At 43.9% G+C, this 72089-nt stretch overlaps 1 long non-coding RNA gene across 1 annotated transcript; it reads right to left on the minus strand.

The window, feature by feature from the left end:
- Nucleotides 1-16167: 16167 nt before the first annotated feature.
- Nucleotides 16168-55391, minus strand: LOC310702843. The gene is made up of 4 exons (XR_014523682.1): nucleotides 55234-55391; nucleotides 53363-53433; nucleotides 51493-51983; nucleotides 16168-16308 (listed from the first exon to the last, which is right to left on the minus strand). It is a non-coding gene; the product is annotated as an uncharacterized lncRNA (long non-coding RNA).
- Between the last annotated feature and the right edge of the window lie 16698 nt (nucleotides 55392-72089).

A 72089-nucleotide genomic window follows, 5' to 3' on the forward strand; every position in this document is an offset into this window, starting at 1 on the left:
TCACTGGAAAAGCGCCACACTTGGCTCTATGCTTTGCCTCCACACTTTTTGGACATGGGATTGGCCCCTACCTCAAAAATATTGGAAGGGCAAGGGACTCAGCCCCCAGGAACTGGAGACCCTGCAACAGAGTTGGGGTCTCCTGGCCTGGAACTGGCAGCACAGAACACCAAGATCCAATGTGATTGCACCCTCCAAGCAGCCTATTGGCTCCTTACTTGACCTAGCTTGGCTATAGGAATAGGGAATAAATGCAATTCAGTTCACATTTACAGTGGTACCTTGGGTTATGAACAGTCCTGCTTATGAACACTTTGGGTTATGAACTCCACAAACTAGGAAGTAGGTGTCCCGGGTTGTGAACTTTACCCCAGGATATGAACACAATCTGCTTGTGGGGCCGCGGGAGGCCTATGTAGGGAATGCGTGCCTCAGGTTAATAACATTTCAGGTTAAGAACGGACTTCCGGAACGAATTAAGTTTGTACCACTGTAAAGGCAGACCTGTGTAATCTGCACTTTCCAAAATGATACCTGAACTGAAACATCTCCAGCCTTGAAAATTTGAACTTCTCTGAGGTTTGCAATTCAGTTTTCACATACAGCCTGAACGACAAAGCGTGTTCTCACTAGCAGAGAGCACGTGTTGCGGTTGGGGAGCAGGCCACCATCATGACTAGGCAATTTTGGGAACCCAAGATGAAAGGGTTAATTGGGTCGCTGGGGAAATTTGGGTGTTGCAAAATTGGAGGAGGGGTTTAGAGTCTATAAATTGAGGAGCTAGACTAGGGGACTTCCTCTTGGCCGTTTTGCATCGGATCACCCGCCCCCCCTCCCTTTTATAGGGTGGTTCTTGGGTTCATTTGACCTTGCTATGCCTGTCATGGGGTCGTTCGCCTTTGAGCGGGGGCCTGGTAGGAATTTTGCCATTTGGCTGATTGGCTCTTGCCACTTGGTTTTTGCCTACTGCGTAGCAAATCGTCACAACTTGTAAGGTTGGCGGTTAGGCATTGGTTAAATTGGTGCTTGGAGGGGTAAGGTGCCTATCCCTCCAAATGATGCGAATGGGAATTCCGTTAAAGGAATCCAGGGGCTTGCCATCCTTTCGTCCTTGTCCGTGGAGCCGGACTTGGGCCGGGCAAGACCCCACCGGAACATGAGGGTGAGAGGTGTTGGACTGCATTTACCCAGCCTCATTTCTCCCCAATACTTGTTTCCCACGCTGGCTTCCGGTGGTGTCCGGAAGTGCCAGCGCTGTCCTTGGGGGGGCAAGGACATAGTCATAACCAATGCCTAAGCAACCACTCACATTTTCTGTATTTAAATAAAGTTGTGGCCAAAATTATGCCAAAAACCTTAAACAAAAAATTAACGTGTGCTGTGTGAATTTTTTTTGGGGGGTGGCACTGCGGAACTCAACACGCAAAATTTAGTTTCATAAATGCACATGCAAGGATCATGAAAAAGGATTATTTAAAATTATGCACAGAAACAAATAAAGGAAAATAAAACTAAATATAAGTGTCCGACTACATTTTCAAATTGATATATTGGAAGATATTTGTACCCAAAAGGCATATGGGTATTTTGAGGTCTACTAGCAAGGTACACAAAATTTCTCTTGTCAGGTTACGAAGGAGGAGAGACTTGTACCTAGTATTTTAAGGTAGGTTTGCAAGGGGAAGATTTTAAACCATGCAAGCAGGTAGTGATCCATAAGAATGAAGAATGAACCAGGTAAAAAGTCCAGTCAAGCACAACTCCTCACACCACTGATGTTCAAAGCCTTCTAATTCATCAGCGACATGTGGATCAAAGTCTTAAGATCACCTTGAGAAGTTCAAAACATTTTTAATAAGTTCTCTTTTATAGTTGGCAGACATTCTATACAAGGAAAAAGAACAGTTGCTGAGAATATATTAACTTGGCATGAAACCAGCCTAATGCACACCAAAGATGATTCCACCCATAAATCGTTTGATTTTATGGTCACGTTAAACCAAGGATAGCTAACATGCTGTCCTCAAAATGCTGCTAGACTACAACTCCCATCACCCTTGACCATTGGCAATGTTGGCTGCGGCTGATGGGAGTTGTAGTCCAACAACATCATCAACAACATCATGATAATCCCTGCTTTAAACTCATGGAAGCCTTTTAGATGGCAAAACATCATCCGTGCACAAACTAAACCTTTAACAGGAGCTTAGTGACAATTTTTATTTTTGTTCCCATTGTAAGAGGGTGATGTTATGGCCTTAATGAAGCCAATTAAATTCAGCAGAGACCAACAAGGCGGAGAGAGTGACCCAGCAAAAGCAAATGCCTGTTGGGCTCCAATTCACTAGCAAAACCACACTCGCCCATCAAGAAGAGACCTGTCAGCTCAGTTTATGCTGATAAGGTCAGACAGATTTCATAGCTGGGTCTTGCTGGGTCTTGCTTTATTTTCTTTCTGTAGTCTTTGAATTGGGGAAGCTTTCAAGTCATTATATAAGCAACTGCTGCAAACAATCACTTTGAGAAGAAAGAAAGAAAGAAAGAAAGAAAGAAAGAAAGAAAGAAAGAAAGAAAGAAAATGTTGTAAACAAAAATTGCCCTTTTCCCTTATGGGGTATCCAAGAGCCCATATAGAGTCCTTACATAGGTTCCCTATTGGTAGGAGAGAATAACAGAGGCCAACCAGAGAATATTGAGAAGCAAAGCAGCTAGTAAGCTTGATCTTTATTGATCTGTTGCAACAGGGTGCTCCCCTCACCCTCAGGAGAGAGAAGGAACCCAGAAAAATGGCCTGCAAGGCCGTATAAAGACTTTTGAAATTGCCACCCTGTAGATCAAGACCACCCCCAGAAACATCATACATACATCACAGAAGAAGCGGTCTAAACAGAAATTTGAATGTTCTATTTCTCCTGTCCTTGTTTATCTCCTGTCTGGCAGGTTACTTGATAGGATTGCCTGGGGACCCTGGCCAGTCTTTTGTAATGATAAATACTTAGTTCCTGGGCCAGGTCACAGGCTCACACCCTATTCAAACACAGACATACCCTTAAGACAGGATTTGTGAAGGAAAAGACAATGGGGAGGCTTTTCCATTTTCTTTTGACCTTGCAGAGAAAACATTTGGTCAGTTTGGGAATCAAAATGGTTCCAGGTCTGTCTTCCTGTGCTGATCTATGTATGTGCTTGGTTGGTACACTTATGAACATATAACATATATCCAAGACCTCAAAATTCCTATCACAAAAGAAAGATTCATATTTGGAGGAGGTTGTTTTGTATCGCATAGGTCAAAGCTCAGGGTTCAGAGTTATGGATTCTCTGTGGCCTCATGTGCAGTGAAGCTTCGAAGGGATGAGTGGGGAATAAAGGCCACAAAGTTGTGGTAAAATAAGGCCACAACTTTATTGACTGAACCTGAATAGGTTTGGCATAATCACAGGGCATGGTTCTGTTGACTGGCCAGCCAGAATGTTTGTCAATATGCTCAGTGCTTTTTTCTGTTTTTTTCTAAAAAGCTTAGGGGGACTCTCATTTTGTCTCAAGAAAATCACTATATTATAGATTAAATCGGGGAAAAGAAATACAGTAAATGGACAAAAGTACAAAGATTCACAAAATGTTTAGGGGTATGTGTACCCCTGCGCACACACCCACACCCAGAAAAAAGCACTGGATATGCTCCTAAGGAATTATTATTATATATTTATTTATACCCCACCTTTTCCACTGAAAGGGACTCCAGGTGGCATACAGATAAAAATAAGAACAGTTGAATACAGAAGGCGTGAAACAATCGTTAAAGGCACACAGAGAGAAATATTGAAACCATACAAATAAATGCCTATAAAGAACATCAAACACAGAATTCCACTGACTCTGTACCCACATCTACTAACACCTCCAATCAACCTACGTCTGCACACATTCACCCACCCACACATCATCATGGTGGCACACCACACTGACCTGTTCATGTGTTAAGACCTGTGAGAGATGCTCTTCTCCGTTTCCTCCTAAGTCCGGATGTGTGTTTCATGGGAACACAGAACAGGGCCTTCTCAATGGCTGCACCCAGGTTTTGGAACTCATCTCCCAACCTGCTGCAGAAATGCCCTTCTAGACACTTCATTAGAGGACTTCTGCTGAGTAATCAAGACCTTCCTTTCTGCCAGGTTCGTGTCCTGACAGATTGGCTATTATTCTGCCGTGATGTATCGTATCATCATTTTATGGTTCTTTATTTTAGGGACCTGCCGTTTTTAACTTCTTTCCTGGTTAACTTTGAAATATTTATTATGTTTTGTTCGATAATTTTGCAGGGTTTTTTAAGTTTCCTTTGACATTAAATATGGAAGGCATTCTAGCTTTCCATATTCAATATTGTATATCTGTTTGGGTTTGGTTTTTGTTTTTTGCTATCTATCATCACCAGTAGTGATGTATGGAAGTGAGAGCTGGACCATAAAGAAGGCTGATCACCGAAGAATTGATGCTTTTGAATTATGGTGCTGGAGGAGACTCTTGAGAGTCCCATGGACTGCAAGAAGATCAAACCTCTCCATTCTGAAGGAAATCAGCCCTGAGTGCTCATTGGAAGGACAGATCCTGAAGCTGAGGCTCCAATACTTTGGCCACCTCATGAGAAGAGAAGACTCCCTGGAAAAGACCCTGATGTTGGGAAAGATGGAGGGCACAAGGAGAAGGGGACGACAGAGGACGAGATGGTTGGACAGTGTTCTTGAAGCTACCAGCATGAGTTTGGCCAAACTGCGGGAGGCAGTGGAAGACAGAAGTGCCTGGCGTGCTCTGGTCCATGGGGTCACAAAGAGTCAGACACGACTAAACGACAACAACATCTATCAACTATCAACTATCTATCTATCATCTATCTATCTATATCTATCTATCTATCATCTATCTATCTATCTATCTATCTATCTATCTATCTATCTATCTATCTATCTCTATCATCTATCTATCTATCTATCTATCTATCTATCTATCTATCTATCTATCTCTATCTATCTATCTATCTATCATCTATCTATCTAATCTATTTATCTCAGGGGTTGGCAAGGCTTACCGGACATGGGGTGAATCACTCTTGCAGAGATCCTCTGTGGGCCAGACTGGCGCAGCGCGATGCCGGAAACCGCGTCTGCGCATGTCTGCGGTGCCGGAAATCACTTCTGCACAGGCCCAGACGCCAAAAATCTCTCCTGTGCGGAAGCGATTTTTGACGTCTGGGCATTCACAGAAACTATTTCTGGCGCTGCAAACATGCGCAGATGCGATTTCCGGTGTCTGGCCATGTGCAGAAGCCATTTCCAGAGCCGCAGAAGAGAATCCCTGCACAGCGCTGAGCCAGTTTAGCACAGCGCGCGGGGACTCACCGAGCGGGCGACTCGGTTCAGGGGCAGCTCATGGGCTGGTTAAGCAACCCTCATGGGCCACTTCTGGCCCATGGGCCTTAGGTTGCTGACCTCTGATCTATACCATGTGCAGATGTGTGCATGTGGTTTCATCTGTGATCTTGCTATTCTGATAGTATTCCATTGATTTTACTCTATTTCTCTCTCTCAAACTATTTTATGCATCTTTTGTGGCTTTGTTTCTTCGTTTAATATTTGTGTGCTGGCTCTTGTTGCTATTTTGTGTTGTCTTCCAGCAGAGAATGAAGCTCGCTAATACGTGCATTAATAAGAACGAAAGAAAGGTTTAATTTATGGTGCACATTTGCACACTGGCTCAGCGCTGTCTCCTTTCAATCTCTGGCTACCAATCTATAGAAGCCGAATGCACATGCTGAAAATGCATGGCAGCAATCAATAGTGAGAAATCAAGTAATATATACAGGAGGCTGCCAATGCTTTCTGTAGTGCTGTTCTCCCTACTGAAGAGGCAGAGAGAGAGAGAGTCGAGGCTTTCACCTATTTGAAACTGCAGGATGTTGAACAAGGCTTTGATTCAGTGTTTGGATTGGTTTCAGTCTGCGGAATCCATCGGCCTTTTTCTTGAGCTGACACTTCAGGTCCGTGCTCTAGAAGGAGTGGCTCAACTTCCCAATCAATGGCGAAATAAAGATATGATGCGATGAACTCTTTGTAAATATATATATATTGAAAAATGGGAGGTCATAAATCTGGGAAGGATATTGCAGATATTAATACTGTGCAGTTTAAAGTGACTGGATGCATTGTCCAGACCCATAACAAATATTATTCAAATTTTACTAGTAGAACTCTTCAGAAACAAAACAGAATACAGTAAACGATACATCCAAAACATCCATGGAATGTCTTGTGCGGTTCAGCACAGGCTCAGCATCTTAGAAAATATGAAATAATCCAAACAGACCTAGAAGCAAAGACCTCTCATTCTTTAACAGCATCAATTGCCCTTGAGCTGTTTTCCTAAAGAGCTTCATTTACATCTTCTGTTCCTTACGGCCTTCAGAGAAAGACTAACAGCCACCACCCTTGCAAAGATGGCGAATTTTCAGCTCAGTAGCTTTGTCCCATGATCAAAGATTCACTCTCAGCAAAGAGCAGAAAACAATCAACGGGTAATCATTAACCCACTTAGGAGCTTAGGGTCCCTGAGAAAATTACTGTGGAAAAAACCCCAATGTTAGCAATACACATTTAGCCATTTTCCATTTTAAACATTCATTAATACACAAGCGTTTTCCATTTCTGTGCCAGTTAGATCAATTATACTTAGCAGACCCTGCCACTTTTGTGTTCTGTATCATGCCTAGTATTCTGTTGCTGCTGCATCAATGGGTTGAATCCAAATGTAGGGGGGGCACTTGTGTCTAAAAAGAGAAATCATAGAATTGTAGAGTTGGAAAGCACCCAAGGTTCATCTAGTCCAACCCCCTGCAGTGCAGGTATCTCAGCTAAAGCATCCATGACAGGTGGCCATCCAACCTCTGCTTAAAAACCTCCAAGGAAGGAGAGCCCACAACCTCCCGAGGTAGACAGTTCCACTGTCAGAATCTCCTTTCTTGTAACTTGAAGCCATTGGTTTGAGTCCTACCCTCCAGAGCAGGAGAAAACAAGCTTGCTTCATCTTCCATGTGACAGTTACAGATAGGTAGCCGTGTTGGTCTGCCAACCAACAGTAGCTGTTTTACTACAAAGGAATTTCAGAAATAGACTGGAAAGAGAAGCTGCTGAATTGCAACTCATTACCAAACTTAAAACAATGGAGAGACCTGGTCTGAACAGAGACATTGGATTCTTATCTCATTATACATGACTAAGCCATTTTTCACCTTCTCACACCTTGCCTTTTCCTGTAAGACCTATTGCAGTCGTTAAGAGTCGTCAACAGGCTCATCTCAGCTATCTGCCAATCTCCCATTCCCACCACCCTTCTGAGTAATACCCCTCCCCACCTTCTCACTATATAGAAGGATCTGGCAACTTCTGTTTCAGTGTATCTGAAGAAGAGTGCATGCACACGAAAGCTCATACCAAGAACTAACTTAGTTGGTCTTTAAGGTGCTACTGGAAGGAATTTTTTTATTCCATGTGACACTGTGTCTAAAAAGAGGACACTGATTTGCATAAGATTTGCATGTGCTAATTTTAAGTATAGGTGTCAATTCAGTGCAGCGGTACCTCGGGTTACAAATGCTTCGGGTTACAGACTCCGCTAACCCAGACATAGTACCTCGGGTTAAGAAATTTACCTCAGCATGAGAACAGAAATCACGCAGCGGAAGCAGGAGGCCCCATTATCTAAAGTGGTACCTCAGGTGGGGTACTAAATTGGGGGACGCGGGTGGCACTGTGGGTTAAACCACAGAGCCTAGGACTTGCCGATCAGAAGGTCGGCAGTTCGAATCCCCGCGACGGGGTGAGCTCCCATTGCTCGGTCCCTGCTCCTGCCAATCTAGCAGTTCGAAAGCACGTCAAAGTGCAAGTAGATAAATAGGTACTGTTCTGGCGGGAGCAGTTTCTGTGCGCTGCTCTGGTTCACCAGAAGCGGCTTAGTCATGCTGGCCACATGACCCTGAAGCTGTACGCCGGCTCCCTCGGCCAGTAAAGCGAGATGAGTGCCACAACCCCAGAGTCGGCCACGACTGGACCTAATGGTCAAGGGTCCCTTTACCTTTTCCTTTATGCATGGAAACGTGTGTTTTCTTGTCTGTGCATTTGGGTTGTGTAGCCTGAGAGGAGGAATTGTGATGCAAAGGTGGTGGATAAAAAACGGCTTTTTGAAAGCGTGGGCAAATCACAGTGGATCTCAGTGTGATAAGGAAAGCCACTGGGAGAGAAGGGTGCAAAGAAGAACTACAGTATGCGAGAGAAAGTGAGATTCAGCAGTAGAGTAAGTACTGAGAGAAGAGGGAAAGGTGATTGCATTTTAATCTACTTTATTTTGCTCTGCTGGGGAATATATGGGTTTTCTGTAACTTTTCCATGTAATATACTTCTGCTTAAAATGCCATATTATTTCCTTCTTAGTATTTTCCCCCACTTTTTCATACACCTGTGAGTTCTCAGCTTATTGTAAACACCCTCAAACCTGGAAGACATAACCTGTACTACCCTACCTTGAGAGGCGTCAGGGAGATCATAGGGAAGCATTTAGGCTGATTAAGAAAGGCAGGCAAGTAAAAATATCCCCCATTCTTTATCTGGTGGCAGCAAGATCTTTAAGTGGGAAAGGGGGGGTGTTGAAGTCAGAGGGGTACACTCTGTTGTGGCTTGATTTCCCTTCCCCGGATAGTACCAGACCCCCAGCTGGATGGGTGGCCATCCCATAGGACCCTCGGGGTGACCATGCCTGATTTATGGAATGCCTTCTTTAGTGAGGGGCATCTTCCTCCCTCAATATTAGCATTCAGGAGGCATTCTAAAAATACATGTTTACCCAGGGATTTGATGGCTGAAATCTGTGGCTCGTGTTAACCTTGAAATTATTAGCTGTGTGGGTGATTTTGACTGTTTTTAAACATGTTTAATGCTTTATTGGAGGTGAGAGCTGGACCATTAAGAAGGCTAAAGAAGGCTGATCACCGAAGAATTGATGCTTTTGAAATATGGTGCTGGAGGAGACACTTGAGAGTCCCATGGACTGCAAGAAGATCAAATCTATCCATTCTGAAGGAAATCAGCCCTGAGTGCTCACTGGAAGGACAGATCCTGAAACAGAGACTCCAATACTTTGGCCACCTCATGAGAAGAGAAGACTCCTTGGAAAAGACCCTGATGTTGGGAAAGATGGAGGGCACAAGGAGAAGGGGACGACAGAGGACGAGATGGTTGGACAGTGTTCTCGAAGCTACCAGCATGAGTTTGACCAAATTGCGGGAGGCAGTGGAAGACAGAAGTGCCTGGCGTGCTCTGGTCCATGGGGTCACGAAGAGTCAGACACGACTAAACAACTAAACAACAACAGCAACAAAATGCTTTATTTCTTTATTTTTTAATTGCATTCTTCTGTTATTTGCTGCCCTGGGATATGAATTATTATCATCACCACCCTTAACAAAAGTGTGCAGGGAAATGAGCTTGTTTGCCCTTAGGAGTATGTGTAATTAGGAATACAACCATTTCAGGATATTTTATGTCCATCATTGTCAGAATAAGAGGAAATCCCATCTGAACCATTAGCCAACCACCCATGCCCTACACACACAAAAAAAAATGTTTTTCTTATCTGCACAGACACTGTTCAATGTTTTATCTTATTCTAGGATGGTAAGGATAAGATGTGATACATTTTTCATTTTATTCCAAATGGCCAGTTTTCCACCCAGTTCTCCAGCTTATAACACCCAAAGCCCTGTTATCCGCTACTTTTTCCTTAAGAGTGCTTAATGATATGGATCACCATGTTTAAAAACTCTCTTTTGAGCTGATGTTGAAACATTCCAATTAGCCCTGCAATGGAAGGGCTTGTTACAGCAGGTCAAAATTTCTGGTGGCATTATTTTCCCATGGGAAATGCTGAGAGTAGATCGTGGCATTTTCTGGTTTTTTGAATTAAAGCAAGGGGAGAACTAGAGAAACAGGGAGGCCCGTGAGTTTCAGAAATGTGTGTGCATGTTTTGGATTTCTCTCTCTCTCTCCTGTTCAGAAATGCTGAAGCAATTATAAGTTGAGCCAAACTCCCTTCCAAAGTTGAGCTTGGTTCATAATCAGTTCCTTAAAAGAGCCATGCAATTACTGCTCTAGCATAGGTGTTTTGCTTAGGAAAACAGGAAGCTACCATAGATTGACTCATGGCATTGGTCTACCTAGCTCAGTGTTAGGTAGACGTTTTCCATGGTTTCAGACCCTCCAAGTCCTACTTGGATATGCAAGGGTTTGAACCTGGATCCTTTGCCATTGAAGGGCTCTTCTTTACTCTCAGCAGCTGAAATGGCAGGATGAAGGGAAAGGGAAGTGGCTGTTCCCAGACACACCTCTTTAGATGGATGATTAATACAAGGAGATGAGAGAAACTTGTAGGAGAGAGAGAGAGAGAGAGAGAGAGAGAGAGAGAGAGAGAGAGGTGTTCTTCTTCCTTTCTCTCCCTAGAAGCCAGGGTCATTCAATGAGACTGAAGAGTTGGAGAGTCAGGAAATATCTGTCCAATAGTGCATCAGTGCTGATTATTTTCTACTCTGTGCTGAGGGTGAATCTTTGATCATGTGGTGAAGGTATTGAGTTGCAAATCTCCAAAGTATCCTTTAGTCTTTTGTCTCCCATATTCCATGGAGTAAGGATGTAAATGAAGTTCTCCTGAATGGAGAGTAAACAGCTTAAGCCAAATGGAAGCTGAAGTGCAGGCTGTGGAGAGAGAGACCTTTGCTTTTAGGTCTGTTTGGATTTTCTAAGATGCTAAGGCTGTGCTGGACAGCACAAGACATCGTATGGATATTTTGGTTGTATCTTTGATGCTTATGTTTTGCTTTGAAGAGTTATGCCAGTCAAAGTTTGAATAATATTTTTATGGGCCTCCAAAAGGAGTCTGTTCTTATGCTTCCAGTCGCTTCAAACTGCACAATATTAATATCTGCAACAATTAATACCCTTCTGCAACATGCAGTGATGGCTAACAACTTGGACAGCTTTACAGGGGGGTTAAATAAATTCCTGGAAGAGCAGGATATCAGTGGCTAGTAGCCAGGATTGGTATATATTATGCCCAGCTTCAGAGGCAGTATGTCTCTGAGCACCAGACATTGGGGAATATGAGCAAAGAGTCCCATTGCTCTCAAGTTCTGCTTGCAGGCGTCCTATTGACATTTGGCTGGTCACTGTAAGAACAGAATACCAGAGTAGATGGGCCTTTGGCCTTTGGTTTGAGAACATCATTGGGGATCAAGCAATGGAATTATTCAGCAGTAAGTTCAACACAGATAGAAAGAAGTAGGTACTTATTGTGTAATTAAGTAATGAGGTTCACCACCGTAATATGTGGTGATGGACTCCAGTTTATTTATCTTTTGAAAGTACAGTTGTACCTCAGAAGTCAAACAGAATCCATTCTGGACGTCTGTTCGACTTCCAAAAGGTTCAGCTTCCAAAGCGTGGTTTCTGATTGGCTGCAGGAAGCTCCTGCAGCCAATTGGAAGCCCCATCAGACGTTCGGCTTCCAAAAGAACGTCCGAAAACCACAACAACCACTTCCGGTTTTCTATCGTTCAGGAGCTAGAACATTTGACTCCCAATGTGTTTGGGAGCTGAGGTATGACTGTACTGGACAAATTCATATGGTAGTAGAAGATAGTCATAGCAGCAAAATGAATCTTCTATGAGCAGAGATAGCTCATGTCCAAGTCCCATAGGGAGGCTCTTGTCTCTAGGCATAAGATCAAAAATTTAAAAATAAGGATTTCACCACTGTTAGCTCTAACAATTTCATAGGTTCCCATTTCCTCCTGTTGCCATTTGGGAAATCCAGCCAATTAGGACACAAGAATTAGCATACACTCCTAGCTGTATCATAGTTATGTGTTTTGAGCATGCCCAGAGTGGTTTCCTTGAAGGCCACACCACCTCACCAGGATAATCCAAACGCTGTGTTTCCTACCTTGAGGAACTTTTTTGTTTTGTTTAGTATTTGTTTGGTGACCTAGAGAGAGCATGCAAGCAAACAAGCAATGGTTGACTAAGTGTGTGTCTTTCTATAATAATACTTAACTTTTTCTTTGCTTAATAATTTTACAACTATTTTTGTCAACTGGATAGAAAGGAGAAATGGTGGATTGCTTGTGATGCATTGAGACAAGCTATGCATTAACCATTTACCTATTAAAAGCTACATCATCGACTGGATAGGGGAGGGCAGCTTTATTTGAGCTCCATGCAGTACCAGAGTATTTTCCAGAACATTTCCAGAAAAGGAGGGTTGGGTGTTGGTGTATGCATACATAGAGATCTGCTTCCAATATTTCATGCTTTCCATATAGAGAAATTAGTGTTTTGGATGGTAAAGTTTAACTGATATTTTAGGGAGGAAAACAGCATTCAACTAGAAACAAATGTTCCTCACATCTTAAAAGTTTTTGTGTGTTTGATTACTTTTTTGGCAGTGGAAGTTTAGCTGTAAACAATACATAAATTGAAAAATATATGTTTTGTGTTATGGCTTAATTTTTAAATAAGACATATGGAGTTAATATTGTCTGAAAATCATAATTGGGCCTTCTTACATAGAAGCTCTCCCCCTATCTGTAAATGTGCAGATAATAAATTATTATTATTATTATTATTATTATTATTATTATTATTATTAAGGCAATGGTGACATTCTGCTGATCATGACACAATATCATAAATAAGTGCTGTACAAGTTGTATTGGAAGGAAAACAGCAAGGTTAAAAATTGCATCCCTACCAAGTCAAAATTTTACCAGCTTCCACCATCCAAAATCTGGGGAAATTTTGGATAAGAGCATGGGGGGGGGGAGAGAGAATCCTTAAATGAACACTTTCCAAATGTTTACTTTTCCTGCAGAGATATTTTCACTCTTTTGCCTTCTCCTTCAACTCTCTAGAGTTTCGAATAAACCTCTTTTTAAAAGTTTTATCTCCAAGTAAAATAGCTTACTCTACAGAACCTAGGATCTCCGAGCATTGATCATTTTTCAAACTGTTCTTTGACATTTCATATATTCCAGGGAGAAATCTGTGTTGCACCAGCAAAAAATCTGGTGTAATTCAACTTGACCTTTCCAGGAGATACACAACATTTAACATTAGCTAAGGCGCACCTATGATTTTTAATTAATTTGAAGCCTCCCTCCTTCCAATGTTCTTGTCTCTCCCTAGTCCCTTGATACAGAAAAGCTGTCAAGTTGGAGGGCGGGGGAGAATCAGATTAATGGATTAATTTGGGAAATGCAAAGCAAGTTGAGTGATAACATAATACTCAATCACCAGCCACTTCCTTTCTCCTTCTTTTTCCTTACAAGGGTGGACAGGCTTCCGGGCAATTATCTGAGCCAACAAAAAATTGCCATGTGCATTTGCTAGATTTGGAGGATCCATTCCGTTTTTTTTTTATTAATTTCAAAACATCTCAGTGCAATACTTAGGCATGAAAATGGACCTCGATCACTTAAGACTATTCTCATACTCAACGAGGTATGCCTCTCTCAGAATGGTTGACATCAACCTCAACTGTCCCCAGGAAAAACAAAATAAAAAAATTCCTTCCAGTAGCACCTTAGAGACCAACTAAGTTTGTTATTGGTATGAGCTTTCGTGTGCATGCACACTTCTAAGTATCTGAAGAAGTGTACATGCACACGAAAGCTCATATCAATAACAAACTTGACATCTTTCCGCAAGGCCTGCAAGACAGACCTGTTCCACCAAGCCTTTGGCCAAGGAGCAGTCTGACCCCCCTTCCTTCTGTAATCCTCATAGCATTCTAGCCCAATGGTTGCCATTAATTTGACTCTGAATTGATTTTAGAATGAATTGATTTTAGAATGTATTCCAATTAATTGATTGTGATTTTATGTAAACTGTGTTATTTTTATTGTTGTTTGCCGCTCTGAGCCCGGTTTCAGCTGGGGAGGGCAGGATATAAATAAAATATTATTATTATTATTGATATTATTATTATTAGTTGGTTTCTAAGGTGGCGCTGTGAGTTAAACCACAGAGCCTAGGACTTGCCAATCAGAAGGTCGGCGGTTCGAATCCCCGTGATGGGGTGAGCTCCCGTTGCTCGGTCCCTGCTCCTGCCAACCTAGCAGTTTGAAAGCACATCAAAGTGCAAGTAGATAAATAGCTACTGCTCTGGTGGGAAGGTAAACGGCGTTTCCATGTGCTGCTCTGGTTTGCCAGAAGCAGTTTGTCATGCTGGCCACATGACCCGGAAGCTGTATGCTGGTTCCCTCTTCCAATAAAGCGAGATGAGCGCCGCAACCCCAGAGTTGGCCACAACTGGACCTAATGGTCAGGGCTCCCTTTACCTTTAAGGTGCTACTGGAAGGAATTTTTTTATTTTGTTTCGATTACGGCAGACCAACATGGCTACCTACCTGTAACTGTCTGCAGGAAGACATCTTGACATAAGAAAGACAGTAATGTAAGAAAAGCCCTGAAAGACCACACCAATGGCCCATCTATTCCAGCACCTTGTTCTCACAGTGGCCAAACAGATGCCCATCGAATGCCTGAGAGCAGGACCTGAGCACAACAGAACTTGTGATTCCCAGCAACTGGGATTCAGAGGCCTGCTGCCTCCAAGTGTGGTGGGAGAACATTATGGCTTGTAGCGTTTGTTAGCCTTATCCTCCATGAAACTGCAATCTTGGCTTGATTTAATAAATTAATTTAATAAAAAGGTAAAGGTAAAGGGACCCCTGACCATTAGGTCCAGTTGTGGCCGACTCTGGGGTTGCGGCACTCATCTCGCTTTATTGGCCAAGGGAGCTGGCGTACAGCTTCCGGGTCATGTCGCCGTTTACCTGTTGGAATTCTGCCTGGGTCAGAGGAATGTGCCACAGCGTAGGCACCGGCAGATATTCCTGTCGACCTCCCCGCGTCTCCACTCTGCTGATAAGCAGGCGAGGTCTCGGCGATTCTTCTCAGATGTGTGAGAGGAACACACCGTTCATCATCTCTCCCCTTTGGTGTCCCCCAGGAGGGGAAAGAAGCAGACAGAAAACTATTTACATCTTTTATTTCTGTCTCTCATATCAGTACAGAGAAACACGTCTGCACTCGACAACAGCAAGAAGAAACTCCCCACCCATGTACTTCCAGTACGGGTCATATGACACACACACACTGAGCTAACATCCGGTGCTCAGTACAGAATGGACTGCCCCTTTGTTTCCATGGCAACAGTCACAAACATCCTGTCTGGCTTTCCAGCCACAAGCAGCTGACTGAGCTGCTGGAGCCTTTGCTTGCTGCAGCATTGGTGCTTTATGGTAACATTACCTTCCTGCTGGAGCGGTACCTATTGATCTACTTGTACTTTGACGTACTTTCGAACTGCTAGGTTGGCAGGAGCTGGGTCTGAGCAACGGGAACTCACCCCGTCGCAGGGATTTGAACCGCCGACCTTCTGATCAGCAAGTCCTAGGATCTGTGGTTTAACCCACAGAGCCACCCGCGTCCCCCAATTAATTTAATACCTCGTTCCATTTCTAGCACAACTTTCCCCTAAGGAGCTCAAGGTGGCTGAAGGAGCCCCTCCCTCTTTTATTTTCAGAGCCACCCAATGAGGTAGGTTGGGCTAAGAGACTGTGACTAGGCCAAGGTCATCCAATGAGCTTCATGGATTAGCGAATTAGGACCCCTGTCTCCCAGTCCCAGGCCGTGTCCAACACTATACTACACTGCTAACAGTTATGCTATTAGGCATCTGAATTGGCTGAGGAGCCAACTAGCAGCTTCTTCCTGCTTCCTTTTGTCCATGGATGCTCAAATGACTTCAAGGCAGTCTGCATTCCTAGCAGGGTACCACTGCAGAGTATTTTTCCCATCTCTTATAATAATCTAGCTTTGTGGGATAACATGTTTATTTGAAATGACCAGGTGTTGCAAGCAAGGACCATCAATGGGGTTGGTTAATGGCATTACCCCTCTATCAACCAATGGATGGTTGACTGGTGGATAATCCCATCCACTTGTCAAAGTTGGCTTGGGGGTGGGAGTTAAAGACCTGCCCTGCTGGGCCAAAAAGATCCCTCACCCTGATCTGGATTGAATGTCTTTCCATGGTTTCAGGCAGAAGACGTTTCCAGTTCTCCTTGGAGTTGCTGGTGATCAAAACTGGGGTCTTCTGTACATAAAGCAGATGTTCTACCATCAAGCTACAGGTCTTCCCTGAAACCTGGTGAGGGGGGAAGAAAATCAAGTTTCAAGCATTCAAATTTTGTAGCTCGTATTTTGTCTCATCTCCAGCTTTCCTGACCTCAGACAGATGTGCTGCTGATGCTGTGGCAACACCTTCAAGAATTTTAGCTGTGAAATATCTGCAGGAAGAAGTGAAGTCACCTGCAGGCTAAATGCACACCATGTGAAAACAGCAGCCAAAATTTCATATGGTTGTGATTTTAACATATTAATCAAGATCCTCATTTGATCTAAAAGCAAAGAGACCTACACAACCTGACACTCCTACCTGATTTTTCTCCCCCCATTCCTTGGAAGATAGGGGGAGGAAACAGGATGCTGACTGATCCTCTTGTGGGTCACCCTCTAACAAACAGCCTTTTCTGCTGTAAATGACTGGCCCCTTTCCTGATCAGTAAAGACTTATACTTTTTCCAGAGTCCTTTTTTGGGAGGGGGTGACAACAGAGGCTATTTGCACCCGCTGATTCTTCCATTTTGCATATTTAAATGGTGGTTTTGTTATTTGATTATTTGGAATGACTGTTTTATTGCTGTTTTGTGTGTGTGTGTTGTTGTTTTTTTTTTAAAAAAAACCTATTGCTATTCTAATACATTGTTTACCACTCACGGGGGTTCTGAAGACAAAAAGGCAGTACTGATAAAATATTTAATAATCCTAATAAAATAACATGGCAAGTAGTTTGCATCCAGCTTGGTGGCTCTCATGTCATACAGACCTGATGCAATGTTCAAAAAATAATAGTTGGTGATCTGCCAAGATCTATAAAGCTGCTTGAAGAGGCTAAAAAGAATAGTTAAATTTATGGGCTGACTTCCCTCTCTCTCTCTTTTAAAAGGGTTTTTGCATTGTCTCTTTCCTAAATCCAGCAAATGCAGATGGGTAAAAAAATAAAAAAAATAAATGTCAGAGCAGGTTATAAATAAAGAACCAGTGTTGGGACAGCTGATAAAATATGAATACTATTCCAAAGAGCTTAATGTGTCAGCTCCTTGTAATAGAAAAGGGGATGAAGTGCGTATGTGCTCCTGCTGCTTAACAGTAGGTTTGAAAGAGGCTGTCGCAGTAGCACAAGTGGAAAATTTCCCCCTGTCTTTTGGCAGGTTTCCAAGGCGTCGATTCAACTTATGAAAAATGTGATGTTTCATTTGATTCCAAATTGCACGGATTGCATCCTGCGCATGGGATTTCCGTTAGGCAGAAACGCAAGGTGGCTTGGATGGCTTCAAAAGAGGACTGGACAAACCCCTGGAGGAGAAGGCTACCAGCTGTCAAGGCATCAGGGAATCCGATCCCACCCCCCACCCCCCCACCCCCCCAGCGGTAGGCTGCCAGGAATAGATGAGACAAGGAAAGTTCTTACCCCTGTCTTTTATTCTATATTCACAGAGAGAGGCTTAGAAATGCAGTCTCTTGGAGTAATGGTGTTGCTACAAGTAAATCTCCACCCCACCCCCTTTTCTCCTGCTTCCTCATTCATCAAGAGCACCACCCGACTTACAGTGGCCGCTTAGGGCCATTTATCTCTGAGCCCTTTGCTCTCCTACTTTCAATGCTTGCCGGGTTCTGGGAGATGGTGGGTCTGGAATGCTTTCTACTGATAACGTGTCAGCCAGCTGCTCCGGCTCTGCCTCCTCCTCCTCCTGCTCTCCCATTATTTCCTAACTTTGCCCTTCATCATAGCTGTCAATTTTTCCCTTTTCTTGTGAGGAATCCTATTCGGAATAAGGGAATGTCCCTTAAAAAAAGGGGGAAGTTGATAGCTATGCCCTTCATCTGCCTCTGAGTTGTGACCTCCTGCAAACCACTGTTGCAAATCTATACTGTCTTCCTCTTCTCTGGAAGGTTCAGGCTTGGGAGGCGGTCTCCGCCATTCCTTCTCGGTCCAGTCCCTGACACTAGTACTGTCTGCCTCTAAGGTTTCAGGCAATAACGTGTCTGAATATCACTTTCTGGAAGCAGGGGCGAACAAAGGCGTGACACCCGGGGCGGGGTGTCGCTACATAGGGCACATGTGCAGTGTCGCTGCGTACAACACATGAGGGGTTGCTTGGATGAATCAGGCCACCTTTCCATTGTCTTGGGACATCACATTCTGCTCTGAGTGGAGATGGCAAGGGCCGAACCTGAAACTTTCTGTACGCAACACATGGTGGTACAGCCCATAGTAGTACAGCCCTGCCTTGAGTTCATGGGCCTCCAGTGTGAAATATAGCTTCATAAGCAAAGACAGAAATTGGGATGCACTCCGCAGCTGATAATCAGGCCAATTTCCACCTCCAAGAGAATTGGTGTATTAAATTTACTTTCAAGGACTGACATTGGGGTCGCATTAGCATTTGCACTCCGGTCATTGTAACATTTCCAGACCATTAACATTATTCCAGTACTCTATTGTTGGGAATTAAACATTTATGAGATATTTAGCAAGAGTCTGTCTGAAAGAAGGAGAGGCCAGGAGGTACTGTGAGGTACAATTGTAATACTTATACTTGGATCTAAGGAAGATATCATTCATGAAACATTCTCTTTTGCCATGGAAATGTGTGTGCGGAAGCTATACAAGATCAAGGTGTTAACATCCTTGTGAAATTTGACCAGTCTAATGCAGGGATTCTAAATTGGCATTGAAATTACAAGTGGATGTGGTGGTCCCTCCTCTAGCTAGTGAAGATGTTTGAGGCCTTGGGGGCTTGGTATGGCCCAATGTCTTCGTAAAATAAAACCCAAAGTGAATCCGCAGGGTTATAAAAATGCATTAAGAGCACTGCTGGATCTGAACAAAGGCCCGTCTAGTCTATGTCCCAGGAACTCATAAGAAAGACATGGATACAATGGTACTCTCCCTCTCCCAGCAACATGTTTTCAGAGGAATGCTGTCTTTGAACCTGAAAGAAGTAGCTGTTGATAGCTGTATCCCCATGAGTGTATCCATTTTAAGGCCATCCAAGTTTGCGGCTATCACTACATCCTGTCATATTGAGTTCCATAGATTACTATGTGCTTCCTTTTGTATGTCTTGAATTTTCCAACATTCACCTTGATTGGATAACCCTGGGCTCTACTTACAAGAAAGGGAGACAGTTTTACACACCTCTATCATTTCCTTTTCCCAGTAGTGATGTATGGAAGTGAGAACTGGACCATAAAGAAGGCTGATGGCCAAATAATTGATGCTTTTGAATTATGGTGCTGGAGGAGACTCTTCAAAGTCCCATGGACCCCAAGAAGATCAAACCTATCCATTCTTAAGGAAATCAGCCCTGAATGCTCACTGGAAGGACAGATCCTGAAGCTGAGGCTCCAACTTTGGCCACCTCATGAGAAGAGAAGACTCCCTGGAAAAGACCCTGATGTTGGGAAAGGGGACGACAGAGGATGAGATGGTTGGACAGTGTTCTCGAAGCTACCAACATGAGATTGACCAAACTGCGGGAGGCAGTGGAAGACATGAGTGCCTGGCATGCTCTTATCCATGGGGTCACGAAGAGTCGGACACGACTAAACAACTAAACAACAACAACATCATTTCCTAGCTTACACACATTTTTTTAAATTAAAACAATTGTTGGAGAAGGTGCCAGATTAGGAGAGGAAGTCTCTATTTGCTGGAATAGGACCAAGAGGCAACACTAGGACATGTCTGAATAAGAAGTGGTCAACTTAATTCAGCTTCCTGTAAACTGGAAGTAGAAAACTAAAACACCATCTGGAGCAAAAGTATGACACATGCACAGTTTTGATTCAAAGCTTACCACTTTGTAGCAGCCAATGATCTTTTATTGAAATGATTTCCAGGCCATGACTAAGGAACCAACAAGTTGGGAGATGGGAAACCTTGTGGTTTTGTGGGCAATGATTTTAGTATTGCAATGGCATATGGTGGAGAGGTGCCCCTAGGAAAGCAAGCTATAAAACATCTTCTTAGTGGTAAAATATTATCTGGTTTTAGAATGGCCCTGCCCACCCAAGCTAGCTATAGGGCCCTTGTGGATAGGATGGGCTGTAAAGCACTTCCTGTCTGAGCCTTCTTCTTTTCTTCTTTTGCGATCACTCATAGCCGAGTAAGATTGTCTTTCATGAACATGGATTTAATAGTGAGTCCGTAAGTGACTGTGGAGGCCAACTCTGGATCCACACATCCTTCCACAGTGGAGCCCGATTTCTGTTCTTATCCTGAAGCAAAGTTCTTAACCTGAAGCACTATTTCTGGGTTAGCGGAGTGTGTAACCTGAAGCGTATGTAACCTGAAGCGTATGTAACCTGAGGTACCACTGTACTGAACTAGTGAGGTGGCCGGACTATAAGGTCACTTCCTATGTTGCAAAAACTACAGATGGAAACTTGTTCCAAACTTTTCATCCATATAGAGGTGCAACGATTTTATTTACTGTTTTTCCCTTGTAGTGCTGCATTGCTACACACTATAATAGAATTATGTAGCACTTTGACCTGTTGAGCTTGAAGCCTTTCCTTGCTTCCTTCCAAACCCTATCAGCCATTCTGTCATACGATCTGGATAAAGATATCTGCTTCTTGACCAAGTTCTTGATCCGTGTCCGAAAGCATTCACTTAACTCAGAGCTCTGCTTCCCCTGAGGGTCAAAGTTCAAGTTTTCTTCTGTGTGAACCAGCAGGAAGTATCTCAAATCAAGCCACAGACTCAGATCAACTGGGCTTATGGAAGGAATTGTGTTGGCTATTTTACACAGTGGGAAGATAAATGAACTACCCATCCAAGCTAAGATCACTTGGAACCTGCAGTGAGTGTACTTTTTAGGGCTTCCTTGAAGTGCAGAGCTCTGACACATGAGGAGAAATTTGATAGCTCCAGTAATAACCAGGTCTATGACAATCTCCTGCACAATTGAGGCTCCCCACAGTAAGAAGGGGAAATTAATCAGGAGCCGTTTATCTTACAGAGATACGGAGCCTAAGGGACTACAACAATTGTTGGACCCCGACTCCCATCATCCATGTTCAGAGACTGCAGAGATGAGATAGGCCAAATATTCAAGAACGCTAATATGCACTTGTTTGAAGTCTGCCTCAAAGTTGCATGCCGCCTTGGCAATATTCAGTAAGAATTATGCATGAATAATGTGATTTCTGTCCATTTCAGTGTGAACGGTCATGATCTGCACCTCCTGGATTAAAGTGTGGATTTGGAATTAGAATTTGTCAGTTTCAACTCCCTTGGCTTCTGGTTTTCTAATATTAAATTTAGTTTTCCACCTTTCTGCAGAAATTTGCATTTTTTAAAAATAAAAATAAAGCAGAGGCTCACATTGGACAGTCATCTCTTGTGGCTGCTTTAGCTCTCTATTATCCTAGGTATCCTCCCAATTAAGAATTTTTATTCTCTCAGTTCCCCGTTTTTCCAGTCTTAAATTCAGTTCTCTACATTTTGCAGCAATTAGTGATTTTAAAAAAATAAAAATCCTCATGAAAATTCTCCAGTGTTTTAGTGCAAATCTATTCTAATACACACATTTTTGTATGCAGTTTTCACTAATGTACATATTTTTGCAAGCAATTTCTTTTGTATGTTTTTTTCACTAGTATATTCATTTTTTTGCCTGATAAATTCAATTTTATAAGCATTGCTTGGTTGGGTTAACTGTGCATTTGGAAGGATGGCTGAGTTTTAGTTCCCATATTGTTTCAGAAATTGCAAATTATTTAATGCAATCTGAATTGAATTTCTCCTTCACCCCTAACTGGAACAGAAATATCCTTTAGAAGTCACACTTCTCTTAATTTTATAGTGGCGTTCTCAGCTCCAAAAATGTGTTTGAAATATATATTTCAGGACAAAGTATATTTAGAAACATGTTCATTGAGATAATGTGTGTGTGTGTGTGTGATGAGATATGTATTTAAATTAAATAAAATTTAAATGCAAAATTTCATATGCATTTTTCTAATGTCATATTAATGCAGAAAAGGGACAGAACAGATTTATGAATCAACACATCTGAAATAAACAAGGAGCAGATGCACAATGACTATATTAGATGTCTTGCCTGTATAATATATGTCAGTAGATTAAAGCTTCTACTGATCTGTACATTTTATTTTGAATAATTTTACAAATTTGGATGTAATTGTTTTTCTTGTAACTCACCTTGTGTTTGTTTATGATGAAGATATATATGTTTATGATGACGATATATATGGCAGCTTTTGATTTTCACCCAAGTTGCAACCATGTTGTCTTGAGTTTTTCCCTTATAGCGTACAGAGGGAAAAAAGAAATCATTTGAAATAGTTAATCCAGTGCATCTCCTTACAAACTGGTGCTAGCATGCAACTTGCTTTGCCCAGGGCAAACTGTCTTGCTTTGTAATAAGCAAGGAGTCTGGGCAGAGGGAAGAGAATGACTGAAAGAGCCTATAATTTCCTTTTTCTTGTCCTTGGAGGCATTGATCTCCACTGAAGAATGGTTCTGTCTTATGCATCAGATACCTCAATTAGAACAGCATCACGCCTGCCTAGGAGCAACATTTCATTTGGTCTGAATTAGGGCTGTGTCAATGTTCTCCCATTTTTGATGTTCAAGGGGAAAGTGCTGCTTTTGAGGCAACTGATTTCCAGGGAGGGGGTGGCCGTAATGTTGAGAGATGTAGGAGGGTTTTTTTTAGCCTATTAATTACTGTTGTTTTCTCTCTGCTGCAGCTGCTTTGGTATCATTGATGTTCTTCAGAGTTCAACAGACCCAGCCAATCAGGGATTGCATAATGTCTGGGATGATGTCACAATGCCAGTCATATCTGGTTTCATGAGAACATCACTGGGAGCAAGTGGTACCCATGAAGGGAAAGGGTGATGCAGCCTGAACTGGTCAAATAGGTGATCTCAAGCAATCACAACATAATACATGGGATGTCAATACACTTGTAGTCTGTAAGATACGACAACATGCCGGTGTCATTGAAAGAAGGCAAGGCAGCCTTCAGAAAGTATAGACAGATCTCATTCTCAATGGGCAAACACATTTGCCCCTTTAAAATGCAATCTCTGAAAAGTACCAGAAAAGGGAGTGTATTTTTTATGCTACTGAAAATGTTTGTGGAAAGCATTTTACTTTTAGTTCATCCCTACTCAGAAGGCAAGATATGTCCTAAGTATGGTTGGCATTTCCTTCAAGATTAGCATAACTATAATTTAAATTATCCTTGACCCTCTATAGGGATTTCTGCTGTTGTTGTTGTTGTTAATCATGTCATGTTTGCTGGAAGGAGGGTGTGGGAAATTGCAATCAAACATAATTATGCATGAGTGCTAGTTAGTGCATGATGGGGTTAAGACAAGTGAGCTGCGTTCCTAGACTTGGGTAGGTTATGCCTTCTCTTCTCCGATGAGAGAGGAAGTGAAACCTTCTATTTTCTTTCCCCACTCTGTGCCATGTAACTGACCAAGAAAGACATGACTAAGCAAGCACCAAGCTCACAGCATGTGTCTGAAGCTATTTTTCTGTATTCTCTACCCAATAATATTCTGCCTGTGTTCTCCTTGATACTGCTTGGATAAATGCTTGAATCTGACCTTTGGAACGTTTTGTAAGTAAAGCATTTTAAAATTACTTAACAGTGTGCGGTCTGTTCATTTCAAGAGGGGTAGCAAGCAAGGAGCACTGTTTGCAAGCGGACTAAATGGATTAAAACGATCTAAGAACCTAATATTCATAATATTATACTACTGCTTGACATGTGAGTTTGCTACTGGGGTCTCTGTTTGGTTGCAGAGTGAGTTTAGCCCTCTTTTTAGAATCCAGGCACCCAGCCAATTCTTCACTGGATTTGGTTTTACATGTGTTGGTTTTAACCTCTGATTTTGTAAAGTACATTATGTAAATCACCTCGAGGCCATTTGTATAAGGCAACCAATAAGGCTAATAAATTAGTAGTAATAGTGTTTACTATATCACTTAACAACTGTAACAACTTCCGTAGAATTTCCCTGCTGAGCACTGTGGGGAAAGCCTTTGCCCGCTTAAGTCTCGACAGATTACAGCCACTCGCTGACAGGGTCAACATGGTTTTAGAGCTCAGAGGTCAACAGTTGACATGATTTTCTCACTGTGTCAGCTGCAGGAGAAATGCCAAGGGCAGAGACGTGAGCAACTTACACCCTCCAGGAGCAATGCCTCAATGTCTTTTACATGCGCTGTGTCAGGAAGATTTTGGGCAGGACAGCATTTCAAACAAAGATTCGCTCTCCCAAGCCCCCATTCCCAGCATGCTCGCACTCCTGTCTCAGCGACATCTACGCTGACTTGGTCATGTCCACAGAACGGAAGATGGCAGAATCAACAAGGATGTCTTCAGGCACCAGGACCATTGGTAGACCAACTCTGTGTTACAAAGATGTCTTAAAATGTGAAATGAAGGCAGGCAACATTGACCCTGCTGTATGGGAATAATATTTATTTATTTATTTATTTATTTATTTATTTATTTATTTATGTCCCACCCGCCCCAGCTGAAGCTGGGCTCAGAGCAGCTAACAACAGTAAAATAATACAGCATTCTAAAATCAATTCATTATAAATTCAGTTCAAATCAAATTGATGACAAACATTGGGCTAGAGTTCTATGAGGATTACAGAAGGAGGGGGTCAGACTGTGCCTTGGCCAAAGGCCTGGTGGAACAGCTCTGTGTTGCAGGCCCTGCGGAAAGATGTCAAGTCCCACAGGGCCCTAGTCTCTTGTGGCAGAGCGTTCCACCAGATTGGAGCCAGTGCCATAAAAGCCCTGGCTCTGGTTGAGGCCAGCCTAACCTCCCTGTGGCCCAGGACCTCCAAGATGTTTTTATTTTAAGACTGTAAGGTCCTCCATGGGACATACCAGGAGAGGCGGTCCCGTAGGTATGAGGGTCCTAGGCCTTATGCAGACGACCGCAGCACCTGGAGACAGTCAGGTTGTGCACCAACAGCAGTATCCAGAAAAAGAATGACCGCTGGGAAGAGGGTAGAAAGGAGAGCTGTTGTGGTGCATCTATATCAGCACAACAGGATGCCTTCATCTGCCCCAGCTGCAACAAAACAGCTCTCTACAGCCATAGCAGGCATTATAGCTCGCCAACTGTTTGACTTCACCCCCAAAGGTTCTCTCTTCCATTGCCTCCCAAGACAGATGGAAGCCAGCCATATCGCTTACTACATAAAATGTCTCAAAGTGTAAACAACAACAACACACAAATGCAAAGTTTGCAGACAACGTCAAAATAATGCAACATTATTTACTTATTTTCTAAAGGTACTCATTCTGCAATACCATTAAAGGGCAGGTCCTGCCCCACCTTATTATACAGCCTAGGACCCTCATACCTACAGGACCGCTTCTCCTGGTATGTCCCACGGAGGACCTTACGGTCTTCAAATGAAAACATATTGGAGATCCTGGGCCACAGGGCCAGAGCCAGGGCTTTTTCGGCTGTGGCCCCGATCTGGTGGAATGTTCTGCCACAAGAGACTAGGGCCCTGCGGGACTTGACATCTTTCCGCAGGGCCTGCAAGACAGAGCTGTTCCACCAGGCCTTTGGCCAGGGCACAGTCTGACCCCTCCCCCCTTTGGTAATCCTTATAGAACTCTAGCCCAACGGTTGCCATTAATTTGATTCTGAACTGATTTTAGAATAAAAAAAATCCTTCCAGTAGCACCTTAAAGACCAACTAAGTTAGTTCTTGGTATGAGCTTTCGTGTGCATGCACACTTCTTCAGATACACTGAAACAGAAGTTGCCAGATCCTTCTATATAGAGAGAAGGTGGGGAGGGGTATTACTCAGAAGGGTGGTGGGAATGGGAATCTGCCAATCTCCCTATCTGTAACTGATTTTAGAATGTATTTCAATTAATTGAATGTGATTTTATGTAAACTGTGCTATTTTTACTGTTGTTAGCCGCTCTGAGCCCGGCTTTGGCTTGGGAGGGCAGGATATAAATAAAATTTTACTATTATTATTAATTAAAAAGATGAACACCAAAGTAGGCAAGGGTATATCATCCCAACAATATACATACATACAATTTTCTTTCTTTACCAACAAACTAGAACAATGATTGTAAAGTGAAATTTCACTCCATACCTATTCTGACCTATGAAACAATTACCAAAATGAAGGGGAGGGTGTATTCCTAAGCAGAGAGGACTGGAAACTCCCTGCTTCTATAACATAGTTGTTGTTTTTAATTTGAGTATATAGTACTTTTATTTCTGGTAGGTTTTGTCTTCTTGGAACAATGGTTCCCTCGTTTATCCTATAAGCTTGCACAGCTTCCCCAAGAAACGGCAACTAAACTTTCACCTGCTAAGTCTGTACTGAACAATGTCTCCTGGTTTTTTCTGCTCAGAACACGAGATTAGACACAAGAAATGATGAGGCACAGAGGGGGAAGGAGTGAATCACAGGTAGGAAGGCAGGGGGTAATAACATGATAGGCAGCCACACAGCAAAAAAAAGGGGGGGGGAGGACTTCAACATAATAGCTGAGGGAGAGCTGAACATGACTCAGCTAAAGTGAGCTGGAGTTCAGATGGGCAGGCTTATTCTGAGACGAGGAAACAGAACATTCACAGCAGGGCTTGATGGAAACACTCTCTAGCCAAGGCACTTGAAATGTGAGTCAGGGCTTCCCATAGAGACAAGGTCAGCTCATTTTTGACCCTCATCATACCAAATTCATATATAACCACACCACTCAGGCAAACTATGAATCAGCTTGTTGAATGACAAGCCATAGGGTCAATGCACTCCGGCTAGAACTGAATGTACAGTTTCAGGAGAGAGGGTGGCAGTCTTGGTTCTCAGCACCGAGGCAGCTGTGAATCTTCATTCTTCTGCGGCACTTGAAAACGACTCCTGCTTCCTCCCCCCACACACACCACACAAAAAAAGCACAAGATGACAGAGATCTTAAAATAATATCGCGGTATTTTCCTTTTCCATACAATGGCTCTCACAGATTTGCTTCTCATCACTTCACAGCTCGGCTCCCATTCTTGGAGGAAAAGGATTAAGAAGCTTGATCCAGGGTAGATAACCACAATGGGGGCGACTGATACAATTTTGCAATGGGGGATGCTTGAGGAATTTTGATGTTTGCCAAGTCCCATATGGCTCTGATCTGCACCTCTCATATTAATGTGAGCAGTGGAATGAGCCTAGCTACTGGAATTCATACTTTTTCACATAGTTCACAGCAGTATAAATTGAGTGCCATTTGCTAGACTCCAATTACCATCAGCCCCAGCCAATATGGCCAATGATCGGGTGGTGGGAGGTTCTTGTTGTTTTCTTCTATATACAGTGGTACATTGGGTTACAGATGCTTCAGGTTACAGACGCTTCAGGTTACAGACTCTGCTAACCCAGAAATAGTACCTCGGGTTAAGAACTTTGCTTCAGGATGAAAACAGAAATTGTGCGGCGGCAGCAGGAGGCCTCATTAGCTAAAGTGGTACCTCAGGTTAAGAACGGACCTCCAGAACGAATTAAGTTCTTAACCCGAGGTACCACTGTATTTTTAAAGTTTGTCTTTTTAGTATGCACTTGGACACCTCTTAAGATAGCATAACAAAATTTTTCATTGCGGTTCTTGAGATCAAGGGGCAGGTTGTCATTAATGTTTCAGCTATCTGGAAACCAAGCCTTATGAGGAACAGTTGATGGAGTTGGGCATGTTTAGCCTGGAAAAGACGAGACAGAGAGGAGGTATGATAGCCACATTCAAATATCTGTCACATGGAAGGTGGGGCAAGCTTCTTTTCTCTGGCTCCAGAGGGTAGGAACTGAACCAGTGGATTCAAATTACAAGAAAGGAGAGTCCAATTCAACATTAGGAAGCACTTCCTGATGGTAAGAGCTGTTTGACAGTGGAACAGACTACCTTGGAAGGTAGTGGGGAGTCCTTCCTTGGAGGATTTTAAAGCCATCTGCCAGGGATTCTTTAGTTCCAATTGTTGCCTTACAGTGGGTTGGACAAAATGGCTCTTGGGGTCTCTTCCAACTCTAGGTGTTATTATTTTTAATAGCATTTTAATGATTGCTGCTTCGGGCTACTTGAGGAGTAAGGATAGAATACAGTCATACCTTGGGTTACAGGCACTTCAGGTTGCGCATTTTTGGGTTATGGACGCACCGAAACCTGGAAGTACCGGAACGGGTTACTTCCGGGTTTCAGCACTCGCACATTCACAGAAACACTAAATTGCACTTTGCACACACGCAAAAGAGCCAAATTGCAACCCGTGCATGTGCAGACATGGTGCTGCGGGTTGCAAACATGCCTCCCACATGGATCATGTTCGCAACTCAAGCGTCCACTGTATTATTATTAGTAGTAGTAGTAGTAGTAGTAGTAGTAGTAGTATTTATACCCTGCCCATCTGGCTGGGTTTCCCCAGCCACTCTGGGGGGCTTCCAACAAAATATTAAAATACATTAAAACACCAGTCATTAAAAACTTCCCTAAACAGGGCTGCCTTCAGATGTCTTCTAAACATCAGATAGTTGTTTATTTCTTTGACATCTGATGGGAGGGCGTTTCACCACTACCGACAAAGCCCTCTGTCTGGTTCCCTGTAACCTCGCTTCTCACAGGGAGGGAACCGCCAGAAGGCCCTCAGCGCTGGACCTCAGTGTCCGGGCTGAACGATGGGGGTAGAGACACTCCTTCAGGTATACTGGGCTGAGGCTGTTTAGGGATTTAAAGGTCAGCACCAACACTTTGAATTGTGCTTGGAAACGTACTGGGAGCCAATGTAGGTCTTTCAAGACCGGTGTTATATGGTCTCGGCGGCCGCTCCCAGTCACCAGTCTAGCTGCTGCATTCTGGATTAATTGCAGTTTCTGAGTCACCTTCAAAGGTAGCCCCACATAGAGCGCATTACAGTAGTCTAAGCGGGAGATAACTAGAGCATGTACCACTCTGAGGAGACAGTCTGCAGGCAGGTAGGGTCTCAGCCTGCGTACCAGAAGGGGCTGGTAGACAGCTGCCCTGGACACAGAATTGACTTGCGCCTCCATGGACATCTGTGAGTCCAAAATGACTCCTAGGCTGTGCACCTGGTCCTTCAGGGGCACTGTTACCCCATTCAGGACCAGGGAAACAACAACAACAACTGTTGCATCTTTTTTCACATCTGTAACGTGCTGATTTCCCCTGCCAAGGCAAGAGCAAGAGGCTGCTTGTGCACGTTGACTATTGTTCCACAGTCTTGCCTGATTTTGCCGGATAGAAAAATGCTGGGAAAATTTGTCCCAAATTCACGTTGCACTCGAATGATTTTTGCTAATGAGACACTACTGGGGAAGGCGTGGAGAGAAAAACCCATCCTTTTCATACCTTGCATGAACAGGCAGAACTACTTAATGCACCGCGGAGCCAGAGAAGCGTTTAAAATAACAGCACCTGTCATCTGGCTGGGATGACTGTACAATTTAGCAAAACTCTCTCACTACTATCCAGGCAAGGTTTACAAAGTCCATCCAACCCTCTGCCATTCCCGCCCCCTCCCTTTAGATTATTCTGGAAATGTTGCACCTGCTGAAGCCCTTAAGGAGACAAAGGAATCTTTAAAAAGATTGTAGTGAAAAATGTCTATGTGAATGGAGATTTTGTGTGTGTGTGTGTGTGTGTGTGTGTGTGTGTGTGTGTGTGTGAATTGCAGGGAAATATCACAGCTAAAGTTTCATCCCTGTATAAATGATTCATATAAGCATGAACAATGTGTGTTAAATCACTTTTGCCTGCTGTGTGGATAATGTTCAATGGGATGGGGCAACTCCTCTATGAGGAAAGGTTACAAGATCTAGGTTTTTTTAGAAGAAAAAAGAGGAGCAAGAGGAAGCATGATACAGGTGTATGAAATTAGGCATGGTGCCGAGAAATTGGACAAAGATAGGTTTTTCTCCCTCTCTCATAACTAGAACTTCATGGACATGAATCTGACTGCTGACAGACCAAACAAAGTTCTTCTTTGTGAAGTGCAGAGTTAAACAATGGAATTTGCTCCCACAACTAGCTGCCGACTTGGAAGGTTTTAAAACAGGATTAGACAAATTAGTGGAGGAAAAGGCTATTGGAATCAGAGGTTTGGTAATGCTGTGCCATGGATTTCCACCAGAGTGCTGGACTGGAGATTCACTCTTTTTGGCCATAGGTACAGCTAGCCAGAGCAGGGTGGACATAGCACTTTGGTAGGGAAAGTTGAGAACTTGAGTTCCTGGCGTTCTGCTGGATAGGAGGGTAGCTTCTGAGCTGTGTGTGGAAAATTTGCCCTGAGGAAACCCATCTACAACAGCCAGAGAAAGAAGTCTCTGAACTTAGATAGAAAGACAGTGGTTAGTGTATTTTGAGAATGCACAGACGAGCAAGACCTGGGAAGCTGAAGCTGAGAACGAGTAGAGTTGTGAGGGAACTCTCTCCTTGGGTCTCCATTTGGATTGATCTTCCGAAGAGAGAAGATCCGGAACGGATCCCGGACGCGAAAGGAGGTACGACTGTAACTACGACTGTGCCTCTGTGAAGAGTCCGATAGCTGCTATGAGCACTCTGTGTATGCTCTTTAACTATGCTGTTAATGAGCAACTTTATTTTCCTCAAGTAAAAGTTTTATTCTGTTTATGAAGAAGACTCTGCTTTGATTCATTTACCTCTGCGCAACAATTAGGTCCATAAATTACCATCTAGCATATATCCAACACAAAAAACCAGCGGCAATTTGTTGTTGACAAAGGACAGCTGGACATATAAAGGGCCTCATTCAGTAGCTTAGGGCATCATCAGACCTAAATCTGGCCCTGCCCTGAATTCCAGTTGCTGGGAATCAAAAGTGGGTAGAATTCTGCTGCGCTCAGACCCTGCTTTCAGGGTTCCCACAGGCATCTTGTTGGCCACAATGAGAGCAGGATATTGGACTTGATGGGCCATTGGCCTAATCCAGCACTCATCTTATGCCCTTATCTGTTGCCCAGTTTATAGATGTTCATGGATTCATGGGATCATAGAATTGTGGAGGTGGAATGGACTCCGAGGGTCATGTAGTCCAAGAAAGGAATCTCAACAGAAAGCCTCCATAGCAGATGACTCTCCAAACTCACATAAGTTTTTTCCCTTGCATTTTAGTAATTAGTGAACTTTTTTGGCCCCGCTGAAGTTTGGCCATAGTGTGCTGCTCTGCCAGGAAGAAAATCTTCCATCAGTAATTTCCTGATGCCATTCCATATGAATTTTCAGGGCTCTTCCATGCATATATTTCTCATTGCCTCTGATTATTATTCTTTAGATAATAGAACTTTATAGAGAAGGATAGTGAAATTTCCTGACACCGCTTCTCGAGTATTCTGCTGAGGTAGAAAGTAAAATTACAGTCTTCTCTTTCTTTGCCAAAGACATTCAAATTTCTTCTCTTTTTTAATTTTTTTTTTATATACAAATCCTCCCCTCCCTCCATTTTTGGAAACATGCCATCATTTCAAGTGCTTCTGGTATCCAGTGAGAAAATGATACCATTATATGACAAAAGTGAGTAGTAATTTGCAATGCTGGAGACTGAGGGCTGATTGGTAGGCTGAATTTAGAGGTGTGCAAATTGGAGAGCTTTTCGTGAATCAGTATGCAAAGATAAAAAGCACAAGTCCTTTTTTTTTTAAAAAAGCAGTAATTAAAAATGCCAACTATAAACAAAGCAAATCGACAAACAGTAAAAAAACAAAAACAAAATAACAACGTTAAGAAATTCACATACATCCAGTGGTGCCAGATTTCAAAAAGCAAAATTCCTGACACCCACAAAGTTGTCGAGCTGTTTTTGGGAACAAACCCAAATTGCTGAGCTATTTTTTTGGGGGGGGGGGCTAACCCTAAAATAGTGGTTTTAAGCGTTCTGAGCTGCTTCCACTACTCTTCTCATCGCCTTGCCATACACCTGGGTTTTCCCTGACATTTTGCGGATTCACCAAAGTCCCCCACGCCATTTTTACACCTGACAACCAGGACATGCCGGGAATTTTCCTGCAATATGGCAAGCCTATATACACCATGAGGAAGAAAGATGGGGAAGGATTCAGCTAACTATGTCCACTAGCAGAAGACCAAACAAGGACATCTGCTAGCACAATATTGTGTTCATTCTGCAACCTTGGAAATTCATGGGGGGGGGGGGAGGAAAAAACCCAGAACAAGACATGGATATTAGGAGGCCTGTATTGCCCTCACAGAGCTACAATTCCCAGAGTGGAAATCCCTCTTTTTTCTTTCTTTTTCTTTATTATTATTTTTTCTTTTTCTTTTATTTTGACAAAGCAAGCAATCCCTCTTCCCGGAGGACTCTAGAAATTGTAGCTCTATGGGAAGAAAGTGGGGTCTCCTAATAACTCTCTCAACACACTTAACATGCTACAGTTCCCATAATTCTTTGAGGGAATCCATGACTGCTGAGGCTCCAATACTTTGGCCACCTCATGAGAAGAGAAGATTCCTTGGAAAAGACCCTGATGTTGGGAAAGATGGAGGGCACAAGGAGAAGGGGGCGACAGAGGACGAGATGGTTGGACAGTGTTCTCGAAGCTACAAACATGAGTCTGATCAAACTGCGGGAGGCAGTGGAAGACAGGAGTGCCTGGCGTGCTCTGGTCCATGGGGTCACAAAGAGTTGGACACGCCTAAACGCCTAAACAACAACAACATGACTGCTTGAAGTAGTATCGTCATGCTTTGAATGGGTGACTGACTCCAGCTACGAAAGCTGAGACTGCTGAAGAGACTCTTGGGTTGTGAAATTTTGATGGGTTATTTTGCTGCTGTTACTGATATTAATTTTCTGTCTCTTCATTTTCAGAGCTTATGGTTTTGTTTTGTTTTGATTTAAACTTTTATATGTAATTATTCTTTATTGCTACTTTTGTAATCATGGAAATACTTTCTTGTTGTAAGCCTCCTTGAACGTGATTTAAAATACGGAAAGGTGGCATCCAAATAAAATGGTGATGATAATGAAATGTATGGTGCAAATGTGGTCCATTCCAGGTATTCTGGGACATTGTGGGGAATTTAAAATGGCAGCCAGTTATTGATGCCACTCATTGGGAGCCCAACGATGCACAGTGGTACCTTGGGTTAAGAACTTAATTCGTTCTGGAGGTCTGTTCTTAACCTGAAACTGTTCTTATCCTGAAGCACCACTTTAGCTAATGGGGCTTCCCGCTGCCGCTGTGCCGCCACCACACGATTTCTGTTCTCATCCTGAAGCAAAGTTCTTAACCCAAGGTACTATTTCTGGGTTAGCGGAGTCTGTAACCTGAAGCGTATGTAACCTGAAGTGTATGTAACCCGAGGTACCACTGTGCAAGTGGAGTTTGTCCTCACTTGCAGCTTCAACAGCATCAGAGCCCAGTTCCAAGGATAAGGGATGGGATCGATGGAGTTTCCTATTCTGGTCAGCCCACGAGCTGTGTTTATGCACTGAATTGCAGCCACTTTATAATGATCCAATTATTAGAGTCCCCAAATTCTCTCAGAATTCAGAGAGCCCTGAAGCTCTCCGCATAATAATATTTGTATTTGTCTAATCATTCCTTTTAATTTGGAAGTTCATAAATTAATATACAATGGCTGTGTTATGATTTCGGCAAGACGTTCTGCCGCAAGTGGTGTGTCTTTCCATCCAGTATGCTGGCGCAGGCCATCTTAATGAAGCAATTAAATTAATTAAGGTGATGAATGCACTGGGTCCACATTTCTTTTCATCTGTAATCAGCAGGTCAGTTAGCTTGCAAGGAACAGACATGACAATTTTTGCATTTTGAAAAGTCGAAATTAGTGTCGGATCTCTGAGGGCAAACTAAACAGGAACTTATTAAGGGAAGGTTTCGAGAAACTCATTAACTGGGGGTGGGTAGACTACTAGAGGAGAGAACAAAGTGCAAAAAATAAGATTGCCAACTTCAAATACATTGCATCTTTGTAATTAAAGTACTGCTAATTGCCTGCTGGAGAACCATACAATCAATGCACTTGTAGCTGAGCAAGTACTTCCAATGAGCATGTGAAAATAAGAGTTCATATTCAGAACTGTGTATCTGTATTCATTGGCCAGGGCTCAACGATGAATGCAAGATCCTCAAGATACAGTGAATCCTCTGTGAGGATGAACCAAAATGTCACAGAGATGTCAGAAAGCTTTCACACTTCCAAGACTCTTCATCAGACTAGACATTATGCAAACCAGAGGGAGTGGGGAGATATACAGTTGGCTTGGTGCTGGTGCCATAAAACCGAGATGGGTAACCCTCAGCCCTCCCAGCAAATTTTTCTGCCCACTCCAAGGCCCCACCAGACACAGTAGCAAAAATTAAGAGGGCATTGAACAGGGTGGGCAGAGATGTTTAAACACAGATGGCCAAGCACAGTGTTCTGATGGGAATAATTATAATTATAACCTCTGAACAGACCAATAGCCCGGAGAGCCAGTGTGGTGTAGTGGTTAAGAGCAGTAGTCTCGTAATCTGGGGAACCGGGTTTGAGTCTCCGCTCCTCCACATGCAGCTGCTGGGTGACCTTGGGCCAGTCACACTTCTGTGAAGTCTCTCAGCCCCACTCACCTCACAGAGTGTGTGTTGTGGGGGAGGAAGGGAAAGGAGAATGTCAGCCGCTTTGAGACTCCTTAAAGGGAGAGAAAGGCGGGATATCAAATCCAAACTCTTCTTCTTCTTCTTCTTCTTCTTCCATCAGCTTCGGCTGGTGGCCCAGCTATGCCCCTATCTGGACAGGGATAGCCAAACTACCATTGTCTATGCTCTGGTAACCTCAAGGCTGGATTAGTTCAATGCGCTATACAAAGGGCTGCCTCTGAAGACAGTTCAGAAACTTCAGCTGGTGCAGAATTCAAAGGCCAGGTTGCTCACCGGAGCAAGACCGTTTGAGCATATTACACCGATCCTGGTCCGATGGCACTGGCTACCAATTTCTGGGCCCAATTCTAATAATAATAATAATAATAATAATAATAATAATAATAATAATAATAATAATAATAATAATAATAATTTATTATTTATACCCCGCCCATCTGGCTGAGTTTCCCCAGCCACTTTGGGCGGCTTCCAATCAAGTGTTAAAAACAATACAGCATTAAATATTAAAAACTTCCCTAAACAGAGCTGCCTTCAGATGTCTTTTAAAGAGAAGATAGCTGCTTATTTCCTTCGCATCTGAAGGGAGGGCATTCCACAGGGCGGGCACCACTACCGAGAAGGCCGTCTGTCTGGTTCCCTGTTAACCTCACTTCTCGCAATGAGGGAACCACCAGAAGGCCCTTGGTGCTGGATCTCAGTGTCTGGGCTGAACGATGGGGGTGGATGGAGACGCTCCTTCAGGTATACAGGTATACAATTCAAGGTGCTGGTTTTGACTTATAAAGCGTTAAATGGTTCAGAACCACAATACCTCAAGGGCTGCCTCTTTCCATATGAACCTACCTGGACCCTGAAGGGCCTTCTGAGGCCCTTCTTCGTGTGCCTCCGCCTCAAGAGGTCCAGAGTGTGGCAACACGAGAACGGGGTCTTCTCTGCAGTGGCTCCCAGTCTGTGGAATGCTCTCCCCAGGGAAGTTCTCCTGGTGTCTTCATTATATACCTTTAGGTGCCAGGCAAAAACATTCCTTTTTAACCAGGCCTTTGGTTGATCTGATATACATTCTATGCCCTTTTAAAATGTGTTTTCAGGGGTGTCAGCTATTGGGTGTTTGTTTTTATTTTTACTATGCATTTGTGGTTTTATATCTTGATTTTATTCTGTGAGCTATTTTAATGTATAGCTATTTTAATGTATAGCAAACTGACAAACAACTTTTCAAAATATGAAGTAGAAGAAAGAAGCCGCAGAGGAGACACTGTCTATTTCCTTCCTAATTAGCTATCATATCCTCAGAATGACAACAGCCAAGAGGGGCAATCTAACCCAATGAAGGCTAGTTACCAAAATGAAAAATAATCCTCCTAGGGTGCTATAAAATTTCTACTCTATGCCACAGTCACTAACTTACTGAAAGCCACTTGTCCTTCGCATTTTCCATGTCTCAGCTTCTCCCCAGAACACTGGTCTTCTGCAGGCTTGAGCCAGAAATGGAGAAAACCTTGTTTTCTGTTCCTTTTCATGTGTGTTGGAAATGGCTTCCTGTTCACTGCAATTTTCAGTAGTTTTGTGCCAGCTGGCCCAGCTCATGCAGATGAGTGTGCCTTGCTTCAAACGCAGAGATTTGGTTCAGTTGGCATTCAAGGAGAACCAACATAATTTGCACTTCCCCAAGCAACATGCAAACCGAAACACTGCCAACCCTCTCGATTTTACAATACAGTTTTCCAGCAAAGTAATCCATGCCCCCTCACAAAAAAGATTTTATTTTTTTTAATGGGGACTAAATTATAAGACTAATAATCGCAAATGGATGTGGGCATGTAGAGAACTGAACTTCACACTGGGAAAAGGAGAAACCGGAAGGACTCAGCTACACAGGTCAATTTATAACGTTAAAAATGTGTTATAAAAATGTGGCAGCAGATGGCACTGTATAGCAGAATCCAAAAATGATTTATTTTATTTATTTATTCATCTTATACACCACCCTGGGCGGTTCACAACAACACCATAACATATAAAATCAAACCAAAAGCAGTAACCCAATACCCCCCCACAAGCCATATTCTAAAAGGGTGTTGGATGTCAATAAGATCTACCAAAGGCCTGGTTAAAAAGGAATGTTTTTCACTGGTGCCTAAAGGTGTGTAATGAAGGCACCAGGCGAACTTCCCTGGGGAGAGCATTCCTTAGACAGGGAACCACTGCAGAGAAGGCCTGTTCTTGTGTTGCTACCCTTCGGACCTCTCGAGGAGGAGGCACATGAAGGAGGGCCTCAGAAATCAATGGCAGATTGCCTTGGGAGCTTCCCCCACCCCCATAATGTTTTTTTCCCCATAGCATTTTTTGTATCTGTTATATCTGTTAACTAATACGGAATGACCGCTCCCCGCTTAAAACGGGGGGCGCCCTTTGCGTGGACGCGCGCAGCCCCTAGATCTGGAGCGGCTCCATCAGCATAGGCTTGGTTTGCCTTCCCTCAGGTGGGATACCTGGAGGTCCCCGCCTACCTCAGTCAGTTGTCCAATCCCACCTGGGGGAAGCGTTGCCAAGGAGACCAGGCCAGGTAGGGGGAGGGATTACCTGCCCACACAATAGAGAAAGGATCTTACCTGGGAATCCTCACTTGGCTCCAGAGCTTCTCCCACCCTACCCACCCTCAGTTAATGTCTTCCTTTGCAGGTTAACTTTTCTTCATAGGTTTTGCAGGTTAACTTTTCTTCACAGGTATGCGGGCGCTGCTACAATAAGGTCGCTGTTAAAGGGCCGGAAAGGAATTTCCCTGCATTGGCAGGTTTCGCCTTTCCCATAGCAAAACGTCACAACTTTGGCGGTATCAGGCCTTGGGCGGAATCCTTTAGTCCATCTTCCTCTTTGCGGTGGCGATACCAGGGTTCCCCATTAAAGGGGTTTCTGAAGGGAGGCTTTGACCATACGCCGAAAGGTCGTATTGGAAACTTCAGCTGGTCCAAAATGCAGCTGTGGTTGCCTTTAGAACTATTATAACCCCTTTTTCTAAAACAGCTGAATTGGGCGCCAATTTAATTTCAGGGCCCAATTAAATGTGCTCATCATTTCTCGATAAAGACATTATGTCTTTTTTATAATGTACGGGAGTAATAAAGTAGAAGATGATGTAAACCTTGTCCCTGTGTTTACTTGGAATCCTGTGATGTTAATTTATTATGTTCAGTATGAAAATTTGTTCCTGTATTTTTAGTTCTAGATCTCCCTTTCTACTTTTAATTTTGTTTGCTTTATTTGGCATCCGTTAATATACTTTATTATGTTAGAAATATATATATATGCCAATAAGAGTTTTTAAAGGTGCTCATGTTGCTGTTTAAAGTCCTGGAGAAATCTTTGCCTATAAGGCAGATGCTCTAACCACTGAACTTTAGCCCTTCACTCAAGGCTCGGTTTCTAGGTCATGTAAGGTGTACCACTAGATCATATGGAATATTTCACAACATCTCCTTTGAGGTGACAGCTGGGGGGGGGGACAGAGCAGTCTCTTAGCTAACCTTACCTTGGGTTATAATATACAGTGGTACCTTGGTTTATGGGGGACGCGGGTGGCGCTGTGGGTTACACCACAGAGCCTAGGACTTGCCAATCAGAAGGTCGGCGGTTCGAATCCCCGCGACGGGGTGAGCTCCCGTTGCTCGGCCCCTGCTCCTGCCAACCTAGCAGTTTGAAAGCACGTCAAAGTGCAAGTAGATAAATAGGTACCGCTCCGGCGGGAAGGTAAACGGCATTTCCGTGCGCTGATCTGGTTCGCCAGAAGCGGCTTAGTCATGCTGGCCACATGACCCGGAAGCTGTACGCCGGCACCCTCGGCCAATAAAGCGAGATGAGCGCCGCAACCCCAGAGTCGGTCATGACTGGACTGGTCAGGGGTCCCTTTACCTTACCTACCTTGGTTTATGAACTTAATCTGTTCTGGAAGTCCATTCTTAAACCAAAGCCTTCTTAAACCAAGGCGTGCTTTCCCATAGCAGCGGGGGACTCAATTTACAAATGGAACACACTCCACAGAAAGTGGAACATGTTCTGCTTCCAAGGCAAAGTTCACAAACCAAAACACCTACTTCCGGGTTTGCAGCGTTCTTAATCCAAGTTGTTCTTAAACTAAGCTGTTCTTAAACCAAGGTATCACTGTATACACATCGCTTCACACATCCATCCATCTCCCAAAGTGAGTTACAATAGCAAAAGACCTAAGAAATTCAATAAATCAATACAAAAATAGACTCCTCAGAGTCTGAGTCCAAAACAAATGTCATGAAAAACACCACAAAATATACACCATGCAGGATAAACTCCATCAAAAACCCCGACAGACACCAGTGTTCTCCAATTGCCTAGGTATAACCTGACTAAAGTTAAAAGATGTGTTGCTTGATGTGAGCTGTTTTATTTCTCCCGCAAAAGAGCCTTCAGATAAAAATAATAATTGCAGAGGTCCAGAAAGAAAAGTTGACACACACACACACACGCACACACACATTCTTGCACCTGTCAGGAGACTGCAAATCATAAGCTCCAGGCACCCATCTTTGTAAACAAATGGTGCTGGGATAAATATTGTCAGATCTGTCTTGTAATCTGAAGGAAAGGAAAGCAACCATCCAAAGGGAAATCATAGTGGGGTGAAAATCTGTCGAAGTCAGGCTTTTTTGTAGTGGTGGAATTCTGCCTTTCACTGGAAACCAAGGAGCTTTGTTAAAAACCTCCCTTCCGCTCCATCCCCAGGTGAACCACAAGGTAGAATTAATCACAGCCCCGCAGATAGCAGAACCATTCAGCCTAATAAATGTGCTCTGTTAAAGGGGGAGGGGGAGGGGGGAGAGGAAAAAAACCAGGAAGCTGGAAAGATGGTAAACCTAAAGGAGAAAATGCATGCAAGAACTGGGCACAATTTGCAGCCATCTGTCTGGAGGTAACAAGACAGCAGATGATGAGCTGAATATGAGTCAGCATTATTGGTCTCATTGCAAAGGATGCCAACGCCATGCTGGGCTCCATTAATGGGATCTTATTATGAGTTAGCCATGGGAGGTCATTTGGCCTTCCTGCCAGAGACGTTAGTGAGAACTTTTTTTCTTGGAGAATAGCGTTCAGCTCTGGTAAAGGCGTCTCAAGAAGCACAGTATATATTTGATATGGAAACCTTTACTCCAGCAATAGTCATGTGCATTTATTTATTTATTTATACCCCACCCATCTGGCTGGGTTGCCCCAGTCACTCTGGGTGGCCTCCAACAATTCTGAAAGGCCAAAACCCCACCATCTTGATTCAAAATGGCATCCAATGGCATCCAAACATAGACAAAAAAAACCCTGCTCCTTGATCTAAGGAACAAATACTCAAAATTTGGTTGAAATTAACACAGATTTGAAAGGTTCTGTCTGCCATCTTGATTCAAAACAGTGTCCAACTGCATCCAAATGCAGATGAAAATTTGCTCCTTGATCCCAGGAGCCATCATCAAAAGTAATAATAATAATAATAATAATTTATTATTTGTACCCCGCCCATCTGGCTGGGTTTCCCCAGCCACTCTGGGCGGCTTCCAACAAAGATTAAAAATACATTAAAACATCAGTCATTAAAAACGTCCCTAAACAGGGCTGCATTCATATGTTTTCTAAACGTCATATAGTTGTTTTCCTCTTTGACATTGATGGGAGGGTGTTCCACATGACGGGTGCCACTACCAAGAAGGCCCTCTACCTGGTTCCCTGTAACTTGGCTTCTCGCAGTGAGGGAACCGCCAGAAGGCCCTCGGCGCTGGACCTCAGTGTCCAGGCACAATGATGGGGGTGGAGACGCTCCTTCAGATATACTGGACCGAGGCCATTTAGGGCTTTAAAGGTCAGCACCAACACTTTGAATTGTGCTCGGAAACATACTGGGATGAAAACTGTTCATCTAGAGCATGGATTCTACTAGTGAGCCATGGTCCTTCTGTGTGGCCATTGTTATGCAGTAGGCAGCCCTCCCTAGAAACTTCCTCTAGGCACCAAACTATCACACTCCTTTGTTCTGCTAAACTAGAAAAGGCCACAGCTCAGTGGTAGAGTATCTGATTTGCAAGCAGAAATGCCTAGATACAGTTCTTCATGTCTCCCTGGGGAACCACTGATAGCTAGTGTAGAAAATATTGAATGATGTGGACCAATGGTATAAGCTCCTTCTAGTTATCTCTCGCTTGGATTACTGCAATGCGCTCTATGTGGGGCTACTTTTGAAGGTGACCCAGAAACTACAACTAATCCAGAATGCGGCAGCTAGACTGGTGACTGGGAGCGGCTGCCGAGATCACATAACACCAGTCTTGAAAGACCTACATTGGCTCCCAGCACGTTTCCGAGCACAATTCAAAGTGTTGGTCTGACCTTTAAAGCCCTAAACGGCCTCGGTCCAGTATATCTGAAGGAGCGTCTCCACCCCCATCGTTCTGCCCAGACACTGAGGTCCAGCGCCAAGGGCCTTCTGGTGGTTCCCTCACTGTGAGAAGCCAAATTACAGGGAACCAGGCAGAGGGTCTTCTCGGTAGTGGCACCTGCCCTGAGGAATGCCCTCCCACCAGATGTCAAAGAGAAAAATAACTACCAGAGTTTTAGAAGACATCTGAAGGCAGCCCTGTTCAGGGAAGCTTTTAATGTTTAACAGACCACTGTATTTTAATACTTTGTTGGAAGCCGCCCTGGGTGGCTGGGGAGACCCATCCAGATGGGCGGGGTATAAATAATAAATTATTGTTGTTATTATTATTACTATTATTATTATTAAGCTGCCTTTATAAAGCACAAAACATGGATCCAGCACCTCGAACTCACGGGCATCGTTGCATTGTACAGTAGTACCTCGGGTTACATACGCTTCAAGTTACATACGCTTCAGGTTACAGACTCCACTAACCCAGAAATAGTACCTTGGGTTAAGAACTTTGCTTCAGGATGAGAACAGAAATTGCGCGGCGGTGGCATGGCGGCAGCAGGAGGCCCCATTAGCTAAAGTGGTACCTCAGGTTAAGAACAGTTTCAGGTTAAGAACAGACCCCCAGAACGAATTAAGCTCTTAACCTGAGTTACCACTGTACATCGTTGGGCTCCCAATGAGTGGCATCAATAACTGGCTGCCATTTTAAATTCCCCACAATGTCCCTAAATAGCTAGAATGGACCACATTTGCGGACCTCCGGAACAAATTAAGTACTTAACCCGAGGTACCACTGTATCTGCCACACTGCATGCACAGCAGGAAGTATACTGCAGTCCCTGAGATGCTATGTGGCAATGAGCTTGCGGTGCAAGGAAGCCCCAGGGGATGTTAATTAACTAGCGAGCACCGGGATGTGCAATGGCATTCCAATTATTGCAATCTCTCCTAGAGAGAAATATGAAATGGAACGCGGATTCTAATGCAAATGCCTCTGCCTCACACTGTGGGCTGTGAGGGGCTGTTAGCTGATCTCTTCTGGGCCAGAGATGCACACAGATGCAGCAAATTACAAAGCTGAGGTTTACTTTGTATTTAATCAATCGCTATGAGAGAGAACATTTTAATCACTTCAGAACTCACTAGAATCATGTTCCATTTCAGTCAATTTCATAGAGAATGTGAGAGAAGCATTCATTTCCAACACGCCTTTTAGGCAGCAAATCACAAAGCCAAAGCGCTGAGGTTTTTACTTTTCATTTAATCCCCCAAACTTTTTAATCACTTCACTTTGCTTAGTCGTATTGTATTTTACAGCTGCATCGCCAACTGTGGATAGGCAACCAATCACAAGGTTGGGCTGACAACATCGTGAAACTTCCTGATTAGCTGCGCTGCCGCCAATGCTCTACAGTAACTGAGCCACTGGAATCCTCAAGCTGTTACATCATATTTGTGTAATATGTGTGCCTAAGGCTTCATCCTCAGTGCTCATCCCACAACCCACGGATATAGCTTGGAAATGCAAAATGGCCTTGTAGTTCCTGTCGTTGGAAGCTCAGGGGTGCCTAGTGGCTAGCAGTGCCTTATTACCAGTTGGTTCTCCAACTATGAGCCCTTTGGGGTCAGACATGACTTGGCCACTGTACTCCATGTTCTGGTGATGTGTTCTATGTGGGGCCAGCGGTGGAGCAAGTCTGTATTCTGCTCTGGTCAGACCTCACCTGGAGTACTGTGTCCAGTTCTGGGCACCACAGTTCAAGAAGGACACTGACAAACTGGAACATGTCCAGAGGAGGGCAACCAAAATGGTCAAAGGCCTGGAAACGATGCTTTATGAGGAACGGCTAAGGGAGCTGGGCATGTTTAGCCTGGAGAAGAAGAGGTTAAGGGGTGATATGATAGCCATGTTCAAATATATAAAAGGATGTCATATAGAGGAGGGAGAAAGGTTGTTTTCTGCTGCTCCAGAGAAGCGGACATGGAGCAATGGATCCAAACTACAAGAAAGAAGATTCCACCTAAACATTAGGGAGAACTTCCTGACAGTAAGAGCTGTTCGACAGTGCTGCCAAGGAGTGTGGTGGAGTCTCCTACTTTGGAGGTCTTTAAGCAGAGGCTTGACAACTATATGTCAGGAGTGCTCTGATGGTGTTTCCTGCTTGGCAGGGGGTTGGACTCGATGGCCCTTGTGGTCTCTTCCAACTCTATGATTCTATGGTTCTAAGCCAATCAGGCACCAGGGGCGGTGCGTGTGCCCTGTGCTGGTCCCATGGGTTACCCGAGAGGCGAGGTCCAAGTCTGTTCCATGGTCGAAGGTGCAACGTGGAGGCAGTCCGTAGTAGCTGAAGCTGGGTGCAGGGCAGGGAGCCGGGTGAAGTCAGGAACAGGCTTGCAAGCAGGGAGCCAGGGCTGGTCAGGAGCTCAGGCAGGAAAGCAGGGCAGGGTTCAGGCAGGAATTAGCAACCAACAATATTGCACCCACAACTTGGGACTGGGGCTGGCCGGCTTTTACCTGCCCCATGGCATAGGGCGGCCCCGATCCTCTGGTGACTCGCCTCTCCTGCCCTGGAGGCGAGCACTCCTCCTGTGGGAACTTAGTTCCCTCCGCCTCTCTGCCCTGAGCCTCTGCAGCTCAGGAGAGGCTGGAGGGTTACTGGACCCACAGGCAACCTCAGCTTCCTCTGACGGGGCTGAGAGTGGAGCACCTGCAGGCAATGGGTCCTCCATCACCTCAGGAGCCAGAGCAGACTCAGCTGATTCCTGCACCTGAGGATCCAGCACAGGTGAGGACCCTTCAGGCTCAAGCCCCAGCCCCGGCTCAGCTGGTTCTGGAGGCGGGGAATCCTGTGCAGGCTGGGATCCCTCGGGTTCAGCATCCGAGTCCGAATCCCAGGCCATCACATGCCCAGAGGAGGGGCCAGCCGCCTGCGGGGCAGGGCAAGCGGGGATAGGACGCTCTATTGGGCCTCTGAGGAGTCTGTCTGCCTCCTCCCTCTCAGCCGCCCTACAGCTGAGGGGGAGGTGGTGGACAGACAATCTGGGGCAGCGTGGAGCCTGTGGATGCCCAAGCTACCACGTCACTCCCAGGAGAAACGTGTGGCTTGGGCACACTGCAGGCCCCACGGTGAGTGCCACCCAACATTTTGTCACCCCCCTCAGTAGTGACACCCGGGGTGGACCCCCCCTACTGCACCCCCCTTCCTCCTCCCCTATGTGGCACTACCTTTGAAAATGACACAGAAACTTCAGTTGGTCTAAACTCCAGCAGCCATTTTACTGGCTGAGGTTCCATTTAGATCTCATATAATCCCTGTTTTAAAAGAGCAACAGACATTGCCAGTTTGTTTCTGGGCCTCATTGAAGGTGCTCACATTGGTGTTTAAAGCCCAAATGACTCAGACCCCAAATATGTGAAGTGTCACCTTCTTCACAACACACCCTGTTAGGTACTGAGATTGGTAGAAGAAGGCCCTCTTGGTAGTTACTCCACCCTCAGAGGTTTGGGGCATGGCAACCTGGAAGAGGGCATTCATTGTGGCAGCCCCTAGGCTGTGGAATGGCCTCTGCAAAGATATGTGTCTGGAACCTTCATTATATAGCTTTCAGAGAAGGCTGAAGACATTCCTCTTTACCCTGGTTTTTGACAATTGATGTGTATGTTTTTAGGACCCGCCTTATTTTAAATTGCTTGTTATATTATTATTATTATTATTATTATTATTATTATTATTATTATTATTATTATTTACTTATATCCCGCTCATCTGGCCAGGCCTCCCCAGCCACTCTGGGTGGCTTCCAACAGGATATTAAAAACACAACAAAACATCAAACATTAAAAACTTTCCTAAACAGGGCTGCCTTCAGATGTCTTCTAAAAGTCAGATATTTATTTCCTTGACATCTGGTGGGAGGGCATTCCACAGGGTGGACACCACTACCAAGAAGGCCCTCTGCCTGGTTCCCTGTAACCTCACTTCTCTCAGTGAGGGAACCGCCAGAAGGCCCTCAGAGCTGGACCTCAGTGTCTGGGCTGAACGATGGGAATAGAGATACTCCTTCAGGTATAGGGCAGTGTATAAATTGAATGAAGAAGAAGAAGAAGAAGAAGAAGAAGAAGAAGAAGAAGAAGAAGAAGAAGAAGAAGAAGGAAGAAGATAAGAATAAGAATATATTGCGGTCTAATGCTGTAATCCACCCTGGAACCTTAAGGTGAAGGGCAGGCATGAAATAAATAAATAAATAAAAGCTGTTTTCCAACATGTTCCATTACCTAGAGTCACCAACCTCCCCTACTTACTGCCAGGGACCAGCTGGACACTGAGAAGTGGTGGGTCAACTGATGAGTGGGCACCAGAAGAAGCAGGGTTGGAGAATGACTTGGAATAAGGGATCAGTGAATTGGAGGAGTCTGTAACAGCCAAGAGACTGAGAGGAAGAGGGACTCAGATGGACCCACTGCCAGTTTGGGCATCTTACAGAGCACTCTGGATTGAGGCAGATTCTGTTTCAAAGTGCTGAACCCATGTTCAATCTGAATCTTGTGCTTGGTGCACACCGCTAATTTTGCAGCTCCGCACAAACCCATACGTACAGGCCTATTTCCATTTCTTCTGTAAAATAAGCCAAAGTGCACGGATTGGTCTAGGAGACTCAGCCGATCACACATTGCATAAGCCTCCAATGATTCCTACAATCTCCTTCCTCGTCCCTTAGAGTGACTATAGTCACCAAGAGTAGAATAGCACATTCATTTCCTTTGTGGAATTTGTATCTGTCTATCATTGTATTTCCCAGGCAGAGTTATTCATAGTGCAGATACACTCCCTACAAATATGCCCTAGAATAATTTTCTTTTCTGATTCCCAGCTGATTAGCAAAGTTCACTGCACATTATTTATCTTCTTCTGCCTACTCAGCATACATCATCCTCTGTCACTCATCTTCAGTTGCTCGTTTCTGTTCAATTATCATCACCTGAAACGGCTCATCTCGTTTACCTCCCATGCATTCCATAGTCATCACCTGACATCATTTTTCAATACGGGATTCAGACAGCCATTTCCTTTCCCAATTATGACTGATGGCAATTAACTGGAATTAGAATATTCATGCCAGCCTACCCAGGAAATTTGCCACCCGATGCTGATCACAGCGATCATTACCACTAATAGGAGCCCTGTTCATATGCTCACCTAGGTCCTTCTCCTTAAACCTCAGACCTTCAATGGACAGATGAAGGCCTGGTCATCTAAGAATTAGGTCCTCTGAAAAGGTCCTCAGCACATGATGGCTATTGAAATAATAGACTTGAACATCTGGTTCTGAATGGTTCCATATAAAACAGATTGATATGGAGGATACACCCCACCACCAGGTATTTGGAATTCATACACTTCCAAAATGACATTTGAAATTAATCTGTGTTCAAACTGGACTCAGTCTGAGTAAGTGGAACATCACATCCCCAATGGTGTCATTGGGCTACAGACTTGAAAAGCATCCCCTTCAACAACAGATGCATCCGAAATGGGTCACCAGCTGGGATGGAGCCACTACACTATCTCCTTGGAATGTGGGTTGTTGTAGCTTACAGGGAGGGGCAAGCCAGCAGGGATGTCAGCACAGTGCAAAGCTACCAATGGAGCCAATCCAGAGCTTCTGCTGGTGTGTTTGCACCATGGAGACCTCCTCACAAATTAATACCGATGCCTAGGACTAAAAATGCTAAAGGCAGACTCAAACTTGATGTCAAAATAGTATTTCAAATCACCATAACAAGAGAATAGAATGAATCACAACAGCAGGTCTCATTTCTCACCAGTTCAAAACAAATCAGCAAATTTTAAATCCAGATTTCCTACCAGAATTGAAGGGGATCAAAACCAACAGTATGTCTGAATTAGAGAACTGTTCCCCTCCGCTCTTCATCAGTGGTGGCTTATGGGCCAAAAGAGAATGCTGCTGTATAGCCAATCTCCTTTTAAATATCGCCAGACTCTGTAGTAGTTGGTGCTGCATATCAGCAAGATATCCTTTTCCTTAAAAGAGATTTAAATGTAATAGGGCTGCAGGGAGGGAACAGATTAAATTGCTTCACGGGTCACTTCTGGCCTACAGGCTGCCTGTTGCAGGAAGATGGACCAGTTGATGTCATTGATCTTCTCCTCTTTATCATCATCAGGAATGTTCCTGGCTTGAAGACATAGCTGGGTGAATTTTATACTCATTGATCTAAGCCAGCCTATTTTCTAATTTGAACATAGTCAGGAAATAATTGAATGACAATTAATCACTGCAGCTTTTGGAAAACTGCTTTTTTTCCCTCTCAGCTGCTGCACAGGGGAAAAAAGTAAGGTTCCATAACTCATTTCTGCCAAAACAAAAAATAAAAATGGAATATGCAGCCGATTGGTTTTAATAACAAGAAGTTAATGAAAACAGTGATTTGTATTTTAAAAAACATTAATCAATTACAAAAAGGCATGTATTTTAAGCCAAATCCTTTCTGTGCACAGTTTGTGAAGGTCTTCAACCCTAGGAAGTGAAGACTGACTATGAATGAAATAATAGACCCATAATAGATGACTCCAGGGGACATCTAGTCCAACCGCCTGCAATGCAGGAATCTCAGCTAAAGCATCCATGACAGATGGCCATCCAACCTCTGCTTAAAATCTTCCAGGGAAGGAGAGTCCACAACCTCCTGAGCGTGACTGTTCCAACGTCAAACAGCTCTTAGTGCCAGAAAGTTCTTCCTGATGTTGAGTCGGAATCATTGGAGAGGAAGAAAGAGCACAGAAACTTCTGCTGTCTTGCATGGAGTCGGATGTAGCTTGCTGTACAAACCTAAGAGTCACGTCCGTTGCACCACCTGGGCTTTCAAATGTCCCCTCGACTGTGACAGCCTGTTCCCAGCAAAGTGGTGAGCAGAGAATGATACCTGCAGTCTGCAGGTGATACCTGAAGTCAGCACAGCCCTAGGAATGAATCACACTATCTCAGCATTTAGGGGGTCCTAAGAATTCCTGGGCAACACCGGGTACATAATGTAATGCTTACTTTGTTTTAGATAAGTGGTGATAAGCTCTTTCTTACACATGTGCATCGATCTTCCTAAACATTAGGAAGAACTTCCTGATAGTAAGAGCTGTTTGACAGTGGAATTTGCTGCCAAGGAATGTGGTGGAGTCTCCTTCTTTGGAGGTCTTTAAGCAGAGGCTTGACAATCATATGTCAGGAGTGCTCTGATGGTGTTTCCTGCTTGGCAGGGGGTTGGACTCGATGGCCCTTGTGGTCTCTTCCAACTCTATGATTCTATGATTCTATGATTCTATGATTCTATGATTCTATGATTCTATGATTCTATGATGCATGGGCACAAATTATTATATATACAAAAGCTACCCAATTTGATGTATCTGGTTCGCCGTGCTGCATCTTCTTTGGCCTTCCCCAACCCCCAGATGTTGTTAGACTACAACCCCACCCCACCCCCAATCTGTGATCACAGAATGTGTATATGCATTGTCTTGGAAAAGGCTGAAACACCTTATTTTCTGTGCATGGAAACAGCCAATCAACCAATCAAGAGGTTTGGAATATTCCTTATGAAAAGACCCTTGGCGCAAAGGCTTCTGATGAGACCCAAGTAGCTGTTTGCTCCTTTATAAGAGAAGATCATTTGAACAATGTCTGTCTCTCTGACTTTGCTGCTGTACCAGTTCATAATGGGTCAGGAGGTGGCTTGTTCTAGACTGTGACCTTGCTCTAAAGCAGCCTTTCTCAACCTGTGGGTCCCCAGATGTTAGAATCATAGAATCATAGAGTTGGAAGAGACCACAAGGGCCATCGAGTCCAACCCCCTGCCAAGCAGGAAAACCCCCTGCCAAGCATGTTGTTGAACTACAAACCCCATCATCCCAGCAAGCAAGGCCAGAGCTCAGGGATGATGGGAGTTGTAGTCCAACAACATCTGGGGACCCACAGGTTGAGAACCGCTGCATCTAAAGGGTTTAGTTTCATCTGGCTGAGCCTTATGTTGCATCAAAATATTTATATTTTTTGCCATGCTACAATAACAAAAACGTATGGTTTCAGACAGATACTGTACATAAGAAACCCCCATGGGTTTTAGAGCTCTCTGCGATTTGAACGGTTCGTCACCCCAACGGCCAAGTTAAAAGCAAGGGCCGTAGTTGTGGAAATATGAAAATGCTCCACTTAGACCAGCACAAGCACCATGATAGAGATTTAGTGCGGCTAATCATAATGGTGCTCAGGCACATGGAGGTGTTGAGGAAGAAGTCGTTTTATCAAAGTGACAGCTTGATGGTGCATAGATACGGCTCTGTTATGACTCCCATGTCATGTTTGCTCAGTTTAATCAGGCAGGCAGCATTCTTGTTATCATCCACCTTTTGGGGCGGAACAAGCTGTGCATTGGGGGCAATCTGAATTTAGTCTCACATGTTCATGTTACATTGCTGGTGACAAGCTTCTCAAAGGCAGAGTTAGCACTGGTCAAAGACTGATATGGAAGTCAATCCCCATTACCAACAGCACCCACCCACTTGCCTGGCCTTTGCTCTTGTCGGCTTTTTAATACATCAGTGGTAGTCAGAAGGTAGATCAGAATTAACTGGTAGATCTAGGGGTGAAAACTCACCCACCAGCAAATTAGAGGAGGCAGATTGCGGGGAGACACTTCACAACATTTGCCATTTACTCCTCTGGAATAGGAGGGAGCGGGCAGAAAGTACAGCATTGCACTTGGAGCCATGAGCTCTTTTCAGGTGGTCAGCCTGATCATGTGTTAAGAGCCAAGGGGTGCATGTGCGGGCTTCACCCACAATGTCCCCTGCATCACCTGAGCTGAACAACTTCAGAAGCCTCTGCACAATAGCAAAGGTAAAGGAACCCCTGACCATTAGGTCCAGTCATGGCCGACTCTGGGGTTGCAGCGCTCATCTCGCTTTATTGGCTGAGGGAGCTGGCGTACAGCTTCCGGGTCATGTGGCCAGCATGACTAAGCCGCTTCTGGAGAACCTTCCCGCCGGAGTGGTACCTATTTATCTACTTGCACTTTGACGTGCTTTCGAACTGCTTGGTTGGCAGGAGCAGGGACCAAGCAATGGGAGCTCACCCCTTCGCGGGGATTCGAACCACCGACCTTCTGATCAGCAAGTCCTAGGCTCTGTGGTTTAACCCACAGCACCACCCACACAATAGGAACCCTGAAAATGAAGAACTTCCAGTGGCAAGAAGACATCAAAGGCCATTTAGCTGAACGTTTCAGCCTTTTTCACCCAGGTCCAAAGAGGCAAAAGCAGGTCCTGTGATGTCAAGTGATTGACAAGTGACAATCTCCACCCATTTGTAGAACCTGACCCATGTGGGTGATTGGGATCCTGCTCACTGGCTATATGAAGTTCCCCTCACCTGCACTAAATGCATAAAGATCAGAGTGAAGTAGGGAGTGTGGGGCCAGCACATGAAAACCATGCCTCAAGCGCATATTGGGTTTGTTGAATGCTTGAGATGATGACAGCAAATCTGCCCCCTGAGCGACTTTGAGCATATACAGTGGTAACTTGGGTTAAGAACTTAATTCGTTCCGGAGGTCCGTTCTTAACCTGAAACTGTCCTTAACCTGAAGCACCACTTTAGCTAATGGGGCCTCCCGCTGCTGCCGCACCGCAGGAGCGCAATTTCTGTTCTCATCCTGAAGCAAAGTTCTTAACCCAAGGTACTATTTCTGGGTTAGCAGAGTCTGTAACCTGAAGCGTCTGTAACCCGAGGTACCACTGTATATCAAAATAGAAAGGAATGTGACAAAGCAGCATTGCTTTATCCCCACACCCCCGAAAAGAGCATGATCAGATTAGAGGGAGACGAGATGCACATTGCTCCTCCTTTGCACCACAGCACCGAAGGGCCCCCACTAATTGCTTCACAGCGGGCCTTTGCAAAAAGACGCCGAAAATTGAGCTGTGTAATCTGGAAGTCCTCTATCAACTCTGTTCAGTACAGCAGGAATTCAGCTTTCATTCAATTACTGCGCACTTACTCAATAGGAGCTTTGCCTGAAGAAAGATGGGAAGTTTTGGCCATGGATTCCTGCATTATCAACTTCAAGGTGCACCTCGCTCGAAGCTTTTCTCCTGCCTCCTGTCCAAGTCATCCCTGAATGCCTTCCACATCACAAAGAAAAGGGTGCCAAATGGCAATGTAGCTAGTACAATTAATAGACCTTTGCTCTTACTCTCCCAGACACCCCCTGCTTTACTGGGGCTTGAAAAAAAATTAATTGGGATCCCCACACAGTAGAACCAATATGTCAGTTCCACTGTCTTCTGTACAATAGCTCAGGGTTTGCAGAGACAAAGCAGAAGGGAATGCATGGCCATTCAGAATGGTGTGATTGCACCATGGAGGGCGTTGAGCAAGTCTGAAGGGGCAATCATAGGCAGGGAAGATGTGAGATTTGTTTGGACTCAACTCAGAACAGGATTTGCTCCTCTCTGTCTGCAGCTACCCCGGTCTTCCTGCCAGTCTCTCCTGCAAAAAGAAAAAAGGGAGGGGAGAGCCTTGCATTGGAGCTGGTCATGGACATGACATGAGAAGACATGTAAGCACTTTCCACAGCTGGAAATGGTCCTTGAAAAATGTCATATCTTATCAGGGATCATGACACTTGCATGGCTGGAAACAGCTTTCCTTAACCATCTTGCTTTGTTTCTCTCAAGCTGGAATGCCACAGATGTCCATTGTGCTGTAAGCTCAACACAATCTCCTCACCATTAAGCTGGAGTGCTCCTTAATTGTCTACAATGCTTCTCCTATCCTCTCTTCTCAGGTATACACACACACACACACACACACACACGCTCCCTTTATGAGTAAGTCATGCCAGATGAATCTCATTTTTTAACAGTTACAAGCTTGGTAGATCATAGGAATGCTTTGAATGTAGTGCATCTTGATCTGGATTTGTAGCTGGTGGACTGAGCAAGGCCCCAAAGTGCTTACTAATGATTACTCATCATCCTGGGGGAAAGTGACAAGTAGGGTGTCACAGGGTTCTGTTGTTGTTAATGTCTTTATAAATGATTTGGATAAAAGTATTGAGGGGATATCAAATTTGCAGATAACACCAAATTAGGAGGGTTAGCTAACGTGGCTGAAGACAGAATCAGGATTCAAGATTACCTTAACAGATTGGAGAATTGGCCAAAACTAACAAAACAGATTTCAGTGGTGACAAATGTAAGGTTCTACACTTCGACAGGAAGAAATAGCTGCACAAATATAAGATGGGAAACAACCAGATTGCCAGTAGTACATGTGAAAAGGATCTAGGGGTCTTAGCAAGTCTGCTGTCCCGTTCAAGGGAAGTCATAGCACCTCTCTATTCTGCCTTGGCCAGACTACACCTGGAATACTGTGTCCAGTTCTGGGCAACACAATTTATCAAGGATATTGATAAACTGGAATGTGTGAAGAGGAGTGCAACCAAGATGATTAAGGGTCTGGAAACCAAGCCTTATGAGGAATGGTTGAAGGAGTTGGGTATGTTTAGTCTGGTAAAGAGGAAATTGAGAGGAGTTATGATAGCCATCTTCAAATATCTTAAGGGCTGTCACATGGAGGATGGAGCAAGCTTGTTTTCTTTTTCTCCAGAGGGTAGGATCCAAAGCAATGTCTTCAAGTTATAAGAAAGTAGATTCCAACCAAACATCAGGAAGATGGCCCTCTGCAATTCAATGATTCTATGAAATGCATTTGCTTATAAACATACAAAGCCACTTTGCTAAATCATTGGCTTCGCTGTTTTGACAGAACTGTGAAGAATGCTTGAAAGGGAAAAGATACATTCTAGTGAGTTAATTTTCTCAATACATAATTGATGTTGATAGACTGAAGTTCCAGAAACACACCTGCTTTGTTTATTCCGTTCTGTTGAGCTTCCCTTTTCGAAACTTGCTCTGTGGCTGTTCCACCTAAGAGGCTAATAAGCACATGAAGCATTAAATGAAAAACGGGAACCTGAAGCAGAGGAAAGATATTTCCAGAGTTTGCATAAGTTTCTGTTGCTAGGGAAACAATTTATTCATCTCTGAAGAGCACGGGGTGTCTTGAACATCTGCCTCATTTGAAAGCCTGGTTTTGTAGCATATAGGTGGCATCAATGCAACCAGAAACACAATGCAAACAAATTAATTTCTCCTTTATTAAAAGAAATACGTGCCTTTTCTTATGCACAGTGATCCTCTTATCTGGAGAGAGAAAACTTCCTTAGCTGTGAAGTCCTGACTTTTGCATGCAAAAAAAGCACAAATCCATGATCTTGATAAAACATCATCATTATGGGTCCCGCGTGGTTCTCCCAAAGAAGGAAGATATTATCTCCCGTGCCCTGGCCTCAGTCCAAGTTGGGTAATTGCATTCTGCCTAATGTACCTAGAATCCCCTGCTGCTTTGATAGGATAAGGAAGCCGCTTCTTCTCCCTGTGTAGAAGTGTTGAGTAGCTTAGCTCATAGAGTAATAATGACTGTTGTGTTGCGCCCAAAAGCCCCAAACAAATGGCATCGTCTCACCCTAGAGCCAACAGTACAAATTAATGTGCTGTTTGATTGCTGTCAGTTGCCTAAACTGCTGAAGTGCAACTTTAAAAAAAACCAGCATTTTAATATGTAGTGTATAGTAATCATCTTTGGAAATTAGCATCTGATCTTAAATATCCAAGATAATAAATCATGCACTCCCCCCCCCCCGAAGCTGGTTTTTGAGTCCATTCGCTTGTATGGTAAGGCCATCTCAGTGACATTTGAAATCTGTCTGAAATCCTGGAGAGGTGCAGTCAGTCAGCTTGGAGAGTAGAGCTTCGTATGAGTTCATGACAGCTTGCTAGAATCAGCACTTCTTATAGAAAGGCCAGGTGAATGGAGAAATGAGATGATATTAATAATAATAATAATAATAATAATAATAATAATAATTTTTATTTATACCCCGCCCTCCCCAGCCAGAGCCAGGCTTAGGGTGGCTAACACCAGTAAAATTGCAATAAAAACAATTAAAATACAGGTTAAAGCATTATTAAAATACAGGTTAAAATACAATTTAAAATGTACCCTCATTTTAATAGTAGCCCATAGATCAAAACCATAAGGGGAGGGAAAACATAAGGGTCAGACTGAGTCCAAAACAAAGGCCAGGCAGAACAGCTCTGTCTTGCAGGCCCTGCGGAAAGATGTCAAATCGCTCAGGGCCCTGGTCTCTTGTGACAGGGCATTCCACCAAGTCGGGGCCAGTACTGAAAAGGCCCTGGCCCTAGTTGAGACCAATCTAACCACCTTGTGACTTGGGACCTCCAAAATGTTGTCATTTGTGGACCTTAAGGCCCACCAGGAGAGGCGGTCCCATAGGTACGAGGGTCCTAGGCCGCATAGGGCTTTAAAGGTCAAAACCAGCACCTTAAACCTGACCCTGTATTCCACTGGGAGCCAGTGCAGTTGGTATGAGGGGTCATGTGCCCTTTAGAGATAAGGACAACTGGGTCCCCATGTTAGCCACAAGACACTGGCTCAGCACGGGAAGATCTCAGCCACCACACCCTTTGCAATCCACCACTTGTTATGACTGCTCCCCTGACCTTGCCAGACATAGACAAGGTCATGGGAAGGTGACCCTAAGCCCAAGTGGTCAAGTGTCGCCAGCACTCCCAGATCAAAGATCAAGCCCACCTACGACAAGCAGGAATCTCAGTGCAGACCTTGCTGTTGACGCCTGTGCTGTACCTCTCACCTGTCAGAAGTTTGACCCTTTGCCTGCCCAGGAAGGGAAGACAATTCTCTGGCAACATATGGGATGATAAGACGTTGTCCATTTCTTCTTTCTTTATTTCCCTCATCCTTTAAATAAAACCTGTTAAAACTTTGGTGGTTTCCATAGTCTTGCTGAATTCTAAGAACTATTGCTTTAGGCTTCCAGAACCTTTGGCAGAACACCCAGCCAACACAATCAATGGGCATGTAATGATGGGAGTAGTAGTTTAATAACCCACCAGGTTGTGGGAAGCAGTGATGCTCCTATTGTTTCCCTACTTGGGAAATAAATGAAAAGGAGGAGAATGCTGTTTGGGGGGAGGGTGAGCTTGTAGAACATCACCTTGCCAACAAAGGTCCGTAATAGTTAAAGCTATGGTTTTCCCAGTAGTGATGTATGGAAGTGAGAGCTGGACCATAAAGAAGGCTGATCGCCGAAGAATTGATGCTTTTGAATTATGGTGCTGGAGGAGACTCTTGAGAGTCCCATGGACTGCAAGAAGATCAAACCTCTCCATTCTTAAGGAAATCAGCCCTGAGTGCTCACTGGAAGGACAGATCGTGAAGCTGAGGCTCCAATACTTTGGCCACCTCATGAGAAGAGAAGACTCCCTGGAAAAGACCCTGATGTTGGGAAAGATGGAGGGCACAAGGAGAAAGGGACGACAGAGGACGAGATGGTTGGACAGTGTTCTCGAAGCTACCAGCATGAGTTTGACCAAACTGTGGGAGGCAGTGGAAGACAGGAGTGCCTGGCTGCTCTGCTCCATGGGGTCACGAAGAGTCGGACACGACTAAACGACTAAACAAAGAGCTTGTAGAAATCACTGGTGATGATGCTGGGAATGGGCAGTTGGGGGACAGGCATGCCCCTCTGACTCAGATTTTTGTCCCAGTTGGGGAAAAGCATTAGGGACGATGTCCATCTCTTCTTTGAGGCAAATCAGCCCCCATGGACAATTTCCCTACTCAAACCTGGCAGTCCGCCAGCATCTCTAATTGAGATATATATGCACATTGACACACACAATATATGCATATGCCCTTGCCATTTTGTTTAGCACCGTTCTTGACATAACTGAACTATCCCTTTATATCTCAATTTTCAATGTGGAGAACTCATCTGACATCACTAACATCTGGGGGGTGGGGCAGGGTAGGAGGGAAGAGATGGTAAATGAAGCCAAACTTGTAGGATTCGAATTCTCCCAAGCAGGAAGCGAGAAAGAAATCTTATATCCGTACCAAAGTACTATCCCATAATACTGAATTGCTAGGCAGAGCTACAACATAATGGAAATGAATGTGATTGATAGCAGGTGTCAGTCACAGAGGGGTAATTTTTATAGTGAAATAGATACCTCATAAAACTTTGACATAGGCTGACCCTTCACATGAAAAAAGTAAGAGAAATTGAAGATAAAGATGAAACAGTAATAAAACTGGGAGTTATATTTGGACCGTCCCCAGGGATGTGGGAACACAAGCCACAGGGCATTTTCAGCTTAGTATAGACTCAGCAGTGGAAAGGCAATAATCATGCATGGTTAAGATAAGATAGCAAGAACAATTCTGCTAAGTCACACATATTGTACAGGTATCTCTTAGATGTGTATTTGACCGCGCTTAGAACAGAGGTGGTGAGTATAGGCCCCTTCAGATGTTCCAGACTACAAAATGTATCAAACCCGGCCAGCATGACTAATGGTCAGAGATGATGGGTGTTTGTAGATCTCAAGCTCTGGAGGAAACCATGAGATATACTCTGACTTTGGAACATATGTAAATGATCATATCCTTCATTTATGTCCCACCGTTAAAGATGGAACCAGTCTTTGCAATTCGTGGGTCAGGTGGCAAGAGTTGAGGTGTGCCTTTAAAAAAAGAAGTTTCAGTACCCCCAAGAAATGTGCATTTTGAACATAGAATCAAAGAGCTAGGATCCCAAGGTTCATCTAGGTATATAATACTTCTTGAAACCAGTACCTCTGGTTAAGAACTTAATTTGTTCTGGAGGTCCGTTCTTAACCTGAAACTGTTCTTAACCTGAAGCACCACTTTAGCTAATGGGGCCTCCTGCTGCCTTCCCACTGCCGCGGTGCAATTTCTGTTCTCATCCTGAAGCAAAGTTCTTAATCCGAGGTACTATTTCTGGGTTAGCGGAGTCTGTAACCTGAAGCGTCTGTAACCTGAAGCGTCTTTAACTTGAGATACCACTGTATTTAAATGCTATTTTTGCAAAGCACTTTTAATGCACACTCATTAAGGAAATGGGACAGAATGGACTAAACACTATTAAAAATATGTAATTTAGCACCTGACCTGCTTTATATAAAATGGAAGTGTCTCTGTGCGCTCCCCATTCACCATAATGGGGAATCTTAAAATGGCCAAAACCTTTTCCCCATTTTGGCCTGAGGATGAAATGCACAGGAATGGGAGCCCCTCTAGAGTGGATTAAGCCTGCCAAATTGCAAATGAAAGGAAAGGAAGGCCAGGGACCTTTTTATGGGGGAAGTAAACAGGGTTCACTTTCCTCCATAATCCCCTATTGGGCAGGAAGTGTGGGGTGTGGTTGCCTCTTTCATTTGGGGGGGGGGGTTGAAGTGAAGTTTGCCTCTTGCTTTTTCTTACTGAGCTAGTGTGTAACCTAGCTTGTACAGTGGTACCTCGGTTTACATACCCTTCAGGTTACATACGCTTCAAGTTACAGACTCCACTAACCCAAAAATAGTACCTCGGGTTAAGAACTTTGCTTCAGGATGAGGACAGAAATCGCGCTCCGGCGGTGCGGCAGCAGTGGGAGGCCCCATTAGCTAAAGTGGTGCTTCAGGTTAAGAACAGTTTCAGGTTAAGAGCGGACCTCCGGAATGAATTAAGTACTTAACCCAAGGTACCACGGTATATGTTTACAAACTTTGCCACTTCACCCTGGCCTTAATTTCCAGTGCCCTCTGATAGACCACACAAGCCTTCGATAAATAATTCTAGAACACCGCCTGTGGCATTCTGAAGAGCTCTGTTTTTATTTGTTTTTGTTAATGGAGAGCAATGTAGGATTGTGTTTTTGCTTCTTCGGCTTAAATGAAGCTTTCCGCTTCCTTATTTATTTATTTATTTTTTTAAAAAAAATCATCCGCTGCTGTGTTTTACAACTACAGCAGCAGCAACCGATCCAGATCCCTTCAGTTCTCCACAGGCAAAATTTTAGACAGCCTCACTTTGGGCAAAGCTTGTGGACCTAGGGAAACACCAGGCTGTACACAAACACGCAGCTATTCTGTACAGAAGAACAGAGTGACAGAACCCTCTGTGTTTGCCTGTGGGGGCTGTGTTCTGACTCGAGGGAGGGTTATTAACATTATGCTACAACTTGGGAGGGGTGCTGAGGTCCTGAATCACCCCCAAATTTGCCTTGCCTTTTGGTCACCGCACAGAACCTACTAAATCATGGAAAGAGTATATAAGAGAAGACACAAAACTACAAAATGCTCTTCATCCAGCCATTTTCTACACGCGGATGATTATTGCTGCTTCCCAACTCACTAGAATGTGCTAATCTTCATTTCGTTACAAAGATGTGAGGATGCTGCATAGGAATTCAGCACAGAGTGAACGGAGCGATTCGGATAATTGGGGTGTGGATAGCTGGAGTTCTTTTGTGTTAGTTAATGGTTAACATAACTTAAGAGGTGATTAAACAAAGCCACTGTAAGAGTAGCTCAGGGGACTCAATCGTCTAATTGCCTTTCTACCGGCATATGCCAATCTTTTATAATAAGCATAGCAATGATTCATAACAATAAGAAACAGTTCCCTCGGTGTTCGCTATTTTATTATATAGATGCCAATTATGTTGGCTGGGGCAATCATCTATTATACCAGTGGCTCAATTGATTGCCATGCTACAGAGGGTTATGCTTTCATATATCATACTCAGTAGGGCTAGTAAAGTACTTGGATTGCTTTCATTTCTTAGAGGCACTACAACTGTGCTTGACCTTATTTGGAGACTTCTCTGGTTTCCAAGGAAGGCAAACTCCCAACCCCCACCCCCATTGCCTGTGCTATAGCTAACAAAAGAAATAATTCATTTTATAGATCCCAAATCACAGCCTTTGTGAAGGGGAGACAGCTGAGAATATTCCTAGGAGAACTGGAGAGTCTTTCATTGGGGCAGCAGAAGTGGGGTGGGTGACTTTGGGGTTAATAATAATAATAATAATAATAATAATAATAATAATAATAATTTATTATTTATACCTTGCCCATCTGGCTGGGTTTCCCCAGCCACTCTGGGCGGCTTCCAAAAGAATATTAAAATACTGTGATACATCAAACATTAAAAGCTTCCCTAAACAGGGCTGCCTTCAGATGTCTTCTAAAAGTCTGGTAGTTGTTGTTCTCTTTGACATCTGGTGGGAGGGCGTTCCACAGGGAGGGCGCCACTACCGAGAAGGCCCTCTGCCTGGTTCCCTGAACTTGGCTTCTCGCAGTGAGGGAACCGCCAGAAGGCCCTCGGTGCTGGACCACCTCAGTGTCCGGGTAGAACGATGGAGGTGGAGACGCTCCTTTCGGTATACTGGACCGAGGCCGTTTAGGGCTTTAAAGGTCAGCACCAACACTTTGAATTGTGCTCGGAAACGTACTGGGAGCCAATGTAGGTCTTTCAAGACCGGTGTTGGGGAGATAGCGCAATCATAGAGGCAATCAGTGGAAACAGCCAGCTCCAAATCTTGATAAACACCGGGCGAAATGCAGGAATGTATAATTGACTTCTTGAAGGTAATTACAGCCTAATCAGCCTCTGTTTCCCGTTCAGGGTTAAATAGCACATTGTCAGACTTCTAGGAAATTTTTAGGATGCTTTGCCACTGGAAAACCTTTCCCAGATGTTATCTCTCACTTGGAGAATTGGGCCGTGTCTGTGCAGGACTAGGTCCCAGATCAACTGAAATCATATCTTTATTTAATCCGATTACATTTCTATGTAACCTCCCAACCATCATGGAACCCAAGGCAGGTTATAGTGTATGTAGTTGCCGGTAGTTACCCAGATCTGTTTAACTCCACTGGTGGAGTTAAAGCTGGTGGCTGAGTGTTTCTTCAGACCATGTTCTGGTACCTGTGAGCTACATCTGTTGATTCCAATGGGTCTGCTTTGGGAAATGTATATATAGATATATAAATATAACCTACATATAGTTCTGCACCTACCATGAGTAAGGTCAGTTGACTGGGTCACCTGACACTTCTGTGAATGGGTGAATACTCTGCGAATACTCAATAGGATGAATTACATATCCATCAGGCTGAAGCTGTGGGAGAGATCAGGGCCTTTCTATCAGCTCTGCTGGAAGATCAGTTCCATCAGGTTCCTTCTCCCATCAACTGGCATGCGGCCATAGTAGAGGGAGAGATGAGAAACAGTCATTTTATTGTCTTTGCTAGCAGGCAAGCTCTATTTGGCTTGTCATCTCCCAGAACTGTTCTGTAGTGGCTGCAACTTTAAGAATGGGGGTCTGAGGTTGCTTAATTTCCTTTTTCCTTCACATCCCTTTTTTTGTGCCATATCTTATAACTTTTTCTGAACCCTTTTTGGCTAATCCTTCTAGATATGAATGTTGTTGTTGTTGTTGTTTAGTCGTATCCGACTCTTCATGACCCCATGGACCAGAGCACGCCAGGCACTCCTGTCTTCCACTGTCTCCTGCAGTTTGGTCAATCTCATGCTGGTAGCTTCGAGAACACTGTCCAACCATCTCGTCCTCTGTTGTCCCCTTCTCCTTATGCCCTCCACCTTTCCCAACATCAGGGTCTTTTCCAGGGAGTCTTCTCTTCTCATGAGGTGGCCAAAGTATTGGAGCCTCAGTTTCAGGATCTGTCCTTCCAGTGAGCACTCAGGGCTGATTTCCTTCAGAATGGAGAGGTTTGATCTTCTTGCAGTCCATGGGACTCTCAGGAGTCTCCTCCAGCACCATAATTCAAAAGCATCAATTCTTCGTTGATCGGCCTTCTTTATGGTCCAGCTCTCGCTTCCATACATCACTAGTGGGAAAACCATGGCTTTAACTATATGGACCTTTGTTGGCAAGGTGATGTCTCTGCTTTTTAAGATGCTGTCTAGGTTTGTCATTGCTTTTGTCCCAATAACAATAGTTGGTTGCAACCAACCCCTTCATTGGCAAGCACCTCCCTGTCCACAGGAGCACAGCACACTGCTTTATACTGAGTCAGACCACTGATCCATTTTGCTCAGTATTACCTACACAAACTGGCAGCAGCTGCCCATGGTTTCAGACCTAGTTTCCCCCCAGCCCTACCTAGAGAGACCACGGATTGAAGCTACGACCTTCTGCATGTAAAGGAGATGCTCTACCATTTTGTTAAAGATCATGACTCTCACATCGCTGAGCACACATGATTCCTGGGGGGGGGGGGGGACGCAGACACTTTCAAAATTCAAAGTAGAACTGTAACAGAAATTGGAAATAAGGCTTCAGGCCTCAATGTGCTTCCTCAAAATTTATTTCCCCCAAAATACTTTATCTGAACACTTACTTTGGAACAAAGCTTTCCTGTTCGGCTGCCCCCCCTTTCATATCCCTCATGGTTATGAAAAACGAGTGGACCATCGTTGCAAATGAAGTACAGACTGATGTGTTTATTTCCATTCATTTGTTTATCACTCTGCCTCTGCCTTTGCTTATCTGCGTAGAGGAACTCCCTAAGCGTGGTCAGAAAAACCCAAGAATCACAGAGCTTCTTGCCATGCTTTGTGCACTCAAGTGCTCAAGGATTTCATATTTCACTGACCCCTTAAAAACCAGCCTTTGTGAGGTTTTGCCCAGCTCTTTTTTGAGCTGTCCTGACTGTCCAGGACTTCTGTGAAAAGCAGAGGAATACTGTGGATTTTCATATAACTTCCTTAACTACCAGATTAAATATATATATTATATTTTTATATTATATAATAGAGAATATATATTCTCTATTGGATATGCCAGACATGACATGGGAATGGGAACTACTTACAATGGAAATTTGAATCAAAGGTCAGAGAATATTGTGGAAGGGCTAAGAGACAGTATGCAACACAATGGTACCCTGTACCCCACTTTTTAATTTAGCCATTTTGCTGTATATGATGCGTGCTGTGCAATTGGATTCACTGACTGTTTCCATTCGCCAATTTCCTACTGATAGATGCCTTGTGGGTTTTTGTTGAGATTGAAGGGAAGGATAGAAACATTTCTTAAACAAAAATAAAGAAAGAAATGTAACACTGGAGAACCTGTATATTGCTGATGACATCTACTTATGAGAAAAGACTCCCATGTCAGGGATCATTAAACTCATTTCACGGATTGCATCTGTGGCAGGAAATGATAGTGAGAGTCTCAAATCCCCATCACTGCCAATGTTCCAAATAGCAAGCTAATCTCAGTGTAACCAGTGTAACCAGTGTAACCAGATTAGGATGCCTCTAAATAGCACTTGTTGGGAAGCACAGGTGGAGACACAGGTGACCAGCACCCTCCACACTTGTGCAACTGGTATCCAGAAGCATATAGCCTCAGAAGGCAGAGGTAGAACACAGCCATAGTGGACAGTAGACTTGGGTAGCCTTCTCCCCTCCACGAATCTGTGTAATCCTCTTTTCAAGCCATCCAAGTTAATGGCCATCACTACCTCTTATGGATAGGGACACGGGTGGAGCTGTGGTCTAAACCACTGAGCCTTGGGCTTGCCCATCGGAACTTTGGCGGTTCGAATCCCCGCAATAGGGAGCTCCCATTGTTCGGTCCCAGCTCCAGCCAACCTAGCAGTTCGAAAGCACGTCAAAGTGCAAGTAGATAAATAAGTACCACTCCGGTGGGAAGGTAAACAGTGTTTCTGTGTGCTGCTCTGGTTTCTCCAGAAGTGGCTTAGTCATGCTGGCCATATAACCCGGAAAAACTGTCTGTGGACGAACGTCGGCTCCCTCGGCCAGTAAAGTGAGATGAGTACCGCAACCCCAGGGTCATTCGCGACTGACTTAACTGTCAGGGGTCCCTTAGTTTTACCTTTACCTCTTACGGAAGGTCTCTGGCCCCTCCTGATTTTTAAAAAATGAATTTTTGAGGCTCTTTTTTCCCTTTCCCTTTTCTTTCCCTTCCCTTCCTTCCTTTTTCTTGATTTTAAGTGGGTTGCTTTACATGATGTTGCCTGCTTTTTTCTCCTCATTTTATTTCTTGGCGGGAGGGCTGTGTCAATGTTCTACCTGAGGTTTTTTATTGTTGTTTTTAGAGGAGAGTTTGAACATTGTCAGTTTCCTCTTGTGAAATAAATATTTTGCTGTGTCTGACAGCTCTCTGGATTTCCAAATATGTCCCAGGTCCAAAAGGTTTGGATACTTCTGTTTGATGGAGTTTCCAGCCTAAGTCATTCATGGAGCTCTCCAAGGTACCACTGAAGCCTTGGTTTGGCTAGCTTCAGTGGCCTTCACTCAGAATAGTTGGGGCTGAAGTGCTATGATCAATGTAGGCAACAGTTAGGGCTGAAGTTAACTATTGCATCTGCAAAACCTGATCAGGTTTATGGTTTGAGTGTTTCCTCTAGACACCAGATCTCATATTCACCAGGGAGACAGAACCACCGAGAGCAACAAGAGATGCTCTCCAGTCTTTTGCCCTTAGCTGTACTAGGGCTACAAACCACATCTCGATTATCCAGGCAGGATAATGATGTCAACAATGAGCAGGTTTTCCTTCTCAGTTATCCTATTAAACCAGCATATTGTTGACATCATGAAGTTGGGAGAAAATGAATCAAATGTCAGGAAGCAGTGGGGACAAAATTAAATTGATCCTTGGCCACCTTGATAATTATTTCTCTGAATCAATGTGGGGCCAAACAAACAAACAAGATACCTAGATGCATAAATCTGTGCGCGCGCACACCCACCCACCCCTGTTTTAGAAAGATGTGGATTTTGTATATCAGCAAAATCACCAGAGGCTGTCATTGAACTGCATTTCTTTCATGGCTTTGAAAAACATAATGCAAGGGGAAATGGGAAATGGGAGAAAAATAAGGCATGGGATTGAGACAGAAAATCAAATAGGTTACCTCCAGACAGAGAGGGGATTAGGGCACCACACCAGTGATATATGTGTAGCTTACAGAACTACAGAATGGGGTGACAACCACCCAGAAATAGATCTGTTCTGTATTAAGCCACCTTAGGGCATCATTGGAACATGTCAATGATTTTAATCAAGGCGTCCCGATAATCTGGAGGAGGCAAATTATTTGAGTTTCTACCTGTTCCTTACTTCAATGAAGGTGTTTCTTTATTCCTCTTCAACCTAATAAGGAATGCAGCTTATTTCTTTGTGTGTGTGTGTGTGTGTGTCTGTGTGTGTGTGTGTGTGTGTGTGTGTGTGTACTCATACTCTAAAAGGTATTGTTAATGTCCTAACACACATAAAGCATTACATTCTTAAATTTCCACAATGTACTCCTTATTTTGTGTGGCCACAGTGGCACATGCCTTATCTACATCTCCATTTGGTACCTCAGGTTAAGTACTTAATTCGTTCCAGAGGTCCGTTCTTAACCTGAAACTGTTCTTAAACTGAAGCACCACTTTAGCTAATGGGGCCTCCTGCTGCTGCTGCTGCGCTGCTGGAGCCCGATTTCTGTTCTTATCCTGAAGCAAAGTTCTTAACCTGAAGCACTATTTCTGGGTTAGTGGAGTCTGTAACCTGAAGCGTATGTAACCTGAAGCATATGTAACCCAAGGTACCACTGTATTGTAACATGCTCTATATGGGGCTGCATTTGAAAAATACTCAGAAACTTCAGCTGACCCAGGGAGCTGCAGATTGTTGACTGGGGCTGGTTATCTGGAGCATACAATTCCCTTGTTAACAAAAACTCTACTGGCTACCAGTTTGTTTCTGGGCACTGTTCAAAGTGCTGGTTATGACCTAGAATGCGCTATACAGCTTAGATGCAGGATATCTGAAAGGCAATTCATATGAACCAGCCTGGGGTATAATATATTTCAAGGAGACCCATCTCTTGATCTTGCCACTCTCACAGACATGCTTTGCAAGGACATGGAAGAGGGTCTTCTTGGTGGCTGCTCCCAGACTTTGGAATTCCCTTCCTAGAAAATTAGACTGGGGGTGGAAGGGAGAGAGAGAGTTTAAATTCTATTATTGTTTAACTGAATTTTAATGATGGGTTTTTTCTTGTGCTCTTTTTTAGCTGTTTCTTTTTTCCCCCTGTAAGCTACCTCACTCATTTAAAAGGAGTGGGGACCACAAAATGGCAGCCATGGGTTTGGAAATGGCCAAGGCACAATGTGGAAACGCAACTGGTGAATCCACAGATGGATGGGCTCTGGCTCAAAGTCCTCTTCCTCATTTCCAGTGGGCTCTTCCTCCTATTAGGTGTCCTCTTCCATAACTCCTGTTCTTCACTGTTTGGTCATTGTCATTGTTGTCCGCTATAAGGCTCCCCATTTCTCGTTTAAAAGTTCTGATCTTATGAGTCTTTCATATGAACAAAGATTCCAAGACCTCCTTAATTTGATGCACAAGTTTACTTAGTGATTACAAGACTAACAGAACCATACATACATACAGCCCATGATGTATATACAATAGTAGGAATGTTCAAGTCATGGACAGGGCAGGAATTCCCATGCAATTGCCACCTGCAATATCCACAGGGATGAGTCCTAAGCATGAAGGTTTTTTTTAGTGTGTTTATATAATATATAATAATAGTTTATTATTTGTACCCCACCCATCTGGCTGCATTTCCCCAGCCACTCTGGGCGGCTTCCACAAAGACCAAAAATACACTAATATGTCATACATTAAAAACTTCCCTGAACAGGGCTGCCTTAAGATGTCTTCTGAATGTCAGGTAGTTGTTTATCTCTTTGACATCTGATGGGAGGGCATTCCACAGGGAGGGCGCCACTACCGAGAAGGCCCTCTGCCTGGTTCCCTGTAGCTTTGCTTCTCACAATGAGGGAACCGCCAGAAGGCCCTTGGAACTGGACCTCAGTGTCCGGCTGAACGATGGGGGTGGAGACGCTCCTTTAGGTATACTGGGCCAAGGCCGTTTAGGCCGTTTACTTCAACATGTTGAATCCTCTCTGGGATCAGGAGCCTTATCAAGGTCCCTGATCATAGAAAGATAGCTACAGTAAGCTTTCAACAGAAACCACCTTCAGCCCTTGGCATTGGTGCACAAAGGTGCAAACAGGAGCCCACATGCCTCAGATTCTTGATGGCAGGGGTGCACTCCTGCCCCCATCCACCATTTAAGGTGAAAGCTTGGAGATGCCAAGTGATGCTGTTTGCTTTAGCAAAAGAACATATTGATGCTTCCTAGATTTCCCTATGTGATCAGTTGTGCTTGCCTCTAGACCAGCAAGCCTGTCTGTGACATCATGGCTGTTGAGTCCAAGGAAGCAAAAGGCAGTATGACACGTCAAGTTGTATCACAAACAAGGCAACAAGAGAAGAGGACCAATGACATCTGATACCTAGCAGCATTGAGACATCAGAACCCCACATAGACATTACAAGGAAAAGGAGGTCAGAGGGCAAGGAAGAAGGATTCAAGACTGTTTAGAGGATGATTCACTGATCAGCATGTTGCACTGAAAAGCGCTAAACTAGGATAGCTATCTAGAGAGTGGATGTAATTCTTAGGTCAAGCGATCAACAGTTCAGTTTGATCTAATTGGGAGGGCTTGGCTGGAACTGCAACTAGAATATTTGATTTTTTAAGTTATTTTTTAAAAAGAAACCCTATATTTTAACAAGCTCAGGCAGCCAATTAGTAATGTACTTTGGACTACGGAAACATGCCTCTGCATGCAGAAAAATAACTGGAATATCTTTTAAAGTCAATTTTGCATAGATTAACAATCTGCATACCAGTTAAGATGAAAGGCTCCAGATCCTACAGGTTACATCTTGCACCCCAGTCACAAACACATCTACATAGATACAAGTTGTACTGATTTAATGGGGGGAACTGGAAGCCTAGATATGCAGACTGTTTATTAAGGAAGGTATTCAATGGTTTCTCCCATTCTGCCTCTTTATTGTCCTTCTGGTTTGCTCTGGTTTGTTTTCCACTCCTCTAAACTTGCAGTTTAGCTATGAGAATTTCCACATTGCAGACCATTCATAAAAACTAATTCCCAAAACATGTTGTTGCCTCTGTTGTTGGCTACCATTTCCAGAGTGGGTTGCCAATCAGTTCCTGAGTAATTCTGCAAATGATAGTTCTGCGAGGGGAATAGGGTTCTCCTAGCAACTCCCAGCATCCCCCAGAATTATTTGGGGGAAGCCAGGACTGCTTAGAGTGGTACCATAGCGTTTTATATGGATGGTGTGACTGCTGCATGCGGTTAGATATTGGTCCACAGCTAGTATACGTATGATGATGGGGGAGAACCACCATATTAAAAGGTTTACAAGATACAAGAAAATGTGCCCAACCTGAGATGATACTTTTCGCAAGGAGCTTGGTGGGGTGGTCTGATTTAGTGCTCCAGTTAGATTAGCGGTAGTGGCGCCCCGCCCTGTGGAACGCCCTCCCATCAGATGTCAAGGAAATAAGCAACTATCTGACTTTTAGAAGACATCTGAAGGCAGCCCTGTACCGGGAGGTTTTTTAAAGTTTGATGTTTCATTGTGTTTTTAATATTCTGTTGGGAGTCGCCCAGAGTGGCTGGGGAAACCCAGCCAGATGGGCAGGGAATGAATGAATGAATGAATGATTGAACAAACAAACAAACAAACAAACAAACAAACAAATAAAGGCGATGATGATGATGATGATCACCATCATCATTATCATCTAGATTATTTTTATATTTTAAAAAAAATAATTGCATTTAATACACACACACACAAATGATTTGTGTAGATATCCCCACCAAATGAAATGCATGGAGCTGGAACAGGACAAGCTTGACCCCGGTCCCAAATGGAACTGGGACCTGCCTGGAATGTGGTTTTCAGCCCAGGCTATTCCTAGGCAATAATTGTGCATTTATGCCATCAAGATCAGCCTAAAGCTTCCTCACAGCCCCTTTTCTTTCTTGAGAGCTAAAAAAAGAAACCCCGAAACTCTATAGCCCACTCCTGAAATTTCAAACAAGATCAATCACCTGCAATCTCCAAATAACTAATTTGTTTTTGACTGAAAAGGAGAACTGGCTGTATGTGACTAAATTAAAATGCAGTCCTGGAGATTAAATTTCAAGTTCAATCAAATTTACATATATTTAAATATAATCCAATTTAGCTATTATATACTCGCAATTATTTTCTTCTCTTTAAGTTGTAATTGCTGTGTGATGGACCCCCTTTTAATTTGCTTTTAAAAATAGCTGCATTGTGAGGCATTTAACACCATCCTTCTTTGTCATTGGAAACCTGCCATGCGGCATTTACCCAGCTCTGACCTCTCAATGAGAAGGAGGAGATTGCAACAGTCTACAAGAAGCAACTACTTTTCAATGGGAATACTTAAGGATTCTCTATTATCTACTGACTTCCTACAAAATAAGGCAGACGGTCTAGACATGGGTGGGAACACAGGTGAACTAATGCCAGTGTACTGGAAGAAGCAAAGATCACCAGTGTTGAAGCAATGATTCCTCAACATCAACTTTGTTGGACTGGTCATGTTGCTTGGATGCCTGATTATCGTCTTCCAAAGCAACTACTCTACTCCAAACTTCAAAATGGAAAGCGTAAAGCTGGTTGTCAACAAAAGAGGTTTAAAGACTGTCTCAAGGCAAATCTAAAAAAATGTAGTATAAACACCAACAACTGGGAAACACTTGATTCTGAGCACTCCAATAGGAGAACATCCTTTACCAAAGGTGCCATGGGCTTTGAAGACACTCAAACTCAGGATGCAAGGGAGAAACTTGCTAAGAGGAAGGCATGCTTGGCAAATCCACACCGTGATCAACCCCCGCCTGGAAACCTATGTCCCCACTGTGGAAGAATGTGTGGATCCAGAATTGGCCTCCACAGGCACTTGTGGACTCATTGTTAAAACCATGTTTATGGAAGAGAATCTTATTCAGCTACGAGTGATCGCCAAAGAAAAAGAAGGCACTTCCTGTCATCCTTCAGTGCTGTTGGACTACAACTCCCATAGTCTAAATCTCTATGCTCAATGGTCAGGGATGATGGGAGAAGTAGTTCAAAAACATCCCGAAAGCCACAGGTTCCCCACCCAGTGGTAGCTGGTGCCCATTGGTAGGCCTGCCAAGAGACAGGTAGAAGGGATTGGATTTTGGAGCTGTCTAAGGCCAGCAAGGGGACATGGGTGGCGCTGTGGGTTAAACCACAGAGCCTAGGACTTGCCGATCATAAGGTCGGCGGTTCGAATCCCTATGACAGGGTGAACTCCTGTTGCTCTGTCCCAGCTCCTGCCAACCTAGCAGTTCGAAAGCACGCCAGTGCAAGTAGATAAATAGGTACCACCGTGGCAGGAAGGTAAATGGCATTTCCATGCGCTCTGGTTTCTGTCAGTGTTCCGTTGCACCAAAAGCAATTTAGCCATGCTAGCCACATGATCCGGAAAGCTGTCTGTGGACAAACACTGGCTCCCTCGACCTGAAAGTGAGATGAGCGCCACAACCCCATAGTCACCTTTGACTGGACGTAACTGTCCAGGGGTCCTTTACCTTTACCTTTTACCTTACTGGGTTGCTTACTATCAACCCCTGCTCTATAAACCCCACATCTGGATGCAGCCTCAAGTCACAAAGGCTTCCATTTAGTTATCATGGCTAATAGCCAACAAATTTACTGATTCTCTTCCCTTCTCTCTTTGCCTACGTTGGTCTAATTACAAAATTAGTTATGCATGCATTAGTCTGCATCAAAGCTGTCTGTTTCCAGAGAGGAAAAATGTGAATAAAGGATGGCGGCAAAGACCAAATATTGAAATTCTGAACCCAAGACAACAATTAGTCATTTGCTTCCCTATCGAAAACACCAAAACAATTAGGCAAGGTCTGATATCAAGGCAACATTTCCTGACAACACAATCAGTGTTTCATTAGGGTTGCCTACCCCTATTAAAGCTTCACATGAGATAATGAATGTGACTAAGAGTGTCATTTTCTTAGTATTAATATTCTCATTAATATTTTTCAGCTACAAAGGGATGAAGTGGTTCATATGGAGTTCAAAATGAATGTGGTTTGATTTTGCAGGGGGGAAAGTGTATCTATCTTTGAGTGTTGCCATTTAGCACATCAGTTTGACATGAATTAAACATTAACTCATGATAAAATCATCAAAATGCAGAAACAAAGGCCTGGCTGCGGGATCAAAGGCACCTTTCAGTTGCTAAAGTAACCAAGGATGGAGCTGATGCAGTCGCCACACCGTCTCATGAGATGGCTACACAGAAGAGAGATGTGAAATCCGTCTCTTCATTTCTCCAGTTATTTCCACCTTCCCCACAAAGGCATCACAAGTTCTGGCCAGCGATGTGGGAAAGCAGATATATGGCTTTCACAATACAGCTCCAAATCATTGCTCTGAGATTCAGGCGGATGGCTTGGGCACCTTGGAAGGGCCCTTGCGCAAACATGTGTGTGTGAAATGGTAGATGCCTGACTGGAAAGCTCAAAGCCTGTTGCTGCTACATGGGAGATGGATTGAAGAAAACGAAATACGGACTCATAGAATAGAACGGACTCATAGAATCATAGAGTTGGAAGAGACCACAGGGGCCACCGAGTCCAACCCCCCTGCCAAGCAGGAAACACCATCAGAGCACTCCTGACATATGGTTGTCAAGCCTCTGCTTAAAGACCTCCAAAGTAGGAGACTCCACCACACTCCTTGGCAGCAAGTTCCACTGTCGAACAGCTCTTACTGTCAAGAAGTTCTTCCTAATGTTTAGGTGGAATCTTCTTTCTTGTAGTTTGAATCCATTGCTCCGTGTCCGCTTCTCTGGAGCAGCAGAAAACAACCTTTCTCCCTCCTCTATGTGACATCCTTTTATATATTTGAACATGGCTATCATATCACCCCTTAACCTCCTCTTCTCCAGGCTAAACATGCCCAGCTCCCTTAGCCGTTCCTCAGAAGGCATTGTTTCCAGGCTTTTGACCATTTTGGTTGCCCTCCTCTGGACACGTTCCAGTTTGTCAGTGTCCTTCTTGAACTGTGGTGCCCAGAACTGGACACAGTACTCCAGGTGAGGTCTGACCAGAGCAGAATACAGTGGCACTATTACTTCCCTTGATCTAGATGCTATACTCCTATTGATGAGGCCCAGAATTGCATTGGCTTTTTTAGCTGCCGCGTCACACTGTTGGCTCATGTCAAGTTTGTGGTCAGCCAAGACTCCTAGATCCTTTTCACATGTGCTGCTCTCAAGGCAGGTGTCTCTCAAGCCAAATACAAATTGGCCCTGCCCCATAGCTTGACTGATTGCATCCAGGAGTGGCTGGGAGCTAGGTAGAATCATGGTTCTAAAAAAGTGTAGGCTCGCACACACTGGCCAGTTTCCATTTTGTCTTGAAATGTTCATTTGGGGCTTCCCAGATGTACATAAAAGCAAGAAGCAAAAAGGAGGAGCACTGGCCTGCAATGACGCCCACCTTAGAGGTGCTGGAACGGCTCCCCGTCTCACTCTGGCAAAAAAAGAAATCCACTATTTGCTTTACTATTTTATGGGGTTTTTTAATATATATTGCAAACTGCTCGGTATCCTTGGATGAAGGGAGGTATAGAAATTTAATAAACAAAATAAATAAAAAGCACTCCTTTTTTG

Source organism: Podarcis liolepis (assembly GCF_965112155.1).
Source record: "Podarcis liolepis genome assembly, chromosome: 3".
In the NCBI taxonomy this organism is placed as follows: Eukaryota; Metazoa; Chordata; class Lepidosauria; order Squamata; family Lacertidae; genus Podarcis; species Podarcis liolepis.